Source organism: Scardinius erythrophthalmus (assembly GCF_964197995.2).
Source record: "Scardinius erythrophthalmus genome assembly, chromosome: 1".
Taxonomy (NCBI): Eukaryota; Metazoa; Chordata; class Actinopteri; order Cypriniformes; family Leuciscidae; genus Scardinius; species Scardinius erythrophthalmus.
This window is the reverse complement of record NC_138221.1, coordinates 491,201-548,700: the sequence shown is the minus strand read 5'-3', so window position 1 is coordinate 548,700 and position 57,500 is coordinate 491,201. Positions and strand designations below refer to the sequence as shown.

The 57,500-nt window shown below is 44.8% G+C and overlaps 1 protein-coding gene across 1 annotated transcript; it reads left to right on the top strand.

The window, feature by feature from the left end:
- Nucleotides 1-13,243: 13,243 nt before the first annotated feature.
- On the top strand, nucleotides 13,244-51,110 carry grin2ba (glutamate receptor, ionotropic, N-methyl D-aspartate 2B-a; the record flags this gene model as incomplete). Its single annotated transcript, XM_081368129.1, has 15 exons — nucleotides 13,244-13,795; nucleotides 23,450-23,593; nucleotides 25,227-25,454; nucleotides 25,621-25,663; nucleotides 28,612-28,804; nucleotides 30,106-30,220; nucleotides 34,872-35,080; nucleotides 35,865-36,036; nucleotides 38,962-39,115; nucleotides 39,270-39,395; nucleotides 43,987-44,216; nucleotides 44,781-44,941; nucleotides 45,656-45,843; nucleotides 47,265-47,503; nucleotides 49,140-51,110. The coding sequence occupies 15 exons, from the start codon at nucleotides 13,244-13,246 to the stop codon at nucleotides 51,108-51,110; spliced, it is 4,725 nt and encodes a 1,574-aa protein (XP_081224255.1).
- Nucleotides 51,111-57,500: the final 6,390 nt, after the last annotated feature.

Sequence of the window (57,500 nt, the reverse complement as noted above, 5' to 3'; positions counted from 1 at the left end):
CCTCATCCATGTAATGTGCTCCTGAAATAGCCGAGTGAGCTGAAACTGTAATCTGTGAAAAGCTTCGATCAATCTCATTCCACTGATTACAGTCCGGTGTGTGTGTGTGTGTGTGTGTGTGTGTGTGTGTGTGTTTCTCACCTCATAAACAGCACTCTCTTATGCTAATTACAGTGATGTGAGTGGCTCCTGCAGAGGGGCGGAGCCTGAGTGAGGCCATCAACTGTATGGAGAGCTCTATTTTAACGGTTGCCATGGAAACTGAGTGTGGAGAGAAGTGCAGACTCGGATCTCTGAACTGTGTGTCAGTCTGCGCATCACAAACGTGTGTTTTCTGTCTTCAGTCCCCAACACTCTAATCCAGGAAAACGGCACCTAAGAAGCTGAACCAAAACCATCAAAACCGGGAAATTAAATAAATATATAACATTATAAAATGTAATATACCCCCATGTTTGAGCATAGATCTGGAGGTAAAATTCATGAAAGCAGCTTCAGAAAATGAACGTGTAGAAAAGCTATAGAAGTTTAGGTTGAGTGTAAAGCAAATGTACGGACCTAAACATTTCTATTTTATACAAAATATATATTTTACGAAATAATTTTGACTCAAATATTGCTATACAATTGTATGTGTAAACAAGTTATGTCAAAATTAAAATATATCACAAAAATTAAGCCTCTAAAAGGATTTAAGGTAGTGTTTCCATGGCAACGCAATGTACGATTTCAATGATTCATTTTTAATGATAATCATTTGCAAGTAATAATGTACATCCAGCCGATTGAACAAACCGTTTTTGCAGAATGAAGCGTTTAAATAATGGCTAATTTATGATGATTATTAAAGTAAGTGACAGTGTATCATTGATACTAACAAGATCATTACAGCTCTGTGTGTGTGTGTGTGTGTGTGTGTGTGTGTGTGTGTGTGTGTGTGTGATCATTACAGCTCTGTGTGTGTGTGTGTGTGTGTGTGTGTGTGTGTGTGTGTGTGTGTGTGTGTGTGTGTGTGTGTGTGTGATCATCACAGCTGTTGTGTGTGTTACGGTCCTCCAGTGTGTAGGCGACTCTTCGTCTGAAGGGAGAGTTTATCTCATCCATAATAAACAGCAGAAGACGTGAACGCTGTTATGAAATATTGATGTGATGAGCTGCAGTGATGCTGTGTGTCACGGACACCGACTCGCGGCTCAACCTCTCTGAACACACACTTCTGTTGCTCACCTCGGCCTGAACACACACTTCTGTTGTGCTTTTGCTGCTGTTTAGAAACGGTGCAGTTTCTCATTCATGCTCTTGGTTTTATTTCTTTTTATTTAAAGTATTTTTCTTTTCATTTCTGATCTAAATTTTTTCACCATGAATTCATTTCACCAGTTTACCTTTTTTTGTATTGCCAAAGAAATTAAAATAAAATATGAAAATTTTTTAAACAACTGAACTATTGAAAATAAATCTATCTATCTATCTATCTATCTATCTATCTATCTATCTATCTATCTATCTATCTATCTATCTATCTATCTATCTATCTATCTGTCTGTCTGTCTGTCTGTCTATCTATCTATCTGTCTAACTATCTATCTATCTATCTGTCTATCTATCTATCTATCTATCTATCTGTCTATCTATCTATCTATCTATCTATCTATCTATCTGTCTATCTATCTATCTATCTATCTATCTATCTATCTATCTATCTATCTATCTATCTATCTATCTATCTGTCTGTCTGTCTGTCTGTCTGTCTGTTTTTTGCTGGGAAGTTTTTAATGATTAAGTAAGTAATAATGTACATCCAGTCAGTTATTGTCTCGGAATTCTGACAATGGATGAACATCCAGGAAATGATCATGGTGAACAGCCGAGGAAACAGAGGAACAGAGGAAGAGGAGTAAGGATGTGTGGTGGAAGAGGCGAAACAGAGGAAGAGGAGTAAGGATGTGTGGTGGAAGAGGCGAAACAGAGGAAGAGGAGTAAGGATGTGAGGTGGAAGAGGCGAAACAGAGGAAGAGGAGTAAGGATGAGTGGTGGAAGAGGCGAAACAGAGGAAGAGGAGTAAGGATGCGTGGTGGAAGAGGCGAAACAGAGGAAGAGGAGTAAGGATGAGTGGTGGAAGAGGCGAAACAGAGGAAGAGGAGTAAGGATGCGTGGTGGAAGAGGCGAAACAGAGGAAGAGGAGTAAGGATGAGTGGTGGAAGAGGAAACAGAGGAAGAGGAGTAAGGATGTGTGGTGGAAGAGGCGAAACAGAGGAAGAGGAGTAAGGATGTGTGGTGGAAGAGGCGAAACAGAGGAAGAGGAGTAAGGATGTGTGGTGGAAGAGGCGAAACAGAGGAAGAGGAGTAAGGATGTGTGGTGGAAGAGGCGAAACAGAGGAAGAGGAGTAAGGATGTGTGGTGGAAGAGGAAACAGAGGAAGAGGAGTAAGGATGCGTGGTGGAAGAGGCGAAACAGAGGAAGAGGAGTAAGGATGCGTGGTGGAAGAGGTGAAACAGAGGAAGAGGAGTAAGGAAGCATGGTGGAAGAGGCGAAACTGAGGAAGAGGAGTAAGGATGAGTGGTGGAAGAGGCGAAACAGAGGAAGAGGAGTAAGGATGTGTGGTGGAAGAGGCGAAACAGAGGAAGAGGAGTAAGGATGCGTGGTGGAAGAGGTGAAACAGAGGAAGAGGAGTAAGGATGAGTGGTGGAAGAGGCGAAACAGAGGAAGAGGAGTAAGGATGTGGTGGAAGAGGCGAAACAGAGGAAGAGGAGTAAGGATGAGTGGTGGAAGAGGCGAAACAGAGGAAGAGGAGTAAGGATGCGTGGTGGAAGAGGCGAAACAGAGGAAGAGGAGTAAGGATGAGTGGTGGAAGAGGTTAAACAGAGGAAGAGGAGTAAGGATGCGTGGTGGAAGAGGCGAAACAGAGGAAGAGGAGTAAGGATGCGTGGTGGAAGAGGCGAAACAGGGGAAGAGGAGTAAGGATGTGTGGTGGAAGAGGTGAAACAGAGGAAGAGGAGTAAGGATGTGTGGTGGAAGAGGCGAAACAGAGGAAGAGGAGTAAGGATGCGTGGTGGAAGAGGCGAAACAGAGGAAGAGGAGTAAGGATGAGTGGTGGAAGAGGTGAAACAGAGGAAGAGGAGTAAGGATGTGTGGTGGAAGAGGCGAAACAGAGGAAGAGGAGTAAGGATGTGTGGTGGAAGAGGCGAAACAGAGGAAGAGGAGTAAGGATGTGTGGTGGAAGAGGAAACAGAGGAAGAGGAGTAAGGATGCGTGGTGGAAGAGGCGAAACAGAGGAAGAGGAGTAAGGATGCGTGGTGGAAGAGGTGAAACAGAGGAAGAGGAGTAAGGAAGCATGGTGGAAGAGGCGAAACTGAGGAAGAGGAGTAAGGATGAGTGGTGGAAGAGGCGAAACAGAGGAAGAGGAGTAAGGATGTGTGGTGGAAGAGGCGAAACAGAGGAAGAGGAGTAAGGATGTGTGGTGGAAGGGTACAGAGGAAGAGGAGTAAGGATGCGTGGTGGAAGAGGCGAAACAGAGGAAGAGGAGTAAGGATGTGTGGTGGAAGAGGCGAAACAGAGGAAGAGGAGTAAGGATGTGTGGTGGAAGAGGTGAAACAGAGGAAGAGGAGTAAGGATGTGTGGTGGAAGAGGAAACAGAGGAAGAGGAGTAAGGATGTGTGGTGGAAGAGGCGAAACAGAGGAAGAGGAGTAAGGATGCGTGCTGGAAGAGGCGAAACAGAGGAAGAGGAGTAAGGATGTGTGGTGGAAGAGGAAACAGAGGAAGAGGAGTAAGGATGTGTGGTGGAAGAGGTGAAACAGAGGAAGAGGAGTAAGGATGTGTGGTGGAAGAGGCGAAACAGAGGAAGAGGAGTAAGGATGCGTGGTGGAAGAGGCGAAACAGAGGAAAAGGAGTAAGGATGCGTGGTGGAAGAGGTGAAACAGGAGGTGAAACAGAGGAAGAGGAGTAAGGATGTGTGGTGGAAGAGGTGAAACAGAGGAAGAGGAGTAAGGATGAGTGGTGGAAGAGGCGAAACAGAGGAAGAGGAGTAAGGATGTGAGGTGGAAGAGGCGAAACAGAGGAAGAGGAGTAAGGATGTGTGGTGGAAAGGTACAGAGGAAGAGAAGTAAGGATGTGTGGTGGAAGAGGCGAAACAGAGGAAGTGGAGTAAGGATGCGTGGTGAAAGAGGAGAAACAGAGGAAGAGGAGTAAGGATGCATGGTGGAAGAGGCGAAACAGAGGAAGAGGAGTAAGGATGTGTGGTGGAAGAGGCGAAACAGAGGAAGAGGAGTAAGGATGTGTGGTGGAAGAGGCGAAACAGAGGAAGAGGAGTAAGGATGAGTGGTGGAAGAGGTGAAACAGAGGAAGAGGAGTAAGGATGCGTGGTGGAAGAGGCGAAACAGAGGAAGAGGAGTAAGGATGTGTGGTGGAAGAGGCGAAACAGAGGAAGAGGAGTAAGGATGTGTGGTGGAAGAGGCGAAACAGAGGAAGAGGAGTAAGGATGCGTGGTGGAAGAGGCGAAACAGAGGAAGAGGAGTAAGGATGAGTGGTGGAAGAGGAAACAGAGGAAGAGGAGTAAGGATGTGTGGTGGAAGAGGCGAAACAGAGGAAGAGGAGTAAGGATGTGTGGTGGAAGAGGCGAAACAGAGGAAGAGGAGTAAGGATGCGTGGTGGAAGAGGCGAAACAGAGGAAGAGGAGTAAGGATGTGTGGTGGAAGAGGCGAAACAGAGGAAGAGGAGTAAGGATGTGTGGTGGAAGAGGCGAAACAGAGGAAGAGGAGTAAGGATGCGTGGTGGAAGAGGCGAAACAGAGGAAGAGGAGTAAGGATGTGTGGTGGAAGAGGCGAAACAGAGGAAGAGGAGTAAGGATGTGTGGTGGAAGAGGCGAAACAGAGGAAGAGGAGTAAGGATGTGTGGTGGAAGAGGTGAAACAGAGGAAGAGGAGTAAGGATGTGTGGTGGAAGAGGTGAAACAGAGGAAGAGGAGTAAGGATGTGTGGTGGAAGAGGTGAAACAGAGGAAGAGGAGTAAGGATGCGTGGTGGAAGAGGCGAAACAGAGGAAGAGGAGTAAGGATGTGTGGTGGAAGAGGTGAAACAGAGGAAGAGGAGTAAGGATGTGTGGTGGAAGAGGCGAAACAGAGGAAGAGGAGTAAGGATGTGTGGTGGAAGAGGTGAAACAGAGGAAGAGGAGTAAGGATGTGTGGTGGAAGAGGTGAAACAGAGGAAGAGGAGTAAGGATGTGTGGTGGAAGAGGTGAAACAGAGGAAGAGGAGTAAGGATGTGTGGTGGAAGAGGTGAAACAGAGGAAGAGGAGTAAGGATGCGTGGTGGAAGAGGCGAAACAGAGGAAGAGGAGTAAGGATGTGTGGTGGAAGAGGCGAAACAGAGGAAGAGGAGTAAGGATGTGTGGTGGAAGAGGCGAAACAGAGGAAGAGGAGTAAGGATGTGTGGTGGAAGAGGCGAAACAGAGGAAGAGGAGTAAGGATGAGTGGTGGAAGAGGTGAAACAGAGGAAGAGGAGTAAGGATGCGTGGTGGAAGAGGCGAAACAGAGGAAGAGGAGTAAGGATGTGTGGTGGAAGAGGCGAAACAGAGGAAGAGGAGTAAGGATGTGTGGTGGAAGAGGCGAAACAGAGGAAGAGGAGTAAGGATGCGTGGTGGAAGAGGCGAAACAGAGGAAGAGGAGTAAGGATGTGTGGTGGAAGAGGCGAAACAGAGGAAGAGGAGTAAGGATGTGTGGTGGAAGAGGCGAAACAGAGGAAGAGGAGTAAGGATGTGTGGTGGAAGAGGCGAAACAGAGGAAGAGGAGTAAGGATGCGTGGTGGAAGAGGCAACAGAGGAAGAGGAGTAAGGATGTGTGGTGGAAGAGGCGAAACAGAGGAAGAGGAGTAAGGATGTGTGGTGGAAGAGGCGAAACAGAGGAAGAGGAGTAAGGATGCGTGGTGGAAGAGGCGAAACAGAGGAAGAGGAGTAAGGATGTGTGGTGGAAGAGGCGAAACAGAGGAAGAGGAGTAAGGATGTGTGGTGGAAGAGGCGAAACAGAGGAAGAGGAGTAAGGATGTGTGGTGGAAGAGGTGAAACAGAGGAAGAGGAGTAAGGATGTGTGGTGGAAGAGGTGAAACAGAGGAAGAGGAGTAAGGATGTGTGGTGGAAGAGGTGAAACAGAGGAAGAGGAGTAAGGATGTGTGGTGGAAGAGGCGAAACAGAGGAAGAGGAGTAAGGATGCGTGGTGGAAGAGGCGAAACAGAGGAAGAGGAGTAAGGATGAGTGGTGGAAGAGGAAACAGAGGAAGAGGAGTAAGGATGTGTGGTGGAAGAGGTGAAACAGAGGAAGAGGAGTAAGGATGCGTGGTGGAAGAGGCGAAACAGAGGAGGCGAAACAGAGGAAGAGGAGTAAGGATGAGTGGTGGAAGAGGCGAAACAGAGGAAGAGGAGTAAGGATGTGTGGTGGAAGAGGCGAAACAGAGGAAGAGGAGTAAGGATGCGTGGTGGAAGAGGCGAAACAGAGGAAGAGGAGTAAGGATGTGTGGTGGAAGAGGTGAAACAGAGGAAGAGGAGTAAGGATGTGTGGTGGAAGAGGCGAAACAGAGGAAGAGAAGTAAGGATGTGTGGTGGAAGAGGTGAAACAGAGGAAGAGGAGTAAGGATGTGTGGTGGAAGAGGTGAAACAGAGGAAGAGGAGTAAGGATGTGTGGTGGAAGAGGCGAAACAGAGGAAGAGGAGTAAGGATGTGTGGTGGAAGAGGTGAAACAGAGGAAGAGGAGTAAGGATGTGTGATGGAAGAGGCGAAACAGAGGAAGAGGAGTAAGGATGTGTGGTGGAAGAGGTGAAACAGAGGAAGAGGAGTAAGGATGCGTGGTGGAAGAGGTGAAACAGAGGAAGAGGAGTAAGGATGCGTGGTGGAAGAGGAAACAGAGGAAGAGGAGTAAGGATGTGTGGTGGAAGAGGCGAAACAGAGGAAGAGGAGTAAGGATGAGTGGTGGAAGAGGCGAAACAGAGGAAGAGGAGTAAGGATGCATGGTGGAAGAGGTGAAACAGAGGAAGAGGAGTAAGGATGCGTGGTGGAAGAGGAAACAGAGGAAGAGGAGTAAGGATGTGTGGTGGAAGAGGCGAAACAGAGGAAGAGGAGTAAGGATGTGAGGTGGAAGAGGCGAAACAGAGGAAGAGGAGTAAGGATGTGTGGTGGAAGAGGTGAAACAGAGGAAGAGGAGTAAGGATGTGTGGTGGAAGAGGCGAAACAGAGGAAGAGGAGTAAGGATGAGTGGTGGAAGAGGCGAAACACAGGAAGAGGAGTAAGGATGTGTGGTGGAAGAGGTGAAACAGAGGAAGAGGAGTAAGGATGAGTGGTGGAAGAGGAAACAGAGGAAGAGGAGTAAGGATGCATGGTGGAAGAGGCGAAACAGAGGAAGAGGAGTAAGGATGTGTGGTGGAAGAGGCGAAACAGAGGAAGAGGAGTAAGGATGTCTGGTGGAAGAGGCGAAACAGAGGAAGAGGAGTAAGGATGAGTGGTGGAAGAGGAAACAGAGGAAGAGGAGTAAGGATGTGTGGCTGGAAGAGGTGAAACAGAGGAAGAGGAGTAAGGATGAGTGGTGGAAGAGGCGAAACAGAGGAAGAGGAGTAAGGATGTGTGGTGGAAGAGGTGAAACAGAGGAAGAGGAGTAAGGATGAGTGGTGGAAGAGGTGAAACAGAGGAAGAGGAGTAAGGATGAGTGGTGGAAGAGGCGAAACAGAGGAAGAGGAGTAAGGATGTGTGGTGGAAGAGGCGAAACAGAGGAAGAGGAGTAAGGATGTGTGGTGGAAGAGGCGAAACAGAGGAAGAGGAGTAAGGATGTGTGGTGGAAGAGGTGAAACAGAGGAAGAGGAGTAAGGATGTGTGGTGGAAGAGGCGAAACAGAGGAAGAGGAGTAAGGATGAGTGGTGGAAGAGGCGAAACAGAGGAAGAGGAGTAAGGATGTGTGGTGGAAGAGGCGAAACAGAGGAAGAGGAGTAAGGATGTGTGGTGGAAGAGGCGAAACAGAGGAAGAGGAGTAAGGATGTGTGGTGGAAGAGGCGAAACAGAGGAAGAGGAGTAAGGATGAGTGGTGGAAGAGGAAACAGAGGAAGAGGAGTAAGGATGAGTGGTGGAAGAGGCGAAACAGAGGAAGAGGAGTAAGGATGAGTGGTGGAAGAGGAAACAGAGGAAGAGGAGTAAGGATGAGTGGTGGAAGAGGAAACAGAGGAAGAGGAGTAAGGATGTGTGGTGGGAGAGGTGAAACAGAGGAAGAGGAGTAAGGATGAGTGGTGGAAGAGGCGAAACAGAGGAAGAGGAGTAAGGATGTGTGGTGGAAGAGGCGAAACAGAGGAAGAGGAGTAAGGATGAGTGGTGGAAGAGGAAACAGAGGAAGAGGAGTAAGGATGCGTGGTGGAAGAGGCGAAACAGAGGAAGAGGAGTAAGGATGAGTGGTGGAAGAGGAAACAGAGGAAGAGGAGTAAGGATGAGTGGTGGAAGAGGAAACAGAGGAAGAGGAGTAAGGATGTGTGGTGGGAGAGGTGAAACAGAGGAAGAGGAGTAAGGATGAGTGGTGGAAGAGGCGAAACAGAGGAAGAGGAGTAAGGATGTGTGGTGGGAGAGGTGAAACAGAGGAAGAGGAGTAAGGATGTGTGGTGGAAGAGGTGAAACAGAGGAAGAGGAGTAAGGATGTGTGGTGGAAGAGGCGAAACAGAGGAAGAGGAGTAAGGATGTGTGGTGGAAGAGGTGAAACAGAGGAAGAGGAGTAAGGATGTGTGGCTGGAAGAGGTGAAACAGAGGAAGAGGAGTAAGGATGAGTGGTGGAAGAGGCGAAACAGAGGAAGAGGAGTAAGGATGAGTGGTGGAAGAGGAAACAGAGGAAGAGGAGTAAGGATGTGTGGTGGAAGAGGAAACAGAGGAAGAGGAGTAAGGATGCGTGGTGGGAGAGGTGAAACAGAGGAAGAGGAGTAAGGATGAGTGGTGGAAGAGGCGAAACAGAGGAAGAGGAGTAAGGATGAGTGGTGGAAGAGGCGAAACAGAGGAAGAGGAGTAAGGATGTGTGGTGGAAGAGGCGAAACAGAGGAAGAGGAGTAAGGATGAGTGGTGGAAGAGGAAACAGAGGAAGAGGAGTAAGGATGAGTGGTGGAAGAGGAAACAGAGGAAGAGGAGTAAGGATGTGTGGTGGGAGAGGTGAAACAGAGGAAGAGGAGTAAGGATGCGTGGTGGAAGAGGCGAAACAGAGGAAGAGGAGTAAGGATGTGTGGTGGAAGAGGTGAAACAGAGGAAGAGGAGTAAGGATGCGTGGTGGAAGAGGCGAAACAGAGGAAGAGGAGTAAGGATGTGTGGTGGAAGAGGCGAAACAGAGGAAGAGGAGTAAGGATGAGTGGTGGAAGAGGAAACAGAGGAAGAGGAGTAAGGATGTGTGGTGGGAGAGGTGAAACAGAGGAAGAGGAGTAAGGATGAGTGGTGGAAGAGGCGAAACAGAGGAAGAGGAGTAAGGATGAGTGGTGGAAGAGGCGAAACAGAGGAAGAGGAGTAAGGATGAGTGGTGGAAGAGGAAACAGAGGAAGAGGTGTAAGGATGTGTGGTGGGAGAGGTGAAACAGAGGAAGAGGAGTAAGGATGTGTGGTGGGAGAGGTGAAACAGAGGAAGAGGAGTAAGGATGTGTGGTGGAAGAGGCGAAACAGAGGAAGAGGAGTAAGGATGTGTGGTGGAAGAGGCGAAACAGAGGAAGAGGAGTAAGGATGTGTGGTGGAAGAGGCGAAACAGAGGAAGAGGAGTAAGGATGTGTGATGGGAGAGGTGAAACAGAGGAAGAGGAGTAAGGATGTGTGGTGGGAGAGGTGAAACAGAGGAAGAGGAGTAAGGATGTGTGGTGGAAGAGGCGAAACAGAGGAAGAGGAGTAAGGATGTGTGGTGGAAGAGGCGAAACAGAGGAAGAGGAGTAAGGATGTGTGGTTGAAGAGGAAACAGAGGAAGAGGAGTAAGGATGCGTGGTGGAAGAGGCGAAACAGAGGAAGAGGAGTAAGGATGTGTGGTTGAAGAGGAAACAGAGGAAGAGGAGTAAGGATGTGTGGTGGAAGAGGCGAAACAGAGGAAGAGGAGTAAGGATGTGTGGTGGGAGAGGTGAAACAGAGGAAGAGGAGTAAGGATGAGTGGTTGAAGAGGAAACAGAGGAAGAGGAGTAAGGATGCGTGGTGGAAGAGGTGAAACAGAGGAAGAGGAGTAAGGATGCGTGGTGGAAGGATAAGAATAATATTGTATTTTTTTTTTTTTTGTCAGCCCATTAGTAACAGTGTAACTGTGAATCCTATCCAGTCTCTTTCAATCAATAACTCCCGTACAGTAGTGTGTAAATTTGTACTTTTGAAATGGATATATGGCATACAGAAGAAGCGCAGCTTTGAACATTTCAATACAGTAACTGTCCTCCAAACTTTAGCCATAGTTTACATAAGGTAATACTCACAGAGTGCAGTGTGTTATTGACCACATGACTAGGCATTTTGACCTTGATCTTGTTTGTGAACAATGACACAAGTGACATTCTGATGGCACTGATATGTTCACTGACATAAATACTTACTTTTGAGAGATGAACTAAAGATTTTAAGTAAGTTACAGGCTTTTGCATGTAATCCAATGTGTGGTGCTGTTTGTACGATTGTTTTGAGAATGCACATATTTCTTTGCAAATATTAAGGATGATTTGAGAAATGCAACAAAAGCCGTTCCCGGATGAGCCTGTGTTTCTGTTCTCAGAGGCTGTTATCTGGGAGTAGTATTCCACAGAGCCGTGTGATAAATTGATTGAATATTTAGTTTATTTTGTTTTGGGAGAGAAGTATTTTCTGATGTTTTTATATTTTGCCCATTACATCTCTCTCTGTCTCTCTGTCTCTCTTGAGTCTTTCACTGTGAGTTGTTGGTCCGTCTTGTTCAGTTTTGACAGAAAAAGTGTAAAAAGTGAAATGTCCCACACAAACGTAGAAAACACGGATTCCAGTACAGTTGATAAACTCAGACACATCTGATCACATTTTGTGTAATATTGTAAAATTCAGAATTCCAGTCATTCGTCTAATTTAATTTTGCAGTATTGATTAAAGGGACAATAAGTAACTTTTTAGGTATTTTATTATCTAAAATCAATATTTTTATTCATAAATATGTCCTCAATGGTGTCCAAATACCTCTGCCAATGATCTGACTTATCCTCGTAAACGAAGAATTTATTATCTTTATATACATAGGACGGGTAGGTCCACGGAGGCTTCCATGTAGTTCCGCCATCTTGAAAAACTATAATAGCAGAGAGGGACAAAAAGTACTAGGCCAACGCGTTTCCACAACGCGTTTTCGTTCAGAGCCCGCGTCAAGTGACTGAAACCAGCAGAAACGGAGCAGAGCAGTGAGAGGCGCTTTTGTCACTGCCCCGGCAAGTTTAAAAGGCTGCACTGCACGGTTAAGTCAAAGGATAACGAGTCCTCTTAGTCGAAAAACTCCACAATAAGACCGTAAAAGGAAACGTGATCGGAGATTACAAAAACAAGGGTTATTAGCTATAATGTCGGGATAGCTAATGCAGGAGAAAGCTTTCAAAAGAGACGCTGAAGTTGCCTGCTTTCTTCTCGACAGGTAAGTCAATGTTAAGGTCTTAATTACAGGCTTTTTATTTTTTTATTAGCCTATATAGACCAGCGTTTCCCAGCGGGAAACTGTGTAAAAAAAACAAATCTTTACCATCAATCTCGGATCGTCGGAACGGAAGTCTCTAATAACAACAAATAATGCGCACAAATTTATAATACAAATGCAAATCATAAGTTTTTGGCGTTGAATTGCGGAGGTTGCGCTTGCATGTGATTTTATTCCCGTGCCTCATTCCCAGTGCGTCCACATAAAGCTGCCTATTTTTCATTGATGCGCTTACAGTCAAATACACACGAATTGTCACAACGTCCGTCTTGCCGCGTATTCACATCGGTTGTGCTGCTGTCAACGCAACGCGTGCGATTAATATTTTTCAATTTAACACGTTAAAAATATTTAACGCAATTAAAGCAGCATTTTTTTCTGTCATCCTTTGGCTAGCGTTACATTATATAATCACGTTCTTCTTCATGCAAATGCTTCTAACCATGCAAGCGAGAAAATACAAAAGAGAATGCGCTGTCCTGTGATGCTGACACGACGCGCGCCAGACTCGACTTCTCTTTCGCGCTTTCGCTTTGAGTATCCTCATGAGAGCAGTCTTAAATTAGTTAAATAAAGTCTTAAATGAACGTTAAGAGTTGTGAGAAAATGGGACGCTTGTGGGATCCACATGTGACAGTGCAGCAGTGACATCAGAATCAAATAACACTTCATTCATAAAAAGATGCCATTAAACAATTATTTGAAATATACTGTCTTTATGATGTTTCTACATTAATTTGGAGATTTACTGTGAAATTATTAGGCTACATAAAATATAGTAAAAACAAGCTATCTTGTGCAATTATAACAAAATTATATATTATATAAAATTAAAAATGTTTAATTCATTCATTCATTTGTAACATGCATGAACGAAGAAAAAAAAAGGAACAGGAAGAAGAAAATCTTATGGTAGCCTACCTGTCATTTATTTGTGCACATCAAAAAAAAAAAAAAAAAATATAAAAAAACCAGCACATTTCAAAGTATAGTATCAAAGTAGTATCGTGACAACACTAGTGTAGGGTGCCACACATTTTTTTTAAATTTCAAAGGGTGCCTTGACTGAAAAAAGGTTGGGAAACACTGATATAGACAGTAGAACATAGTTAAAAGTTAAACAGGCTCTTTGATGAATAGCAGCTATTGAGTAAAGTAGAGATGGTCCTATAAACAAGGTTGTAAGTTTTGTTTGTTCAAAACTGTAACATTCGTTTGTTCGTTGTGTCAAGTTGTAGTTTGTTTGAAATAACAAACCAGTTCACCAGAAGGAAAACTCGACGAGGTGCTATTAGAAGACATCCTGTCAAAGCTTTTTGTTACATATCGCTTACCGTAGATGCAACGCGCATTTGAAAACGCGAGGCGCTGGAGAGCAAAATTAGTTTGATTGCAAAATACAAATTCACCACTAGATGGGAGTAATTCTTACTTACTGCCCCTTTAAATGACGTGTAACAGAGATTGTCACAAGCCTTATTTATGAAAATTGTTTGTGAAGACATTATGTAAAGTACGATTTAAAAAAAAAAAAGAGCCAGAGTTAAAGAATGTGTTTTTTCTCGCAGGTTTCTCTCTCCTCCATCATGTCCATCTGCGTTTACCGAGGTTTAGCTCCACCCTCTCAGGAAAAGCGGGTGTGGCTTTGTCCGCCAGCCCCGCCCTCAAACCACCGGCCCCGCCCCTCGCTCCCCCAGCTGTTGGCCGTGTGCCTGCTTCTGCTTCTACCAGCCGTCCAATCACGGCGCGATCGTGGCGGAGGGGGCGTGGCCCACTACATCCCATCATCAGTGGCCCAGTTCCCGCCCGTCTCCAAGCTTCTGCAGGGCCTGAGTATCGCAGTGGTGCTGGTGGGCAACTCCAGTGAGGTGGCGCTCGCCGGCACACGTGATAAGGACGACTTCGGCCACATGCCGCTAGCGCCCAGCGTGGAGATGCTCACCATGAACGAGACGGACCCCAAGAGCATCATCAAGAGCATCTGCGACCTGATGACGGAGCACTGGCTGCAGGGTGTAGTGTTCGGAGACGACACCGACCAGGAGGCCATCGCTCAGATCCTGGACTTCATCTCGGCACAGACGCACATCCCCATCCTGGGCGTCAAAGGAGGATCCTCCATGATCATGGCCGCTAAGGTACGCAACGCTCTTATGCTACGCTTTAAACAGAACCTATTAACGTTTATTCCGTATCCACCTTATTCCTGACTGCGTCTTGAATTATAGATGGCATTTCCGGTTTGAGGAACTTCCATTCAAAAAGACTGAAACGAATCATTCAAATCATAAGGTTGCCCTCAAGCCAGTCTCTTTTGAAGCCAACACTGAAGTGATTAAACTGCAGTTCATCGACTGGCCACTAGAGACAGGCTGAGAGACTCAATCCCATGTTAAAACGCCCAACTTTACAGCAGAAAAACACATGATCGCAGCCTGGTACAAAAAGTGGTTTTGGTCTATATATCTAATTTTACCCTTCATGACGACTGTGAGGGGAGCGTACATTTTTTATAACTCATCCGTTAAGCCTTAAGATTCTGCATAATTAGGGGTGTGGCCACCTGAGTGACAGCTGGATTGCCGCTGATGTCAATACTAGCTGTTTGTCTATTAGCGTCACGTCACCTCAGCTAATCCGCCTCGCCGCACATTTTCGTTTATCCGGAGGTGACGCACAGCCAAGATGGCGACGGCCGGCTCCGCCCACTTTGGGCTTCAGAAGCGCTCTTCAGAAACATGGTGACGTCACGCGCACTACGCCCATATTTAATAATACAGATATATATATATATATATTACTATAGTGATATTTAACTCGTCCGTTATTGCTGTGGAAAGAGTCATGCTTTTGGGGTTATTTCTGGTCTCTTGCTGATAGTACCTTGTTGATGCTTTTATACTTTTAAATATCCTTTAAATGTTCGATGAGTAGAATTATGTCATCTCATTGTACCCAGTTTTTATAAAAAACGTATTATTAATTTTTTTTTTTGTCTATGGAATTATTGCGTTCATAGAGCGAGCCTTTCACTGATTATTTACAGCTTGACGGAAGTTACACCCATGATTCAAGCAAAGTGTCATGGGGCGTATAGGAATAAGGTGGATAGTGATGAGTGAAACGCTTCTATAACAAGATCAAATGTGGGCGGGGCTTGATTGTGTCTGTGGGGAATTGATTGGATGATTGGATGGTTGTGGTTTGCTATTGGCTGATCTCATGTGAGTGACAGGTTGCCCCGCCCTCATCATCAGAGAAGAGAAGAGATGCTTCAAGAGGAACTTATTTTGATTCAAGATTATTAAAACAATAATGATGATGTGCACCACATCATTCAGAATAAACACTGCAATACTCCATAAAAAAGTCCATTTTGATTTCATGCATTCTGAAGAGGGGAGCACAGATGCATGATGGGGGAATGTGTGTGTGTGTGATGCTGAGCCGACAGACACACACATAGAGCGATCAGGTCCTCATGTAAGTGCTGTGAGTCAGATCTGTGCCCACGCTTTAAACGCCGGTGAAATCACACCGGATGAAGATGAAGATGAAGATGAAGATGAAGAGCGGCTCGCCCACGCTCAGCTGTCCAGATGCTCTAACTGCACACAACCTTTACAATGTCAGGGAAATAACAGCGTTAATGCTGCAAAATGCAACAATTATGAAACTATTTCTATAAGGCAGCTCTACAGAAGACAATAGTGATATTATTCAGCTCAACTCAGTTCAGTGTTTATTCACTAGAGTTTAAAGGTGACATATTATGCCCCTTTTCACAAGATGTAATATAAATCTCTGGTGTCCCCAGAATGTGTGTGTGAAACTTCAGCTCAAAATACCAGATCATTTATTACAGCTTGTCAAGTTTGCCCATTTTTGGGTGTGAGCAAAAACGCTCCGTTTTTGTGTGTGTCCCTTTAAATGCAAATGAGCTTTAGCTCCGCCTACGTTCAGAAGAGGGCGGAGTCTTTACACGAGCTTCAGAAACTCCGGCAATAACAGAACAGGCCAATCTCCCTCATCCAGAATCCCAGAATAACCAGTAGCGAGTGCAGCCTTACGGAGAGACTCAGGAAGAGCTTCAGAATGTTAGTGGAGACATTTCTGTAGTTGTTGTGGAGTTACACTGATCATCTCATCATCATGTTGAACTTCTCCACAAGTGTCCACAGTTCCTGAGGTGTTTATAAGACAGCGGTGACATGTTCTGGTCAATAGTGTTCAGTGCTCGTCTGTGCTCAACCACAGAACAGCTTCAGGCTCTGCTGGATCTTCTGCCATCATACGTCAGAAGGAGAGCGAAATCTGATCAGATTATTTTATGTCATGCTTGCAGATAAAGGCTCACCGGAACACAGTTACTGGGTTTCACTTTTCACGTTTTCACTTAAACACGGGAAGAGTCAGATGAGATTTCATGATATGTCCCCTTTAAGGGTCTGTTCATCCAAAAATGATCATTTACTCTTGTGACTTCAAAAACCTGTGTGACTTACTTTCTTCAGTGGAACTTAAAAGAAGTTATTTTGAGAAATGCTTGTGTAATGAAAGTCGATGGGGTCCAATGTTGTTTGATTCCCAATGTTCTTCAAAATATCTTCTTTTGTCTATAGGAGTGACCTATTTTTGGGGTGTACCGTCCCTTTAAGGTGGAATGAATGTGCTGAGAGATCCAGGCTGGTTAATGATGGTTTGTGTTGGTTTGTGCTTGCTTTGTCTGGTTTATCATGGTTTCTGATGGCCTGTACTGGTTTATGATGGTTTGTGCTGGTTTTGTGATGGTTTGTGCTGGTTTATGATGGTTTATGATGGTTTGTGCTGGTTATGTGATGGTTTGTGCTGGTTTTGTCTGGTTTATGATGGTTTGTGTTGGTTTGTGCTGGCTTGTACTGGTTTATGATGGTTTGTGCTGGTTTTGTGATGGTTTGTGCTGGTTTTGTCTGGTTTATGATGGTTTGTGCTGGTTTTGAGATGGTTTGTGCTGGTTTTGTCTGGTTTATGATGGTTTGTGCTGGTTTTGTGCTGGTTTTGTGCTGGTTTATGTTGGTTTGTGTTGGTTTATGATGGTTTGTGATGGTTTGTGCTGGTTTATGTTGGTTTGTGTTGGTTTATGATGGTATGTGCTGGTTTTGTGATGGTTTGCCTGTTTTATGATGGTTTGTGCTGGTTTATGATGGTTTGTGCTGGTTTGTGTAGGTTTGTACTGGTTTATGATGGTTTGTGCTGGTTTGGTCTGGCTGTTTGAGCGTGATCTTTTGTAAAAAATGCTTGGAAACACTGAGTCTTGTGAGATGGACCAGATGAAACCAGATTTGATGGTTGTTCTCAAGAGCTCTGTGATGTGCTGTGCCGACCGACAGGAGCCTGAGGGGTCAGAGGTCAGACGGGATGACCTTCAGCCCAGAGAGAGAGAGAGAATGAGTTGAGCTCTCTCTCTCTCTCTCTCTCTCTCTCTCTGTGCCCTGGTTTAGATAGTGTCAGTGTATCATGTGTGCTCCGCTTTAAAGACCAGAGAACTAGGACACATATTTAGGGCTCCTTCTCTTTCTCTCTCTGTCTCTCAGTCTCTCTCTCTCTCTCTGTCTTCTCATCTCTCCGTCTGTTCGTCTGTTTGTCCTTCCTCCGTCCTGCTCTCTGTTCCTGCTGTCTGCTGTTCATCACAGATACAGAGAGAGAGAGAGAGACGCTGAATGAGAGAATGAGTTGAGCTCGGTCAATTACCCAGAGTTCTGTGCCAAGATGCCTGCTGTCAGGACGCCACAATCTGTTACACACACAAACACACACACACACACACAGCAGTCATTGAGCAGAGGAAGTCATGTGACTGTTCCTGAAGTGTGTATGTTGTGTGATTGTGAACCGCAACACCTCAAGTTTAAGAGTTATGTTGGTGAAATGAAAACTGAAATAGATGTTTCAGGGCTGTATCGATAACTAGAACAATAACTATAGCGAAAACTATAACAATAAATGTATTGATAACTATAATGATAATAAGTCAAGTTACCTTCATTTCACGCTTTTAACAATATAGATTGTTTCAAAGCAGCTTTACAGTGATAACAGTGATCATTTTGATTGATTCACTTCTGTTGTAAAGATCATTAGTCATTACCTTAGGGGCCGCTAACACACACCGTTCTCACAGGAAACCCTCAACGCGCTCGAGAACACAAACCCTGAAATGAGTTTCAAGGTGCAAGCGTTATGATCTCTGCGTGAACTTCAAAAACGCAAATCTGTGAAAACGCTGACGGCGTGCGGATTACGTGTTCAGTCTATAAGTATGCGCGTTTGAATATATATGTGCGCAGGTGTAACCCCTCTCACCGGGTCCCCCACACCCCGCGGGTCTCGAACCCGGGTCTCCGGCATGAGAGTCAGGCGCTCTAACAAGGAGGCTAAAGAGCCTCTAGCGTCTGTTGCTAGAGCGCCTATTGAGATCAGAGGAGTGAGGTTTACTCGCACAGCGACTACTAGCTGGCCTCCGTTACACAGACGTGTGTCTTTCTTTACAAACTGACCTCAACAAATTACTTGACTGGCCTGAAAAATTCATAATACAGAATTTAAGAGTTATTTTGACAGCGTTTTATCTGTACAGAGGTGAAGGGAAGGAGAAGGAGGCCTTCATGGGGAGAGACTAGTGACACTTCAGAACTGTGTTATCGTCGTGTCCAGGCGCATGTCCTTCATCAGATCTGGAGTAAGTGTGTGTGTGTGTGTGTGTGTGTGTGTGTGTGTGTGTGTGTGTGTGTGTGTGTGTGTGTGTGTGTGTGTCCAGGCGCAGAAAGTCCAAAGTTTTGGTGCTAAATAGGAGAAGGATCTGCCGCCAGCAGTCGATTTAGATATTCTAGGTATCATTAACTGGCCGGAATTTTGAGATCGTAATAGACGTGACGGACTATAATGCGTTAAGAGCTCGCTCAAGTACTGCGGAGCTAAACCATTCAGTGCTTTGTAAGTAATCAGCAATATTTTAAAATGTATACAATGTTTAATAGGGAGCCAGTGCAGTTTTGACAGAACCGGGCTAATATGGTCATACTTCCTGGTTCTGGTAAGAACTCGAGCTGCTGCGTTTTGGACCAGCTGTAGTTTGTTTATTAAGCGTGCAGGGCAACCACCCAGTAGAGCATTACAATAATCTAGCCTTGAGGTCATGAACGCATGAACTAATTGTTCCGCATTTGTCAATGAGAGCATATGACGTAATTTAGATATATTTTTAAGATGGAAAAATGCAGTTTTACAGATACTAGACACGTGACTTTCAAATGAAAGATTGGTATCAAAGAGCACACCCAGGTTCCTAACCGACGACGAAGACTTAACAGAGCAGCCATCAAGTGTTAGACAGTATTCTAGATTATTACGTGAGGAAGTTTTTGTGTCTAATAATTAGAAACTCTGTTTTTTCAGAATTTAGAAGTAGGAAATTACAAGTCATCCAATTTTTTATATCCGCTATGCATTCCGTTAATTTTGTGAATTGATAAGTTTCGTTAGGTTTTGAAGAAATATAGAGCTGAGTATCATCGGCATAACAGTGAAAGCTAATTCCATGTTTCCTAATGATATCTCCTAAGGGTAGCATGTACAGAGTGAACAGCAGCGGTCCTAATACTGAGCCTTGTGGTACGCCATACTGAACTTGTGATCGATGAGACATCTCATCATTTACTGCTACAAACTGATAACAGTCAGATAAGTATGATTTAAACCATGCTAGTGCATTTCCTGTAATGCCAACATAATGTTCTAATCTATTTAAAAGAACGTTGTGGTCGATGGTGTCAAATGCAGCGCTAAGATCGAGTAACACTAATAGAGAGATACAACCACGATCGGATGATAAGAGCAAATCATTTGTGACTCTAACGGGAGCTGTTTTGGTACTATGGTACGGTCTAAATCCGGACTGGAAATCCTCGCAGATTTTCTTTCAAGAAAGGAACACAGTTGTGAGGATACTGCCTTTTCTAATATCTTTGACAGAAAAGGTAGATTCGAGATCAGCCTGTAATTGACTAATTCTGAAGGATCAAGTTGCGTTTTTTTAACAAGCGGTTTAATCAAAGCCAGCTTAAAGTTTTTTGGTACGTATCCTAGAGACAAAGATGAATTAATGATATTAAGAAGAGGATCTATGACCTCTGGAAGCATCTCTTTCAGTAGCTTAGTCGGTATAGGGTCTAACATACATGTTGTAGATTTAGATGATTTAACGAGTTTAGTAAATTCTTCCTCTCCTATAGCAACGAATGAATCAAATTTTCCCTCAGGGAGACTACAATGCACTGCCTGATGCGATACTGTAGTAGACGGTTGCATAGTTATAATTTTCTTTACTCAGCTAGACTCTCCCCTGTGAAGGCCTCATCGACACTGATCCTCAACAAACCCGTCTCCACACCGGTGTGACTCTGATCTTCAGCCAGATGGATTTTAAATCTGGTTTTATATTTTAAACCCTCACTCATCAGTGCGAGTTGTATGTTCGTGTTGGATGGTCTGCTTTGTCTATCCGTAGACACTGGCATGTTCTTATTTATAACACTATCCTGGGACTGCTTCCTTTATATCTGTAAAATGTGTAGGTAGTTATAGCCTTCGGCCTCAGGATTTTGTCTTATTGTCGGTTCCAGTGGTGTGGACTGAACTGGGAAAAAAGGCATTTAAATGTGCAGCTCCTTCTGCCTGGAATAATCTGCTAAACAAATTGCATCTCAGGGAGTTGGTTTCATTGGACAAGTGATTTTAAAAGACTTGGAGACGTTTGTAGATGCTTTGCATGAATTATGTATTGATTTGCTTATTTTATTTTTTTTAAATTTGCCTTTGTTTTCTGTATATATGCATGGATGTATGTTATTTGTTAAACCCACGTGAATTGTGTGTTGATAATCTTGGCCAGGACGCTCTTGCAAAAGAGATTTTTAATCTCAATCTGCTTTCTTCCCTGGTAAAATAAAGGTTATTATAATGGAACCAGATAATATTCAGATTGTTCCTATCCAATCTGACCTCTGACCTGTAATGCTGCCTGAATCATAATCTTTTAAGGCCTCTCTGTAAGTAATCGAGCTCTCCTTCCATGAAATGCGAAATACCTCTAGTTTTGTTTTCTTCCAGTTGCGCTCCATCTCTCTGGCTGCTCTCTTAAGGGCCCGAGTGTGCTCGTTGTACCACGGCGTTGGATTATTTTCTTTAATCTTCTTTAAGCACAAAGGAGCAACTGTGTCTAAAGTGCTGGAAAAGAGAGAGTTAAACGTTTCTGTTGTAATATCTAGTTCTTCTAAGCTATCCGGGATGCTGAGATGATGAAACTGATCAGGAAGATTATTAATAAAGCAATCTTTAGTAGCAGAAGTGATAGGTCTCACATATTTGAAACACGGAGTCGGCTTTGCAGCCTTGGCTAAATGAAGTTTACACGAGACTAGATAATGATCTGAGATTATCTATAACAATTCCATAATGATATGATAATGATAATGATCTATAAAAATATCTGTATCGATAACTATAACGATAACTATAACAATAACTGTATCAACAACTATAACGATAACTGTAACGATAACTAATAATAACTATAACAACAATTATAAGATAAACTATAACTACATTAGCATCCATACCAGTTAAAGATAACGTTCTGTTTATTCTCAGTTTTGTGGTCTGTCTCTTTAAATGCTGGAGCTCTTTAAAGCAGGACTGATTCTGATTGGCTGTCAGTGTTTTTATCGTTCACCAGCTGGAAAACATGGTTCTGAAAGTGATTCCAGCGATATATCGTTTCTCTGTGTTGTTATCATTATAGTTGTGCTGTGGACTCGCTATTCTTTTACATTTAGAATGATTTTTGTAACTATATCGTTCTGGTTCTGGTTGCTGGAGTGAACGGGCCTTAACTCAGGCTGTATGAGAGTCGAGCTTCACGCTTGTGCAGGGAATGGTAGGATTGATGACTGTGGGACATCAGAGCGGAGCAAGTGATAAAACGATTACATTTATGCAAATGAGGAGCAGCAAACGCAGTGATGTCTGGAGTTTCTGCTGGATTCACAGCGTTAATTCATCTTACACATTCCTTGCATTACAGTCGTTTATATGTGTGCAAAATCACTCTCCCATAATTCAGGAGCTTTTCAGTGTGTGTGTGTGTGTGTGTGTCAGGATAGTCAGAGAAGCACAGCTGCCAAAGCAGTGTGTAGCCACAGTGTGAAAGCGGAAGAACCGCTTGTGTGTGTGTGTGTGTGTGTGTGTGTGTGTGTGTGTGTGATGAGTAGCTGTTACACACATCACTCTCTATCTAAAATGACTTTATCTATCACTATATCATAGAGCATGTTTACATGCACACCAAAACGCTGAAAACTCACAAATAACAATAACCCGGTTTACATACAAACCCACTTTATTAATAATTCAGTTTATTTCCCGGCAGTGACGTCGAAACGTAATCAGTGGTGTATGACTCAGAGGAGTATTCCACATGTTTGTCTGTGGTTATGTTAAATAAAGCATTAACAACCGTTACAGAGACTTATTCTGTTGTTTTTTACAGTCATTATATGGTTTAAGATGTTACCATAAACATATGGATCAAATGTTCATTTTGTTTGTGCTGGGGCCAGTTGCATAAACATAGCCATTATGATCTTAAGATCTAGCATGAGCCACGAACTGCCAGCCTAACTTTTTCGGTATCAGATTACGCCAATCTACATTTTTATGTAACTAATTTTAAACAGTTATGAACAGTCTTAAATAAAAAAAAAATGTATGTTTAACCTGTAAGACAAGTCTAAGCGGTTTATGCAACCGGCTCCAGGTCTTAAAAAGTTCTTTAAAAGCCTTATTTGTGTTGCATAAACATGATCCCGATGTCATGTGATCACCTGCGGCCAATCACAGTCTCATATTGATTAAATACAATTTCTTAATGTTTACGAATCTGGTTTAGTCACTAATTGCGTCTCTAATGATCTCGTTAAAATGAGCCAAATATTTAATTAAAAAGGAGAGTTAGAACCAGGTCAGCTCTAATTAAGATATAATGACTAATTACATGTGCACGACTTTAATTAGAGAATCCACAGTATGTGTGACATAACATTACAAAACATAAGAGCCCGAGAGAAATGTGAAGTCTTTATGAACTTTAAACATAGAGCTGTGTGATAGTCCTTGTGAATCATACCTGTATTCTGTGACAGACTCTAGTAAAATCATGAAGAATATGATATGAATTTTAAACGGATAAAAACAGAAGGATTGGATTTGAAGACAAACTGGCTTTAGGACCCAGCGGAACTCACTGAATTAAATTATGTGCTTTAAATTATTAAATTATCTGGAAAAAGTGTTTAAATGACTATTTATTTATGAAATCTAGTCAAAAAAATCAACAACAACAAAAAAATTGCATTAAAAAATAGACAAAATTATGATCAAAATGAAAAAATAAGTTTTCTGGACAAAAAAAAAGAGGTGTAATTTTAGGGCTTGGGGAAACCAGCGAGGGAAAGATGTGTTGCAGGAGGCGAGGATGAATATGTGTGTGTGTGTGTGTGTGTGTGTGTGTGTGTGTGTGTGTGTGTGTGCGTGTGTGTGTGTGTGTGTGTGTGTGTGTGTGTGTGTGTGAGAGAGAGAGAGAGAGAGAGACAGGTGTGTGTGTGTCTCGACCTGTGTGAAACCACTGTTTCTGCCTGTGTGTGTGTCCTCATGAATGCATTAACAGATCTTCTGCCTGTGTGTGTGTGTGTGTGCAGGACGACAGCTCCATGTTCTTCCAGTTCGGTCCCTCCATCGAGCAGCAGGCGTCTGTTATTCTCAACATCATGGAGGAGTACGACTGGTACATCTTCTCCATCGTCACCACATACTACCCCGGGTACCAGGACTTCGTTACCAAGGTAACACACACACACACACACACACTTTAACCCTTTGAGTTAGTCAAAAACACACAAGGACAAGCATTGGGATAATAGAGTATCAGCATCACAGATTTTTGCGTTGGGACAGGATGAGGTTAGCATACACACAGCTGGTGGTTTGCTCAGGAGTGTGTAGGAATAATGTGTGAGAAGGACGCTTGCAACGTTCCAACCCCACATGTGACACTTCAGTGCAGTGTCCTTCACTTTGTGGGTGCATAAATGTAAATGTTTATTTGCAAAAGTACTGGTAATTGGTAATGGCACACTGTCTAACAGCAGGAGATGAAGTATTTAAACTCATCCGAAGCTCAAATCATGTCAGACATGTTCCTGTCCGTCTCCTCTGGGAATAAATGAGTACTGGTGTGTAGTTGAGTTCTGATCGGATAATGTCAGCCAAATCAACACTATCACTGAATGTGAAGTGTCTTTTACAGTTTTTCTCAATCGCTTCGGCACATTTTTCGAAACTCAGTTGTCAGAGCTGTTTGCATGAACATCAGGACTGTCCCGATATCCACCAGAGGGCACTATTGTCATTGCATCAAGGACTACATTACCCATAACCCATTGTTCTGATCATGCATGATTATCTACAGCTGTTTCTCATTAGCTTGTTTAGCCCAGCCGATGTGAACCCTGTTCCCTCAGCTGTTCATGCTGAAGTCTTGTGTAGTGGTGGGCAGATCGAGGCTTCGTGCAAATGTGCCGTATCGAAACAATCCCACACCTGTCTCCACAGTGACCCCTAGTGGTCAGAACAGATCTATTGCAAATTCTTTATTGAAAGTAAAATCTTTCAAATGCAATTACCTAATCATCTAATAAGATTATCAAGTGTCTATAGTGTCTTTTATCAATCGTCAGAGTTTGTTTTGTTTGTTCTATAAATGGCTCAGCTAAACAGGCCAATAAGAGACTATTAACATTTAATTATTATAGTAATAATGTTTAATTAAACTTACAGAGATCATCGCCCCCAGGGCTGGACAACCATTGAAATTTCGAAGTGTTTGGAAACAGTTATGATGTAATGAAGCCTTGTTTACTGAAATCACGTGACTCTGGCAGTTTGATACACTCTCTGAACCATTGACTCGGAACAAAAGATTCGTAAAGGTTTCGACGCTTCATGAAGTAGTGTTTTGAAATCACCCATCACTACCTAAATCTTTGTGTCTTCGACAAGAACTCTATTCCATGTCTGCAAAATGTAGTTATTCAAACAAAACATTTCATTCATGCTTCAAAACCTACAGTAGTCATTGTGTCAGTAAATCGGCCAATGGCACCAAAATAATAAAATTGTCATCATGTGAGTCACTTTGATCAAAATGGTTCGATGTGTGAAGTGGTCATAGCCGTGTATCGTGAATAAAACACAGCTATTGACCAATCAGAATCAAGGACTGGAACTAACCGTTTTATCATTGTACTTACTCTTTTTGCACACATGTGCCAAAACACATGCAATTTGCTTAAATCAAGGAAATTCAAATCCAAAGTGAATGAGAAACGAACTGTTCAGAGACCTCACTCAAGAATGCGATTGAGAAAAACTGTGAACACCAACTAACTAGTTCGCTCATATTGTGTGATCCACCAGATCCGCAGCACGATCGAGAACAGTTTCGTGGGCTGGGAGCTGGAGGAGGTGCTCCTGCTGGACATGTCTGTGGACGACGGAGACGCTAAGATCCAGAACCAGCTGAAGAAGCTGCAGAGCCCTGTGATCCTGCTCTACTCCACTAAAGAGGAGGCCAACGTGATCTTCGAGGTGGCTCATTCTGTCGGCCTGACGGGCTACGGCTACACCTGGATCGTGCCGTCTCTGGTGGCGGGAGACGCAGACCACATCCCGCCAGAGTTTCCCACAGGTGTGTGTGTGTGTGTGTGTGTGTGTGTGTGTGTGTGTGTCTCTCTGGTGGTGGGAGACGCAGACCACATCCCGCCAGAGTTTCCCACAGGTGTGTGTGTGTGTGTGTGTGTGTGTCTCTCTGGTGGTGGGAGACGCAGACCACATCCCGCCGGAGTTTCCCACAGGTGTGTGTGTGTGTGTGTGTGTGTCTCTGGTGGCGGGAGACGCAGACCACATCCTGTCGGAGTTTCCCACAGGTGAGTGTGTGTCTCTGGTGGCGGGAGAAGCCGACCACATCCCGCCGAGTTTCCCACAAGTGTGTGTGTGTGTGTGTGTATGTCTCTCTGGTGGCGGGAGACGTAGACCACATCCCGCCGGAGTTTCCCACAGGTGTGTGTGTGTGTGTGTGTGTCTCTGGTGGCGGGAGACGCAGACCACATCCTGTCGGAGTTTCCCACAGGTGTGTGTGTGGACGGGTCTCTGAGATCAGGGCTGAGGTGTGTGTGGACGAGTCTCTGAGATCAGGGCTGAGGTGTGTGTGTGGACGAGTCTCTGAGATCAGGGCTGAGGTGTGTGTGGACGGGTCTCTGAGGTCAGGGCTGAGGTGTGTGTGTGTGGACAGGTCTCTGAGATCAGGGCTGAGGTGTGTGTGTGGACGGGTCTCTGAGGTCAGGGCTGAGGTGTGTGTGGACGAGTCTCTGCGAACAGGGCTGAGGTGTGTGTGGACGGGTCTCTGAGATCAGGGCTGAGGTGTGTGTGGACGGGTCTCTGAGATCAGGGCTGAGGTGTGTGTGGACGAGTCTCTGAGCTCAGGGCTGAGGTGTGTGTGTGGACAGGTCTCTGAGATCAGGGCTGAGGTGTGTGTGTGTGGACAGGTCTCTGAGATCAGGGCTGAGGTGTGTGTGTGGACGGGTCTCTGAGGTCAGGGCTGAGGTGTGTGTGGACGAGTCTCTGAGATCAGGGCTGAGGTGTGTGTGTGGACGAGTCTCTGAGATCAGGGCTGAGGTGTGTGTGGACGGGTCTCTGAGCTCAGGTGTGTGTGTGTGGACGAGTCTCTGAGATCAGGGCTGAGGTGTGTGTGTGGACGAGTCTCTGAGATCAGGGCTGAGGTGTGTGTGGACGGGTCTCTGAGGTCAGGGCTGAGGTGTGTGTGGACGAGTCTCTGAGATCAGGGCTGAGGTGTGTGTGGACGGGTCTCTGAGATCAGGGCTGAGGTGTGTGTGGATGAGTCTCTGAGATCAGGGCTGAGGTGTGTGTGTGGATGGGTCTCTGAGATCAGGGCTGAGGTGTGTGTGGACGAGTCTCTGAGATCAGGGCTGAGGTGTGTGTGGACGGCTCTCTGAGATCAGGGCTGAGGTGTGTGTGGACGGGTCTCTGAGATCAGGGCTGAGGTGTGTGTGGACGGGTCTCTGAGATCAGGGCTGAGGTGTGTGTGGACGGGTCTCTGAGATCAGGGCTGAGGTGTGTGTGGACGAGTCTCTGAGCTCAGGGCTGAGGTGTGTGTGTGGACAGGTCTCTGAGATCAGGGCTGAGGTGTGTGTGTGTGGACAGGTCTCTGAGATCAGGGCTGAGGTGTGTGTGTGGACGAGTCTCTGAGAACAGTCCTGAGGTGTGTGTGGACGGGTCTCTGAGATCAGGGCTGAGGTGTGTGTGGACGGGTCTCTGAGATCAGGGCTGAGGTGTGTGTGGACGGGTCTCTGAGATCAGGGCTGAGGTGTGTGTGGACGAGTCTCTGAGAACAGTCCTGAGGTGTGTGTGGACGGGTCTCTGAGATCAGGGCTGAGGTGTGTGTGGACGGGTCTCTGAGATCAGGGCTGAGGTGTGTTTGGACGGGTCTCTGAGATCAGGGCTGAGGTGTGTGTGGACGGGTCTCTGAGATCAGGGCTGAGGTGTGTGTGGACGAGTCTCTGAGATCAGGGCTGAGGTGTGTGTGGATGAGTCTCTGAGATCAGGGCTGAGGTGTGTGTGGACGGCTCTCTGAGATCAGGGCTGAGGTGTGTGTGGACGGGTCTCTGAGATCAGGGCTGAGGTGTGTGTGGACGAGTCTCTGAGATCAGGGCTGAGGTGTGTGTGGATGAGTCTCTGAGATCAGGGCTGAGGTGTGTGTGTGGACGAGTCTCTGAGATCAGGGCTGAGGTGTGTGTGTGGACGAGTCTCTGAGATCAGGGCTGAGGTGTGTGTGGACGGCTCTCTGAGATCAGGGCTGAGGTGTGTGTGGATGAGTCTCTGAGATCAGGGCTGAGGTGTGTGTGGACGGGTCTCTGAGATCAGGGCTGAGGTGTGTGTGTGGACGAGTCTCTGAGATCAGGGCTGAGGTGTGTGTGGACGGGTCTCTGAGATCAGGGCTGAGGTGTGTGTGTGGATGAGTCTCTGAGATCAGGGCTGAGGTGTGTGTGGACGGGTCTCTGAGATCAGGGCTGAGGTGTGTGTGGACGAGTCTCTGAGATCAGGGCTGAGGTGTGTGTGGACGGGTCTCTGAGATCAGGGCTGAGGTGTGTGTGGATGAGTCTCTGAGATCAGGGCTGAGGTGTGTGTGGACGGCTCTCTGAGATCAGGGCTAAGGTGTGTGTGGACGGCTCTCTGAGATCAGGGCTGAGGTGTGTGTGGACGAGTCTCTGAGCTCAGGTGTGTGTGTGGACGGCTCTCTGAGATCAGGGCTGAGGTGTGTGTGGACGGCTCTCTGAGATCAGGGCTGAGGTGTGTGTGGACGAGTCTCTGAGCTCAGGGCTGAGGTGTGTGTGGACGGGTCTCTGAGCTCAGGTGTGTGTGTGTGGACGAGTCTCTGAGATCAGGGCTGAGGTGTGTGTGTGGACGAGTCTCTGAGATCAGGGCTGAGGTGTGTGTGGACGGCTCTCTGAGATCAGGGCTGAGGTGTGTGTGGACGGCTCTTTGAGATCAGGGCTGAGGTGTGTGTGGACGAGTCTCTGAGCTCAGGGCTGAGGTGTGTGTGGACGGGTCTCTGAGATCAGGGCTGAGGTGTGTGTGGACGGGTCTCTGAGCTCAGGGCTGAGGTGTGTGTGTGGACAGGTCTCTGAGATCAGGGCTGAGGTGTGTGTGGACGGGTCTCTGAGATCAGGGCTGAGGTGTGTGTGGACGGGTCTCTGAGCTCAGGTGTGTGTGTGTGTCTCCTCAGGCATGATCTCGATCTCCTATGACGAGTGGGATTATGGTCTGGAGGCTCGTGTGAGGGACGGTGTGGCCGTGATCTCCTCCGCTACCTCCACCATGATGATGGACCGAGGGCCACACACACTCCTGAAGCCCGAGTGCCACGGGGCCCCCGACAAGAAGAGCCCGATCGCAGGCAACAACAACGAGGTGCTCAGGTGAGACTGCACTCTTAACATGACCCTTCATTAAACCACATCTTTTACTTTGTGGGGACAAAACTCGGTCTTATAAATATACAGAATGAGTTTTTTTTGAGTTTCCATGTTAAAATGCAGAAAGTTGTGTGTGATGGGTAGGTTTAGGGGTTGGGTTAGTGTGTGTGTGTGTGTTTGTGTGTGTGTGTGTGTGTGTGTGTGTGTGTCTGGTGTGATGGGTAGATTTAGGGGTAGATTTTGTGTAAGGAGACAGAATATACAGTTTGTACAGTATAAAAACTATTAAGTCTATGGAGAGTCCTGATAAATGTGTGCGTGTGGTTTCTCTCAGAGCTGCTGCTCTATGCAGAGGTCTCTCTTCCTCTCTCTCTCTCTCTCTCTCTCTCTCTCTCATGATGATGTTTCCATAGTAACACTGGGAGGAGTTTGGAAGCTGCAGTGCTTGTGCTTGCATATGTCACACTTCCCCCTCCACACTGAGACCATAGCACATCAATAAATGCTGAAGACAGACAGACAGATAGATAGATAGATAGATAGATAGATAGATAGATAGATAGATAGATAGATAGATAGATAGATAGATAGATAGATAGAGAGATAGATATATAGATAGATAGATTACGGTGACCGGGAGGGGACATGTTCGGTTCACTTAGTTTTGTCGTGGCCACAACACATAAACTCGTGGGAACGCGATAATATGTTGTTGCCACGAGATATTAATTTGTGAGAACGTCATATTAAGTCGTGGGAACATGATAATAAATCGTGTCCACAAGATCATAAGTTGAGAGAAAGACATCTATCTCCCATAGCCACGAGTTATGTTGAGCGAACCACACCGGTCTATACTGTACATATACAGCAGTCGGAGATGGAGATGACTGAGGAAATAACAGTTTACGTAGAATTAGGAATGCCATATAAAGATATAGTGCGCTCTCTGGCATTAAGACATGGGTACTCAAGTGAAAGACACCTGAAGCTCATTCTCAAGTTGAATGGGCTTTTTCGTCAGAAATTTGCTGGCTTGAATGAAATAGATGTTGTTCACTCAACATACAATCTCGTGCCTACGAGATATTATGACGTTCCCACGAGTTTTTATGTTGTGGCCACGACAAAACTAAGTGATAGATAGATAGATAGATAGATAGATAGATAGATAGATAGATAGATAGATAGATAGATAGATAGACAGACAGACAGACAGACAGACAGTCAGTCAGTGGATGTTGAGTATCTCAGGTGACGTGTTGGCTTGTGTGTGTGTGTGTGTGTGTGTGTGTGTTTGACAGGTATCTTATGAACGTGACGTTCGAGGGCCGTAATCTCTCCTTCAGTGAGGACGGGTATCAGATGCACCCCAAACTGGTGATCATCCTGCTGGACAAGGAGAGACAGTGGGACAGAGTAAGAGTCATGAGTCTGTGTTAGTGAGTCATGAGTCTGTGTTCATGAGTCTGTGTTCATGAGTCTGTGTTCATGACTCTGTGTTCATGAGTCTGTGTTCATGAGTCTGTGTTCGGGAGTCTGTGTTCGTTAGTCTGTGTTCATGAGTCTGTGTTCGGGAGTCATGAGTCTGTGTTAATGAGTCTGTGTTTGTGAGTCTGTGTTCGTGAGTCTGTGTTCATGAGTCTGTGTTCATGAGTCTGTGTTCGGGAGTCATGAGTCTGTGTTCGTGAGTCTGTGTTCGTGAGTCTGTGTTCGTGAGTCTGTGTTCATGAGTCTGTGTTCATGAGTCTGTGTTCATGAGTCTGTGTTCGGGAGTCATGAGTCTGTGTTCGTGAATCTGTGTTCGTGAGTCTGTGTTCATGAGTCTGTGTTCGTGAGTCTGTGTTCATGAGTCTGTGTTCATGAGTCATGAGTCTGTGTTCGCTGTGTTCGTGAGTCTGTGTTCATGAGTCTGTGTTCATGAGTCTGTGTTCATGAGTCTGTGTTCATGAGTCTGTGTTCGTTATTCTGTGTTCGTTAGTCTGTGTTCGTTAGTCTGTGTTCCTGAGTCTGTGTTCCTGAGTCTGTGTTCGTGAGTCTGTGTTCATGAGTCTGTGTTCATGAGTCATGAGTCTGTGTTCGCTGTGTTCTTGAGTCTGTGTTCATAAGTCTGTGTTTGGGAGTCATGAGTGTGTGTTCGTGAGTCTGTGTTCGTGAGTCTGTGTTCGTGAGTCTGTGTTTGTGAGTCTGTGTTCGTGAGTCTGTGTTCATGAGTCTGTGTTCATGAGTCATGAGTCTGTGTTTGCTGTGTTCGTGAGTGTGTTCGTGAGTCTGTGTTCATGAGTCTGTGTTCATGAGTCTGTGTTCATGAGTCTGTGTTCGGGTGTCTGTGTTCGTGAGTCTGTGTCCGTGAGTCTGTGTTTGTGAGTCTGTGTTCGTGAGTCTGTGTTCGTGAGTCTGTGTTCGTGAGTCTGTGTTCGTGAGTCTGTGTTCATGAGTCATGAGTCTGTGTTCGCTGTGTTCGTGAGTGTGTTCGTGTGTCTGTGTTCGTGAGTCTGTGTTCATGAGTCTGTGTTCATGAGTCTGTGTTCGTTAGTCTGTGTTCGTGAGTCTGTGTTCGTGAGTCTGTGTTCATGAGTCTGTGTTCATGAGTCTGTGTTCATGAGTCTGTGTTCATGAGTCTGTGTTCGTGAGTCTGTGTTTGTGAGTCTGTGTTCATGAGTCTGTGTTCATGAGTCTGTGTTCATGAGTCTGTGTTCATGAGTCTGTGTTCATGAGTCTGTGTTCGTGAATTTGTGTTCGTGAGCCTGTGTTTGTGAGTCTGTGTTCGTGAGTCTGTGTTCGTGAGTCTGTGTTCGTGATTCTGTGTTCATGAGTCATGAGTCTGTGTTCGTGAGTGTGTTTGTGAGTCTGTGTTCATGAGTCTGTGTTCGTTAGTCTGTGTTCATGAGTCTGTGTTGATGAGTCTGTGTTCGCTGTGTTCGTGAGTGCGTTTGTGAGTCTGTGTTCATGAGTCTGTGTTCGTGAGTCTGTGTTCATGAGTCTGTGTTCGTGAGTCTGTGTTCATGAGTCTGTGTTCATGAGTCTGTGTTTGTGAGTCTGTGTTCATGAGTCTATGTTCATGAGTCTGTGTTCGTGAGCCTGTGTTCGTGAGCCTGTGTTCGTGAGTCTGTGTTCATGAGTCTGTGTTCATGAGTCATGAGTCTGTGTTCGTGAGTGTGTTCGTGAGTCTGTGTTCATGAGTCTGTGTTCATGAGTCTGTGTTCATGAGTCTGTGTTCGCTGTGTTCGTGAGTGTGTTCATGAGTCTGTGTTCGTGAGTGTGTTCGCTGTGTTCATGAGTCTGTGTTCGTGAGTCTGTGTTTGTGAGTCTGTGTTCATGAGTCTGTGTTCGTGAGTCTGTGTTCATGAGTCTGTGTTCGTGAGTCTGTGTTTGTGAGTCTGTGTTTGTGAGTCTGTGTTCATAAGTCTGTGTTCGTGAGTCTGTGTTCATGAGTCTGTGTTCGTGAGTCTGTGTTCGTGAGTCTGTGTTCATGAGTCTGTGTTCGTGAGTCTTTGTTCATGAGTCTGTGTTCGTGAGTCTGTGTTCATGAGTCTGTGTTCGTGAGTCTGTGTTCGTGAGTCTGTGTTCATTAGTCTGAGTTTGTATGTCTGTGTTCGTGTGTCTGTGTTCATGAGTCTGTGTTCATGAGTCTTTGTTCGTGAGTCTTTGTTCGTGAGTCATGAGTCTGTGTTCGTGAGTCTGTGTTCGTGTGTCTGTGTTCGTGAGTCTGTGTTCATGAGTCTGTGTTCATGAGTCTGTGTTCGTGAGTCTGTGTTCGTGAGTCTGTGTTCATTAGTCTGTGTTTGTATGTCTGTGTTTGTATGTCTGTGTTCGTGTGTCTGTGTTCATGAGTCTGTGTTCATGAGTCTGTGTTCATGAGTCTGTGTTCGTGAGTCATGAGTCTGTGTTCGTGAGTCTGTGTTCGTGTGTCTGTGTTCGTGAGTCTGTGTTCATGAGTCTGTGTTAATGAGTCATGAGTCTGTGTTCATGAGTCTGTGTTCATGAGTCTGTGTTCATGAGTCTGTGTTCGTGAGTGTGTTCGTGAGTCTGTGTTCATGAGTCTGTGTTTGGGAGTCTGTGTTTGGGAGTCGTGAGTCTGTGTTCGTGAGTCTGTGTTCATGAGTCTGTGTTCGTGAGTCTGTGTTCGTGAGTCTGTGTTCGTGAGTCTGTGTTCATGAGTCTGTGTTCATGAGTCTGTGTTCATGAGTCTGTGTTCATGAGTCTGTGTTCATGAGTCTGTGTTCATGAGTCTGTGTTCATGAGTCATGAGTCTGTGTTCGCTGTGTTCGTGAGTGTGTTCGTGAGTCTGTGTTCATGAGTCTGTGTTCATGAGTCTGTGTTCATGAGTCTGTGTTCGGGTGTCTGTGTTCATGAGTCTGTGTTTGTGAGTCTGTGTTCGTGAGTCTGTGTTCGTGAGTCTGTGTTCGTGAGTCTGTGTTCGTGAGTCTGTGTTCGTGAGTCTGTGTCCGTGAGTCTGTGTTTGTGAGTCTGTGTTCGTGAGTCTGTGTTCATGAGTCTGTGTTCGGGAGTCATGAGTCTGTGTTCATGAGTCTGTGTTCGTGAGTCTGTGTTCATTAGTCTGTGATCGTGAGTCAGGTGTGTTCGTGAGTCTGTGTTCGTGAGTCTGTGTTCATTAGTCTGTGATCGTGAGTCAGGTGTGTTCGTGAGTCTGTGTTTGTGAGTCTGTGTTCATGAGTCTGTGTTCATGAGTCTGTGTTCATGACTCTGTGTTCATGAGTCTGTGTTCATGACTCTGTGTTCATGAGTCTGTGTTCATGAGTCATGAGTCTGTGTTCGTGAGTCTGTGTTCGTGAGTCTGTGTTCATGAGTCTGTGTTCATGAGTCTGTGTTCATGACTCTGTGTTCATGAGTGTGTGTTCATGAGTCATGAGTCTGTGTTCGTGAGTCTGTGTTCGGGTGTCTGTGTTCATGAGTCTGTGTTTGTGAGTCTGTGTTCGTGAGTCTGTGTTCGTGAGTCTGTGTTTGTGAGTCTGTGTTCGTGAGTCTGTGTTCGTGAGTCTGTGTTCGTGAGTCTGTGTCCGTGAGTCTGTGTTTGTGAGTCTGTGTTCATGAGTCTGTGTTCATGAGTCTGTGTTCATGAGTCTGTGTTCATGAGTCTGTGTTCATGAGTCTGTGTTCGGGAGTCATGAGTCTGTGTTCATGAGTCTGTGTTCGTGAGTCTGTGTTCATTAGTCTGTGATCGTGAGTCAGGTGTGTTCGTGAGTCTGTGTTCGTGAGTCTGTGTTCATTAGTCTGTGATCGTGAGTCAGGTGTGTTCGTGAGTCTGTGTTCGTGAGTCTGTGTTCATGAGTCTGTGTTCATGAGTCTGTGTTCATGAGTCTGTGTTCATGAGTCATGAGTCTGTGTTCATGAGTCATGAGTCTGTGTTCGGGAGTCTGTGTTCGTGAGTCTGTGTTCGTGAGTCTGTGTTCATGAGTCTGTGTTCATGAGTCTGTGTTCATGAGTCTGTGTTCGTGAGTCTGTGTTCATGAGTCTGTGTTCATGAGTCTGTGTTCATGTGTCTGTGTTCATGAGTCATGAGTCTGTGTTCGTGAGTCTGTGTTCATGAGTCATGAGTCTGTGTTCATGTGTCTGTGTTCATGAGTCATGAGTCTGTGTTCATGAGTCTGTGTTCATGAGTCTGTGTTCATGAGTCTGTGTTCATGAGTCACGAGTCTGTGTTCGGGAGTCTGTGTTCGTGAGTCTGTGTTCGTGAGTCTGTGTTCGTGAGTCTGTGTTCATGAGTCTGTGTTCATGAGTCTGTGTTCATGAGTCTGTGTTCATGAGTCTGTGTTCATGAGTCTGTGTTCATGAGTCTGTGTTCATGAGTCTGTGTTCATGAGTCATGAGTCTGTGTTCGGGAGTCATGAGTCTGTGTTCGTGAGTCTGTGTTCATGAGTCTGTGTTCATGAGTCATGAGTCTGTGTTCGGGAGTCATGAGTCTGTGTTCGTGAGTCTGTGTTCGTGAGTCTGTGTTCATGAGTCTGAATCAAATACTGAAGAGAATGACATCGAATCAACTCAGGAGAAACGTCATGTGACTGATGTCCCCGTCTGTGTGTGTGTGTGTGTGTGTGTGTGTGTGCAGGTGGGTAAGTGGGAGAACGGCTCTCTGAGCATGAAGTATCACGTGTGGCCACGCTTCGAGCTGTACTCCGGCTCAGAGAACCGCGAGGACGATCATCTGTCCATCGTGACGCTGGAGGAGGCGCCGTTCGTGATCGTGGAGGACGTGGATCCGCTGAGCGGGACCTGCATGAGGAACACGGTGCCCTGCCGAAAGCAGCTCAAAACACTGTAAACACACACACTCTTCTGACCCAGTTCCTCCCAGTGAGGTTTCAGTGATCCCATCACCACCTTCTTAAAGCCGTTCTCATGGGCATCTCGAGACCAGCTAGAATCTCAGTATATTTATAAGTGTTCGTTAATATAACTGAAGGATGTTTATGGTTAATGAAGAAACCTGTCAAATCACTAACCTGTCTTTCTCCATTTCTATCTATCTATCTATCTATCTATCTATCTATCTATCTATCTATCTATCTATCTATCTGTCTGTCTGTCTGTCTGTCTATCTATCTATCTATCTATCTATCTATCTATCTATCTATCTATCTATCTGTCTGTCTGTCTATCTATCTATCTATCTATCTATCTATCTATCTATCTATCTATCTATCTATCTATCTATCTATCTATCTATCTGTCTATCTGTCTATCTATCTATCTATCTATCTATCTATCTATCTATCTATCTATCTATCTATCCTATGTCTATCTATCTATCTATCTATCTATCTATCTATCTATCTATCTATCTATCTATCCTATGTCTATCTATCTATCTATCTATCTATCTATCTATCTATCTATCTATCTATCTATCCTATGTCTATCTATCTATCTATCTATCTATCTATCTATCTATCTATCTATCTATCTATCTATCCTATGTCTATCTATCTATCTATCTATCTATCTATCTATCTATCTATCTGTCTATCTATCTATCTATCTATCTATCTATCTATCTATCTATCTATCTATCTATCTATCTATCTATCTATCTATCGGTCAGTAATAAGACGAGTGAGCCTGCGGTCTACATCAAGCGCTGCTGTAAAGGTTTCTGTATCGACATCCTGAAGAAGATCGCCAAGTCTGTTAAGTTCTCGTACGATCTTTATCTGGTGACCAACGGCAAACATGGCAAGAAGATCAACGGCACGTGGAACGGGATGGTGGGAGAGGTACAAGTTTCAGAACAATAATACATGAAGTAAAGAGTCGTCATCAGTGTTCTCTCTTTGTGTGTGTGTGTGTGTGTGTGTGTGTTTGGGTTACTTACTATTTATAATTAGCTGTCTATAAAAACAATCAAAGTCTTTGAGTTTGCATTGTCCCCATTTAGATAGGTGTGTGTGTGTGTGTGTGTGTGTGTGTGTGTGTGTGTGTGTGTGTTTGTGTGTGTGAGTGTGTGTGTGTGTGTGTGTTAAAAATATTACTTTACACTACATTTCACACACTGCTATCCCATCGAAACTCACACACACCCACACACACACACACACACACTCTTTCATGCCCCAGTTTAGTCATATGAAGTGAAGTTCAGGTATTTAGAGCTAAAATTACCAACAGACAGAAGAGAGAGAGAGAGAGAGAGAGAGAGAGAGAGAGAGAGAGAGAGAGAGAGAGAGAGAGAGAGAGAGAGAGAGTGTGATAACCCACTTACTGTGTGTTGTTGATCTAGAAACTCTGGTCTCTCCGCTTCATCTCTCCTCATGTGAACACAGTGCAGCAGTGAATGCTGGGAGTGAAGTTAACCTGACTCTGGGAGTGTGTGTGTGACCGAGTGTGTTTAGCTGATGTTCAGCAGGAGTGCTCTGATTGATCAGTCACCGATCGCTATCGGCTGATAATGGCTTTGGGAAGTCTGATCTTTATATGCACGAATGTCTTCACATCACCATGGCGTAACACTGTAAGAGTTGAGGAGCACAGGCACTCGCACCATAGAGGAGGCGGCGTCGCATCCTCACTGAAGTGAGGCATCTCGTTTCTTTAAGCACTCGTTTTCTTTCTCTTTAGTTGTTTGATTAACATTAATGACACTTGAATGAATAACTGTTGTAATCTTAATTGTAAGGATTAATCTGGATTTAATTTATTCAGGGAAGAACATCCAGTATTATGTTACATTTTATTTCTTATTCAATTTCTTTAGTATTTCTTACTTAGATACTCCTGTTAGGCCTACCTGAAAACCTTTAAAGCACTGTTTACTTTATTTGCATCTTTATAACCCGTCTCCATACCGGCGTGATGACTCCGACTTCCAACCGGATGAACTGGATAATATTGGTAATGTTCTGATCCAGTCTGACCTCTGACCTGTAATGTTGCTGGATCATAATCACACACTGTTCGCTCGTTGGCCAGAGGAGAACTGAGCGACTGAGTCTGAGTTCTCCCAAGGGTTTATTCCTCCATTCTGTGACTGATGGAGTTTGGGTTCCTCCACTGTTGCCTTGGCCTTTGGCTTGCTTAGTTGGGGACATTTAATATTCAACAATATTATTGTTTACTTGTATTTTTTGTGAATTCTTTAAAGTTTGAAATCAAACTTGTGCTGTGTGTGTAAGCTACTGTGAAACTATTTCCCTATTGTAAAATCAAAAAATGCACTGAATAGTCAGATAAAACATTTAAATACATTTAAATATGCGAATGAGGCATTATGTAATTAAATATGCGCTAATTTACATAAATATCCAGAACAGAAAAAGCCGATCTTTTTTTATTAAAAAGATTTGATAAAGCCAGGTTGAACAGTTGGGATAAAATCTAATGTGTGTCAGTATATTAGATCCAGTCTTAAAGGGGATCTATTATGCAAAATTCACTTTTACATGGTGTTTGAACATAAATCTGTGTCGGCAGTGTGTGTACAGAACCACCCTATAATGATTAAAAAAACACCCACTCCTCTTTTTTTAACCATCATAAATCATAATCTGTGTCTCAGAATAAGCTATCTGCAGATTCAATGTAATGTGACATCACATTTCACAGACCCCACCCACGACTGTTGACGGACTCCGCCCTATTAGCATAGCTCTGCCCACGACTGTTGACAGACTCCGCCCTATTAGCATAGCTCTGCCCACGACTGTTGACGGACTCCGCCCTATTAGCAAAGCTGCGCCCACGACTGTTGATGGACCCTGCCCTATGAGCAGAGACTCCGCCCACGACTGCTGACAGACTTCGCCCTATTAACATAGGCCCGCCCACAACTGCTGACAGACTCCGCCCTATTAGCATAGGCCCCGCCCACAACTGCTGACAGACTCAGTCCTATTAGCATAGGCCCCGCCCATGACTTCTGACTGACTCCACCCTATTAGAATAGCCCCGCCCACAGTGAGCTTAGGGTTAGGGTTAGACTTTGTGTTTTAACTTTGTGTTTTCAACATAACCTTGAGTGTATTTGACAGTTTAAGCTCAATAAGACGTGAAAGAGAACTTAGTTTAATAATCACAGGATACTCTGTCTGACATCCAGCTCTCTGTGTGTGTGTGTGATTCGGTGTGTGCGCTCAGAGTTTAGACTGATATGGCTTTAAAAGTATGCAGATAATAAACTTTCATGATGATGAAGAACTGCAATGTCTCGTTCAGTGAGATGATAATCAAAACCAAACAGATGTTGTAGTTTTCGTGAGAGTATGCGAAGCACGAGCTGTACAGGCTCCGCCCTCCTCTGGATAGGGGGCGGAGCAGCAGCTCATTTGCATTTAAACATACATGCACTAAAACAGCGTGTTTTTCCTTCCTCTCAATAATGGCCATTTACAACATGGTATAATAACTGATCTGTGGGGTATTTTGAGCTGAAACTTCACACACACATTCTGGGGACACTGAGACTTATTAGATCTATAAAGAGGGGTATAATAGTTCCTCTTTAATGAACCTGCTGTCATTAATGTTATTTAATGTCTGCATGAGTCCAGTAAATTCATTTATTTGGCTTCTTTACACCAAACCTGGTTAAAAAGCGTTTCTGAAGTGTAATGTGTGTGTGTGTGTGTGTGTGTGTGTGTGTGTGTGTGTGTGTGTGTGTGTGTGTGTGTGTGTGTGTGTGTGTGTGTGTGTGTGTGTGAGTTTAGGTGGTGCTGAAGAACGCTCACATGGCCGTTGGTTCACTGACCATCAACGAGGAGAGGTCAGAGGTCATCGATTTCTCTGTGCCGTTCATCGAGACGGGAATCAGTGTCATGGTGTCGAGGAGCAACGGCACTGTGTCTCCGTCAGCGTTCCTCGGTGAGACACACACACACACACACACACACGCACACACACTCACTCACATACACACACACAAACACACACACACACACTCACATGTCTGTGTGTGTGCTGGTGTGTGACGTGTGTTCGTCTCTGTTGGTGTGTGTGTGTGTGTTCTCGTCCTCAGAGCCCTTCAGTGCTGACGTGTGGATCATGATGTTCGTGATGCTCCTGTTGGTGTCGGCCATCGCTGTCTTCGTGTTCGAGTACTTCAGTCCTGTGGGTTACAACCGCTGTCTCGCTGACGGCCGAGGTGAGACACACACACACACACACACACACACATGACTTTAGTCCTGTGGGTTACAACCGCTGTCTCGCTGACGGCCGAGGTGAGACTTCTTCTGGGTAGTCCGTCGTCTTCTGATGATGACTTCTCCTGTAATGTGTGGGTTCTTTGATGACTGTATAGTCCGATGCGGGAGGCACACTGTCTTTCACAGACAGGGCATGTAAAGGTTTCTCCTGATGGCCTTAAGGGGGCAGGAACAAGCATGGCCTGCTTTCTCTGATGTCTTTTAGTCAGGCGATGTTCAGTTCTCCTGTCTTCGTAAGTGTGTACTCCATTCTGACAGAGCTGCTGCCAGAGCGTGCGATTCGCTGCACTAGTTTCCAGGGATGTGGGCTTCATCACACACCTCTTAAGAAAGCCTTTTAGTTGGTCTTCAGCCTCTTTTTTTGGCCTCTTGCAATTCGGGAGCCAAGATGTAATTCACCGTAGAGTATCTTACGTGGAAGCGACTTGGCGTAATTCTCACAACATGACCAAGCCATCTGAGTTGGTAGAGCATTAGGGTTGCTTCTATACTGGAGGTTTCTGTAGGGGATCCAATGACCATGGGCAAAGGACTTCTGTTTTCTTGATATTCACATCCAAGCCCATCCTGCTGTACGCCCTAACAGCAGCAGATCTTCTGGAGTATGTGACACTGGGGCCCTATTTTAACCATCTAAGCGCATGGTCTAAAGTGCACAGCGCAAGTTCACTTAGGGCGTTTCCGAATCCACTTTTGCTAGTTTAACGACAGGAAAAATGGTCGGTGCTCCCGGCGCATGGTCTAAAAGGGTCGTCTCTATTCTCATTATGAGTAATGGGTGTGTTTTATCTCTATTCTCTTAATGAGTAATGGGTGTGTTTTGGGATTTACGTGCATTAAACCAATCAGAGTCTCATCTCCCATTCCCTTTAAATTCCAGTTGCACTCGCGCCATGGCGGATTCGCTATTTACATAGTGGATAGTGGAAAGACCGAACGCGTCTCCAGAGCGCAAACGGAACTGCTTGTGCGCAAGCAGAACAACCATATCTTTATGTACACAACAATAATCTTTTACATTGTAATCCTGTTAATTTTAATATTTGGCATGTGTGTGCTGCTGTGCTTCCCTGTGTGTTTAATAAGCAGAATGTATGCGTGTTGTGGACCCGCCTATAGGCGCACATTACTAACGCGCTCTTTAAATAACAACAAAAACATTTTTTTATTTCTGTTGCCTCAAAATAGCAATGCGCCAGAACACACCTCATTTTCAGACCAGCAGCCCAGGAGCGCACAAATGGGAGCAAATGCATTTGCTATTTAAACAACGCGGCGCAGGATGTAAAAATGATAACTGCGTCGGACTGAAACTAGCAAAAAACACGTGCGCCGCGCTTGGCGCTGCATTGTGCCGAGTGTAAGATAGAGCCCTAGGGCACAATCATCCGCATACTGCAATTCCAGCACGTGAACCAACTGAAGCTTAGTGACAGTCTATAAGCCACTGCAACCCCACTTTCTTCTTCCATCTCTTTATACAGCACAGTAAGAAGATGTTAAACAAGACAGGTGCAAGAACACACCCCTGCCTTACTCCACTACCTACTGCAAAGTGTGCCGATTCTAGTCCACCCAATGTTACTTTGGCGGTAATCCCATCATGAAACTGTCGCAAGATTGTGGTAAACTTTACAGGGCATCCAAAATGCAAAAGCACTTTCCATAAGAGATCACGATTTACAGTATCAAAAGCCTTGGAAAGATCCACAAAAGAAGTGAACAAATTCTTATGTTGCTCGCGACATTTCTCCTGCAACTGGCGTGAGGTAAATATCATGTCCACTGACCTCTTCTGAATCCACTTTGGGATTCTGGCAGTAGATTTTCAGAAATGGCATTGACAAGTCGATGGAGCATGACCTTTGCCAGAACTTTGCCTGCAACTGAAAGAAGTGAGATCCCCCCACTATTTACACAGATGGACCTATCACCCTTGTTTTTATATATTGTGACAAAATTTGCGTCCTTCCTTTGTTGGGGAATATTTTCTTGCTGCCACACTAGGGTGATGAACTGATGGATTGCCCTAGTACAGAGGTACCGTCCTTCCTTCAGGAGCTCAGCAGGAATACAGTCAGGTCCAGGAGACTTGCTGTTTTTCAATTCCTTGATTGCAGCATACACTTCAGAAAAAGACGGTGGAACATCGAGACTCTGTATTCTTGGTAAAGTTGGTAGTTCCTGTAACACTGATGCCTTTTGGTTTAATAAGGCTTAATAAGGCTCCCCCCATCTTTGAAAAATGCCTGTTCGGTCCTTAATGAGAGTCAGTTCATCAGCTGATCTCAAGGGGCAGACAGAGTAAGATCTGGGGCCATAAATGGTCTTCAATGCAATATAAAAATTATGCATATCATGCTTGCCAGATCATAGTTGCCGCAGAGTCCATTGCGTTGCTTTTCTCTGCTCATGCCAGACTTTCTTAAGAGATTCAGAAGATGGATTATTAAGGTAGGCTTTATGGGCATTATGCATTTCTTCAAGGAGGGTGGAAATATGTAGGAAATCTTCCTCAAACAAATCCTGATTTTTTTTCTTAAGTTTACCAATAGATTCAACTGCTGCGTCGTAAAGTGAAGTACTTATAAGGCTCCATTTACTTTCAATCTGCACTTCATTCCTTAGAAGAAACTCAACGTCCTGGAGCTTCCCAACAACAGAGCATCGACAGTTGTTCCGCGCTTCAGTATCTTGGAGCCTTACACAGTTCAGTTTCCCCGTCGCTGCCTTTCTAAGATGTACTGCCCGCCGCATCCTCAGGTTAAGCTTGGCAACAATCATCCGATGATCAGTCCAGCACTCAGCTCCTCTCATAGCTCGAGTTATGAGGACATCCCTCATATCATTTTGCCTGACAATAGCATAATCCAGAAGATGCCAGTGCTTGGATCGTGGGTGTAACCAAGAGGTTTTATATTTGTTTTTTAATTGAAACATGGTATTAGTGATGGTTAGAATGTGTTCAGCACAAAGACTCAGGAGTCTTAATCCATTGGTGTTTACATTCCCAATGCCATGTCGTCCAATTATTCCATCCCAGATATCACTATTTCGTCCCACTCTGGCATTGAAATCACCCAGCAGTAAGATTGTATCATGTCGTGGAACTGTCCTGAGGGCCTCATCCAGTGCCTCATACAAACTGTCCTTAACCTCTTTTGCTGATGGAAGAGTAGGTGCATAAGCACTGAAAATAGTAGCATATTGTTCTCCAGCAAGGGGAAAGCGGATAGACATTAACCTCTCACTGATGCCAGTTGGGGCCTCAGTGCGACACCATGTTGTCCTCCTGTAGGGTACCCTCTCCAGAAAAATGTATAACCCTCACCTTCCACCTTCAATGATCCTTAACCCAGAAATCTGGTCTCACTTAGTTAGCTATATCGATGTTATAACGCTTAGGCTCAGCAGCGACCAATGCTGACATGTTGTGACACATGTTACACTCATGCTAGCCTTAGTCTTACCAGACTTACCTGAAAGGCAGCGGGACGTGGTTGATCATAAAATGACCTCTGGGGACCACCGCAGCTCCAAGATCCCTTGTCAAGTTAGCCTGAGACCGCAAGGCACCCAGTTACCATGTGGCCTGACAGGAGTCTAGGTGAAGGAGAGGCTTTATACTGGCACGGGGAGACTTGCACAATAGTTGCTTCCCTGTTCACCACCAAGGGCTAGCCAGCGGCAGTGAGCTGTAAGCAAGAGGCTGGCAAGCAAGTAACACACAAGTTGTAACACAAATGGTGCTTGAGTTCATGTCACACAGCCTGTCCATTACGGCTGAACCATTTGAGGAAAAGTGTTTTTTTCTGCTATTTAAACTGTAGGGAGCCTTAAAGCTTCTCTATTGGCAGAAGGGTTTATAAGCGATTCTAATTACAAATCTGTTGAAATATCTGCCGTATGTCGCATTCCCAACTTTACATGATCAGAGACCCAAACCCATGCAGTTCATGTGAACCGAGCCACTCTGGAAACACTGTTGGCATGTTGATATCGCTCTCATTTTAATCAGTTCTACCAAATGACAGACAAAACTGAGCCAAAATACCCTAGAGTTTGATTGGACACAAAATACCCTAGAGTTTGATTGGACACCAAATACCCTAGAGTTTGATTGGACACCAAATACCCTAGAGTTTGATTGGACACCAAATACCCTAGAGTTTGATTGGACACCAAATACCCTAGAGTTTGATTGGACACCAAATACCCTAGAGTTTGATTGGACACCAAATACCCTAGAGTTTGATTGGACACCAAATACCCTAGAGTTTGATTGGACACCAAATACCCTAGAGTTTGATTGGACACCAAATACCCTAGAGTTTGATTGGACACCAAATACCCTAGAGTTTGATTGGACACCAAATACCCTAGAGTTTGATTGGACAAACATTGGAAAGTGTTTTCTCCCTCCTGTTGAAGCGTGTTATATGTGTTTTGCTCGTCAGTGATGGATTGTGTGTGTTGTTTCTCCTCCTCGTCAGTGATGGAGTGTGTGTTTACGTGTGTGTGTTTCAGAGGCCGGTGGGCCCTCGTTCACCGTGGGCAAGGCTATCTGGCTGCTGTGGGGTCTGGTCTTCAATAACTCGGTCCCCGTGCAGAACCCGAAGGGAACCACCAGTAAGATCATGGTGTCGGTGTGGGCCTTCTTCGCTGTGATCTTTCTGGCCAGCTACACTGCTAACCTCGCCGCGTTCATGATCCAGGAGGAGTACGTGGACCAGGTGTCGGGCCTCAGCGACAAGAAGGTGCGCTAGCGCTAGCACTCATGCTGTGCTCTTTCTCCTGAAGATGCTAGTTAACAGGGGTTCCCCAGCTTGTAACACTTGTGTTCTGGGTCAAAAATGATCGCCTACAAAAAACTGCCTCTTTATGATGTTTTCATTAAATATTGGATTCAATCTTTTTGACAACTTGTTTTCTTTCAATGATCACAGGTTTTGAACTGATTAATCATAGGCCTCAGTGATCTGAGCTGATGCTCCTCACATTATTTTGAGGTGTATAGGCTTGAGTTAACTTTTTTATTTAAAAAGGAGGAGCATAAACTCAGATCACTGAGGCCTACGATTAATCAATTCAAAAAAGACACACAAAACCTGTGCTAATTGAAAGAAAACAAGTTGACAAAAAGATCAATTCCAATATTTGGTGATAATATAGCATAACGAGAACTTAATAAGCAAAGGCGGGCCATTTCTGACCCGGAACTCCAAATAAGGTAAATGATTTTCAGCAAATGTTTAGTCTCGCAAAGCTTTACGCTCAGTGTGTCTGTTTGCTCACTCTCACACTGTTGGTATCGTCTTCAGTTTCAGAGACCCAATGACTTCTCCCCGCCGTTTCGCTTCGGGACGGTCCCGAACGGCAGCACAGAGAGAAACATACGCAATAACTACAAAGAGATGCACTCCTACATGATCAAATTCCACCAGCGCAATGTGAACGAAGCTCTGTACAGTCTGAAGACAGGGTGAGAGAACCAGCCGATAAGCTCCTGCTACTTGTTAAAGAGATAGTTCACCCAAAAATGAAATTTACTCTCCCTCAAGCCATCCTAGGTGTATATGACATTCTTCTGGGGATACTTAATTTGATTAATCGATTCAACAGTGCTATTGATCTGCATTACCAAACGTGGATGTTTTACACCAGAAACATACACTGATGTACTATTTTATTTAATACTGTGAAGCTGCTTTGATACAATCTGTATTGTGAAAAGCGCTATATAAATAAAGTTGACTTGACTTGACTTGACTTCTTTCAGACAAATACACTTTTATGATGGACAGATGCACTTTTATGATGGATAGATGCACTTTTATGATGCATAGACGCACTTTTATGATACATAGATGCACTTTTATGATGCATAGATGCACTTTTATGATGCATAGATGCACTTTTATGATGCATAGATGCACTTTTATGATGGATGGATGCACTTTGATGGACTTCCAAAAACATACACCCATTCACTGCCATTATAAAGCTGGGAAGAGCCAGGACATTTTTTAATATAACTCTGATTGTGTTCGTCTAAAAGAAGATGAATATACACCTAGTATGGCTTGAGGGAGAGTAAATCATGGGCTAATTCTCATTTTTGGGTGAACTATCCCTCTGAAGAGTGATGTAATGGATGTGTAAATGAGCGCTCTGACGCCTGGTGTTTCGCTCACAGTAAGCTGGATGCCTTCATCTACGACGCTGCGGTGCTGAACTACATGGCGGGCCGAGACGAGGGCTGCAAACTGGTCACCATTGGCTCCGGGAAAGTCTTCGCTTCCACCGGCTACGGCATCGCCATCCAGAAGGACTCGGTGTGGAAGAGACAAGTTGACCTCGCCATCCTGCAGCTCTTCGGAGACGGTACACACACACACACTTGAGTTCTGCCTGTTCTGTTCGGGGAGTTGACACGAACAGCAGGGTTTGACATTAACTTTTTCACATTTGGCCCATTTGGCTACTAAATTGGCTACATTAATTTCTTATTCAAACTAAATCCTGTCATCCAGCATCTCCCTCTTCCTCTTTAATCCTTTTCACCAAAAATGTGTTTTAGGTGGACAGATCAATGTTGGCAAATAACAATGTCTTTTCTGTTAACCATAAGCTTTTTAATCTTCGCTGTTGCTTCAATGCAAATGAACAAGCGCGCCGTTTTCTTGCGTAGTGACGTGTGTGTTCAAGTTAGCCAGATATGAGCAGATTCTGCACAATGCGCTGTGTTTAATATATCATGATTTTGTATGTCCTAATTCGGGGAACAGACACAGTCTCTATATGATGATATCTAGGTGAAAGAGGCTCTATGTGATGGGATTTATCTGACCTTGGTGACGCGAGGCCGCTAGCAGACGGTGGGTTTAGCCAGTCTGACTGCTTCCTGACCTGAGCCCCAGATTGTCATGTTTGAGCTCTAAGCGTAGTATGTACGCCAAATTAGCCAGTGATCTGACAGCGTTTCCCGCCACAGTTGATTTTCACAGAGTGTTCATTTCAAACCCTGTGCAACAGCTCATGTTGAGTCATCAGATAAACAATGATGTGCCAACTAGTTTAGTAGTACAACAATAATCAGGCAGCGCTCAGTCACTATGTGTTAATGCACACCAGAAAACGTGTTCTGAAAGTGTTAGTTCACCAGTTCACTGATCAATGTTTATATGGGATCTTTATTGCTCTAGTAAAAAGATGCCGATTAAGCTCAGCTCTTGTCATTACTGGATGGCATTTAAATGTGTAGTTTATGTAGTATCAGAAATGATGTTTGCATTTTGTCTCATTGTTATATTGACAGTAGTCGTACCTGAGAACACTCTGCAAACATTGTGAAATATTATTTTGTGAAGGCACTCATCTCAAAGTCACTCTTCTGAAAGCTGCTTTACGACATCTGTTGTAAATTTGACATTTTGTTTTGATTTGCATGTGCTTTTGCTTCTTGGTCTTGTTTTTTTTAAGTTTAGGACTTTGTTTCTATGGGGTCCCTGGGAGTCATTTCTATGTCTCTGGGTTCTATTTTTAACAGATTTGTATGACATAGCAGCATAAGGTCACCCCTGGATATGCTCTGATCAAGTGTTTCCAGTTGTGTTCAGTTGAATTGATATCTTGTGTATTGATAGTCCTCATGTTTTCAGCTGTGGTGAGTTTATATATCAGTCCTTATTCTCAGCTTTCAATCCTGCATTTGTCTGCCAGCACCTGTGACTGTCCTGAGCCTTTGTCACAAACACAAACCCCTCACCCTTGATATTCTGTGTGTGTGTGTGTGTGTGTCTCAGGTGACATGGAGGAGTTTGAGGCTCTCTGGCTGACGGGGATCTGCCATCACGAGAAGAATGAAGTGATGAGCAGTCAGCTGGACGTGGATAACATGGCCGGCGTGTTCTACATGCTGGGAGCCGCCATGGCCCTCTCGCTCATCACCTTCATCGCTGAACACGTCTTCTACTGGCACCTGCGCTTCTGCTTCATGGGCGTGTGCTCCGGCAAACCTGGGTTCACCTACACTATCAGCAGGGTAAGCACACACAGGCAGAAAACACACAACATTTCAAGACACTGAACAACTGCTTCAAGACACGATTATGCTAGAAATAATGTTGTGTTAAAGGGATAGTTCACCCAAATATGAAAATTAGCCCATGATCATCCTAGTTGTATATGACATTCTTCTTTCAGACAAATACAGACAAATTTGAAGCCCAATCCAGCCATCATGAAAGCGCATCTATCCATCATGAAAGCGCATCTATCCATCATAAAAGTGCATCTATATATCATAAAAGTGCATCTATCCATCATAAAACTGCATCTGTCAATCATAAAAGTGCATCTGTCCATCATAAAAGTGCATCTATCCATCATAAAAGTGCATCTCTATATCATAAAAGTGCATCTATCATCATAAAAGTGCATTTATCCATCATAAAAGTGCATCTGTCCATCATAAAAGTGCATCTATCCATCATAAAAGTGCATCTGTTCATCATAAAAGTGCATCTATATATCATAAAAGTGCATCCATCCATCATAAAAGTGCATCTGTCCATCATAAAAGTGCATCTATATATCATAAAAGTGCATCCATCCATCATAAAAGTGCATCTGTCCATCATAAAAGTGCATCTGTCCATCATAAAAGTGCATCTATATATCATAAAAGTGCATCTATCATCATAAAAGTGCATTTATCCATCATAAGTGCATCTGTCCATCATAAAAGTGCATCTATCCATCATAAAAGTGCATCTGTTCATCATAAAAGTGCATCTGTCCATCATAAAAGTGCATCTATATATCATAAAAGTGCATCTGTCCATCATAAAAGTGCATCTATATAACATAAAAGTGCATCCATCCATCATAAAAGTGCATCTGTTCATCATAAAAGTGCATCTGTCCATCATAAAAGCATATCTATCCATCATAAAAGTGCATCTGTTCATCATAAAAGTGCATCTATATATCATAAAAGTGCATCTATATATCATAAAAGTGCATCTGTTCATCATAAAAGTGCATCTATCCATCATAAAAGTGCATCTGTTCATCATAAAAGTGCATCTGTTCATCATAAAAGTGCATCTGTCCATCATAAAAGTGCATCTATATATCATAAAAGTGCATCTATCCATCATAAAAGTGCATCTATCCATCATAAAAGTGCATCTATATATCATAAAAGTGCATCTGTCCATCATAAAAGTGCATCTATATATCATAAAAGTGCATCCATCCATGATTAAAGTGCTCCACATGCGTCGAGGAGTTAATAAATGCCTTCTGAAGCGAAGCCATGGGTTTTTGTAAGAAAAATATCCATATTTATAACTTATAATCTAAAATAACTAGCTTCCGCCAGACGACTGTACCTCCTCTTCTACTAACCCTTTATTAACCCTCTGGAGCCGTATTGATTAGTTTGATCATGGATAGATGCACTTTTATGGGCTTCAAATTTCCTCCAGCCATTCACTGCCATTATAAAGCTGGGAAGAGCCAGGACATTTTGAACATAACTCCGATTGTATTCGTCTGAAAGAAGAATGTCATATACACCTAGGATGACTTCAGCGTGAGTAAATAATTTTTGGGTGAACTACCCCTTTAACGGCAACTCTGAACACTGAAACTTCTCTCTCTTCTTCTCTCAGGAGATTTACAGCTGCATTCACGGAGTGGAAATCGAAGAGAAGAGTTCGGATCTGAACTCCCCGTCCGCTACGATGAACAACACCCACTCCAACATCCTACGTCTGCTGCGCACGGCCAAGAACATGGCGTCTCTGTCCGGGGTCAACGGCTCTCCGCACAGCGCGCTGGACTTCATCCGCCGCGAGTCCTCCGTGTACGACATCAGCGAGCAGCGCCGGAGCCTGGCCGGGCCCTCGGACTGCAAGAGCCCGTACCTGCCCGAGGACAACATGTTCAGCGACTACATCAGCGAGGTGGAGCGCACCTTCGGGAACCTGCACCTGAAGGACAGCAACCTGTACCAGGAGCACTACCGGCTCCACCACGGGGGCTCTGCGCTGGGGCTGACGGAGGGCCCCGGGCCCCGGAGCCTGGGCTCCAGCAGCTCTCTGGAGGAGGGCCTGTTCGACTGCGACGGCCCCGGTGGAGGCCCCATCTTCAGCACCCAGCCCAGATCTGCCCTCACACACAGGAACATGAGCAAGTTCGACCTGCTCCACAGCCAGACTCCTCCGACCGGCCCAGGCTTGAAGCAAGGGCTCGCCGAGCTCTACGGAAAGTTCTCCTTTAAAGGCGGCGCGTCCAGTTCGGGGTATATCGCGGGGCACCACCACGGAGCCGACGACGGAAACATCCGCTCTGACGTGTCCGACATTTCAACTCACACCGTGACCTACGGAAACCTGGAGGGCAATGCTAAGAAGCGCAAGCAGTATAGAGACAGCCTGAAGAAGCGGCCCGCGTCGGCGAAGTCCCGGCGTGAGCTGGACGAGCTGGAGATGGGTCACCGGCGCCGCCAGCACCACCATTATCAGCATCACGGGCAGCGCTCCAGCTCTCCTCCGTCTGAGCGCAAGCGAGGCGGCCGTGTAAACTCCTCCTCGTACCTGTTACAGGACAAGGAGAGCCTGAGGGATTTCTACCTGGACCAGTTCCGGCCCAAAGAAGGCGTCCCGCAGTGGGAGCACGTGGACCTCACAGACGGGCCCGGTGGAGGGAACTGCACCAGCCTGGTGTTGGTGGACGACTTCTTGAAGAGCAAGCCTAAGAAGCCGGAGGGCCAGAGCGAGTGGGAGTGTCGTAGCTGTCGAGCTAGCAGTGCGGGGAGCAAGCAGACGGGGCACGCGGGCGGGACGGGTTACTGTGTGGCGTCGGGAGGAGTCGGGAGTCGACCCAGCTCTGCCACTTGCATGCGGTGCGAAGCCTGCAAGAAGTCCGGGAACCTGTACGACATCAGCGAGGACAGTAACCACCTGTTGGACCAGCTGACGCCGGCGCAGCGCCGCAGGGCGTTCAGCGGGAAACCGCTCCGCCGACAGCACTCCTACGACGCCTTCGTGGACCTGCAGAGGGAGGAGTCCGGCGTGCCGGCGCCGGGGTGTGGCGTACCCGGCGTGATCCCGCTGCCACCGCGCAGCGTCAGCCTCAAGGAGAGGGAGCGCTGCATGGACGGGCCCTTCGCACACGTGTTACAGCCGGAACCCGAGCAAGACCCGCTGTTCTACGGCGCCGCCGGGAAGAGCCCGTTCGGACTGTTCCCGCACCGGCGCTCGGTTGGAGAGCGGGATCTGAGAAACAGAGGACTCATGGAAGGCCCAGCTCACTCCTTATCCAAATCCCTCTACCCCGACCGCACCGACCACAACCCCTTCATCCCCACGTTTGGAGACGACCAGTGTCTTCTGCACGGTGCCAAGTCCTGCTACGCCCCCACGCAGCACCAGCAGGGCGGCGACGTGTACGGCAACGTGGGCTCGACCTCGTTCCTGCCGGCGTCGGGAGTCATGTCTAACCTGGCTCCTCGCTTTCCGGTGGAGATGTGCATGGGGAACCACTACACCAGCAAGCTCAGCCTCGGCCCGCCTCGGCCCTTCAACGGCAGCAACGGACACGTGTACGAGAAGCTCTCCAGCATAGAGTCCGACGTGTGAAACCGGCAGATTTAACAGGACACGCAGAACTTGAGAGATTTGAACATTAATGTCCTGTGAAGTTCACGTCTACACCAGTAGTGGTGAGAACAAGAGCTCGTCCATCTGTCGAGTGTGTGAGATCAGTCAGATGGCCTCACTCCATCCTCACACCTAACAGCCCAGTCCTGTACTCTCGTCTTTTGTGAAGATGCGATCGTAAAAGCATGATTGATTTTGTGAAACAGGGTAATAACTGCACCTCAGAGACGCTGCTGACTGCTCATCTGTTGATGAAACGGGGTCTGCTCTTTTCTTGCTCTAGAGGCCTTTGGTGAGTGTTAGGGGTATCTGAATGTGTCTCCACATCATGCTAATGTATCCATGGCAACAGCCTCTCCCATGCTGTTTACTGCCCTGAAACACACACGTGTGCATCGGTGAACGTGCACTCGCCTCTGCCATCCTTTATACTCGAGTCTCTACTGCCGTGACGTTTCATACATCCAACGAGAAGCCTTCAGTTTCCTTCACACGCTCGTGTCTCCTGACTCTTCGAAGGCTGAAACTACAGTATTAACGCCTCTCTTTGTTTTGGTTGTAAATACATTTCTCTTTATATATATAAGCCTACAAGGTCGACCTTTAATATAGCTTTTTCAAGTATAACAAATAACCAAAATAAAGACAAAAACAGAACAAAATACACAAAAACATAAAATATGCAAAATTTAGCAAAAGCATTATAATTCACGATAAGCGATATTTTAAGCGATAGTCTGCTTTTTAAATTCATGTTTATTACTTAACTCTGATAGTTTACTGCCTCCTAACAGCTTCATTTTAAGGATGTACCTTTAATCGTTTAAGCTGAGACGTGCTGTCGTGGACATGGTTCATTTACTCGATTAGTTTACCGAATACTCCTCGCTAAGTTTCTCTTAAACTGTGTTGAAGCGTCTGGTCATCTCTCGGAGAAGGTTTCCAGACTATCTCTAACCAATACACACCTTGACTTCGCTGTGTGAATGAGGACTTTTCTAGGGGAGCTTGTTTTCGCCACACAATAAAAAATAGACATTTTTATATCTCACATCTCACATTTTTATATCTCGCGATTCTGAGGAAAAAAAAGTCAGAACTGCAAACTATAAATTGGCAATTTTGAGAAACAATATATAATATAAGCTGGCAATTATGAATTTATATCTCAGTTGTGAGGAAAAGTCAGAAATGTGAGATATAAAGTAAATTTTGAGAAATATATAATATTGTAAGGAGAAATTATATATAATATAAACTTGTGATTCTGACTTTATTTCTCACAGACGCAAATTTACATCATAATTCTCACTTTATAACTTGCAATTGGAAATTTAAATCTCACAATTGTAAGAAAAAAAGTAATTATTGCAAGACAAGTCAATTCTGAGAAATATTATATCATATAAACTTGCAATTTGGACTTTTTAATCATAAAATGCAGTTTTTTATCTCGTAATTCTCACTTTATAACTCGCAATTACAAATTTATCTCACAATTCTGAGAAGAAAATCTGAATTGTGAGAGATAAACATGCAATTCTGACTTTTTTTCTCTCACAATTTCAAGTTTAATTTTGACTTTATAACGAATTATGAGATCGCAGTTACCTTATTTTTTTATTTTTTTATTCTGTGGCGTAAACAAGCTTCCAAGTATCAGAGACTTCAATTGTTTACATATAAAGCTAATTATAAACATTGAAAAAAAATTTCGTCTGATATAGCTAACAATCGTCTTCAACGTGTAGCGAAGTAAAGGCACACACACACACACACACACACACACACACACAGATCTCCAGCATCCGTCAAAGAAGGGCTAACTTAACCCTTTCTAACGACTGACTGACTTTGTGTGTCATGTTTTTTAATTGTAATGCGATGCTGAGGTCCTGTCCTCGCTTTAGGTCTATAGCGCAGAATAACATCTCATCTCCAGTTAGAGGAACTCTAACCATGTCTTTAACCTTTCTTTTTAGAGCATTATTATTATTATTATCATCACTATTATTATTATTATTATTATTATAATGAAGCGTTTTAGGGTGTTTTCTTCTGGTATGTTGAAGCCGGCGGTGTAAATGTTCCCTACTAATCTATGTTCGAGTTTTCCTAAAAACATAGTTTAGATTCAAACAAACACACACACATGTACACACACTCTCTCTCTCTCTCTCTCTCTCTCTCTCTCTCTCTCACACACACACACTCACTCTCTCTCTCTCTCTCTCTTTCTCTCTCTCACACACACTCACTCTCTCTCTCTCTATTTCACACACACACACACACGCTTCCCTACATGCTTATAGCTTGAGCTCTATATGCTTAAAAAATCACATTTTCCTGTGTTCATAGAGAAATACGCCTATTATGCATAGCTGTAGTTATAATTTTTCTAGTGTATTCGCAATATATAAGCAACTTCTAACGTTCTGTTGACTACTATATTCTCATTATTCTAAAGTAAGTATAGCTGGTCTTAAGTATTAATCTACAGATAAGAAACGCCCTGTCGTTTATTCACTCCATCTGTTACTTTCAGTGAACGTGTTGATAAAGACACGCGTGTGCGTGCGACTTCTATGTTAAATACTCTTGTTGCTATGGCGCTGCCATGGTGTTACAATGCTGTTCCCATGGTAACTGCAGTGCAAGAGGATGCGGGCTGAATGAGTGAATTGTTTCACTATGGAATAAGAGCTACATCCACTTTGATATGTTACCAAAATTTTTACGTCATTTACATCTCTGAAACGATTCTCAAGTGAATACATGTACAGATTGTGTATATAATAATGTGAGATTTCCTCCTTTTGTATGACAATATGAACACAAACCTCTATGAGACTTTAATAGTGAGAGAGTGTTTTGATGATGATGATGATGATGATGATTATGACAGATCAGAATTCTTTCACATGCTGAATAAAGCGAATTAAAAAACACATGCATCTTCTCTCTGTAAACTGACTAACGATTGAGAGGAAAATCAATGATGTGCACAGACAAGTCATTTATAATAATGCAATACTCCATAAAAGAGAATGACGTTGGTGAATGGGGATTTTTTAAGGTTTCTGCAGCGGTTTCTGTCTAGAGTGCAGTAAACAGCGTTCTTCTTCGTGTTTTAGGACACACAGACCCGCACAGCTCGTCATATCATCCATCCTTTCGTCTTATTAATTCTCCCTCACGTAGGAAAAAGAGGCATATGAAATATTGATGGACAGAGAGCGAGAGAGGAGGGAGGATGAGACAATCTTCCAGACAATAGACAGGAGAACTAGCTCTGGCAATCCAAGATGGCAGTCCAATATAAAGCCCTCGATATTTAAAGCCTTCAATCTGGAATCTATTTAAAGCCCCTGATCCAGAGTCAGTCCAATATAAAGCCCCTGATCCGGAGTCAGTCCAATATAAAGCCCTCGATCCGGAGTCAGTCTAATATAAAGCCCTCAACCCGGAGTCAGTCCAATATAAAGCCCCTGATCTGGAGTCAGTCCAATATAAAGCCCTCAACCCGGAGTCAGTCCAATATAAAGCCCCTGATCTGGAGTCAGTCCAATATAAAGCCCCTGATCCGGAGTCAGTCTAATATAAAGCCCTCAACCCGGAGTCAGTCCAATATAAAGCCCCTGATCTGGAGTCAGTCCAATATAAAGCCCTCAACCCGGAGTCAGTCCAATATAAAGACCTCGATCCGGAGTCAGTCCAATATAAAGCCCCTGATCCGGAGTCAGTCCAATTTAAAGCCCTCGATCCGGAGTCAGTCTAATATAAAGCCCTCAACCCGGATTCAGTCCAATTTTAAAGCCCTCAACCCGGAGTCAGTCCAATATAAAGCCTTTGATCTGGAGTCAGTCCAATATAAAGCCCTCGATCCGGAGTCAGTCCAATATAAAGCCCCTGATCCAGAGTCAGTCCAATATAAAGCCTTCGATCTGGAGTCAGTCCAATATAAAGCCCTCAACCCGGAGTCAGTCCAATATAAAGCCTTCGATCTGGAGTCAGTCCAATATAAAGCCCTCGATCCAGAGTCAGTCCAATATAAAGCCCCTGATCCGGAGTCAGTCCAATATAAAGCCTTCGATCTGGAGTCAGTCCAATATAAAGCCCTCGATCCGGAGTCAGTCTAATATAAAGCCCTCGACCCGGAGTCAGTCCAATATAAAGCCCTCGACCCGGAGTCAGTCCAATATAAAGCCTCTGATCCAGAGTCAGTCCAATATAAAGCCCTCGATCAGGAGTCAGTCCAATATAAAGCCCTCGACCCGGAGTCAGTCCAATATAAAGCCCTCGACCCGGAGTCAGTCCAATATAAAGCCCTCGACCCGGAGTCAGTCCAATATAAAGCCTTTGATCCGGAGTCAGTCCAATATAAAGCCCTCGATCAGGAGTCAGTCCAATATAAAGCCCTCGACCCGGAGTCAGTCCAATATGAAGCCCTCGACCCGGAGTCAGTCCAATATAAAGCCCTCGACCCGGAGTCAGTCCAATATAAAGCCTTTGATCCGGAGTCAGTCCAATATAAAGCCCTCGATCAGGAGTCAGTCCAATATAAAGCCCTCGATCCGGAGTCAGTCCAATATAAAGCCTTTGATCCGGAGTCAGTCCAATATAAAGCCTTTGATCCGGAGTCAGTCCAATATAAAGCCTTTGATCCGGAGTCAGTCCAATATAAAGCCTTTGATCCGGAGTCAGTCCAATATAAAGCCCTCGACCCGGAGTCAGACCAATATAAACAGGGTTCTAAATTAACACCCGCCAACCCGCCAAATGCGGGTTAAAATTCATTTTGGCGGGTGTTAATAAAAACTTACTAGCCAGTTTGGCCGGTGATGCATGAGGCATTACAGGGATGTAGTGGAGGAGGCTAAACGCACGTAAACGCCGTTTACGCACCTCCCAAAATTCGGAAATAGCGTTTACCCACCTCCTAAGTGTGTTTATCCACCTCTAAATTGCGTTAAATTTCACGCTTTTCCAGTGCGTGATCGCCGAGCGGTAAATGATTCGAGCATTTGGGCCGTTAACGACAGAGCAGAACATTGAGCAGAGAGCGCAGCGCGCCGACACACACACACACACACACGGAAGAGAACGGCGCGGAAAAGACGCTCGTGAAGTTACTAGCTGCGAGAGAATGAAACCTGATCGCCGAACACGGAGGCGAGACGGAACATTTTTGGTTTTATTTTTTATTTTTTTGCAAAATCGTCTGTTAATGTCGGCAGCCATTACACTTGTGGAAACTACAGTGCAACTTATATTGTCTTTCTTCTGTTAATTACAGAAACTTTTTTCTGAGTTTTCTTTAGCCTAAAGTTTGCGAGAAACCATGGAAACGAATGGACACAGAAAACACAAGAAATAAGACAAACGGAGTTGGCTAGTAAAGTATTAAACGAAATGCGGCAGTGGTACTTGGGACAGACTTCTGGGGGCGAGAAGAGGAACGAGGCAGGGGATGAGGAGGGTATCGACAGAGAAACTAAGAAAAGAAAATGCCAAATGGCTGACGATTCGTGAATGGCTAGTGTTTGATCACAATAATGTCATCATGTATTGTCAGGATTGCCACATGTAGCCTACTAAAAAAAAAAAAAAAAAAAATTGGCTAGTGGATATTCTGATTGGCTGGTAACTTTAGAAAGTTACCAGCCACATTGGCTGGTGATCAAAAAAGTTAATTTAGAACCCTGAATATAAAGCCCTCGATCAGGAGTCAGTCCAATATAAAGCCCTCAACCCAGAGTCAGTCCAATATAAAGCCCTCAACCCGGAGTCAGTCCAATATAAAGCCTTCGATCTGGAGTCAGTCCAATATAAAGCCCTCGATCTGGAGTCAGTCCAATATAAAGCCCTCGACCCGGAGTCAGTCCAATATAAAGCCCCTGATCCGGAGTCAGTCCAATATAAAGCCTTCGATCTGGAGTCAGTCCAATATAAAGCCCTCGACCCGGAGTCAGTCTAATATAAAGCCCTCGATCAGGAGTCAGTCCAATATAAAGCCCTCGACCCGGAGTCAGTCCAATATAAAGCCCTCGATCAGGAGTCAGTCCAATATAAAGCCCTCGACCCGGAGTCAGTCCAATATAAAGCCCTCGATCAGGAGTCAGTCCAATATAAAGCCCTCGATCCGGAGTCAGTCCAATATAAAGCCCTACTTGCCAATGAAACCTCAGCAGAATCTCATCATCTACACACACTCGCTCTTCAACTCGTCAATCGAACTAAACTACCCATCGACTACAGCTACAACCCCAAAAATATTATTAAAGAAATCCACAGAAATCTAAAAGACACTCATGATGAATCGCTAAAAGCACATTTTGACATCCAGAATAAACTCCAATGTAACTCAAC